At 38.2% G+C, this 72,089-nt stretch overlaps 4 protein-coding genes across 4 annotated transcripts in view; 1 reads left to right on the top strand and 3 right to left on the bottom strand.

Annotated features, from left to right (window-relative positions):
- dhx32a (DEAH (Asp-Glu-Ala-His) box polypeptide 32a) overlaps positions 1–11,976 on the bottom strand; it is a 23,030-nt gene extending 11,054 nt beyond the window's left edge. The window contains exons 1-4 of the mRNA XM_073828243.1: positions 11,561–11,976; positions 4,755–4,948; positions 2,356–2,728; positions 532–765 (exon numbers count right to left, since the gene is read on the bottom strand). Of these exons, the coding sequence (XP_073684344.1) occupies positions 532–765; positions 2,356–2,728; positions 4,755–4,948; positions 11,561–11,809 (1,050 nt within the window). The 5' untranslated portion in view covers positions 11,810–11,976. The remainder of the gene's footprint in view (positions 1–531; positions 766–2,355; positions 2,729–4,754; positions 4,949–11,560) is intronic.
- Positions 11,977–13,892: 1,916 nt separating this feature from the next.
- Positions 13,893–20,828, top strand: fank1 (fibronectin type III and ankyrin repeat domains 1). The gene is made up of 11 exons (XM_073827951.1): positions 13,893–13,920; positions 14,141–14,312; positions 15,645–15,769; positions 17,494–17,575; positions 17,659–17,733; positions 17,822–17,887; positions 17,977–18,142; positions 18,218–18,358; positions 20,155–20,232; positions 20,660–20,704; positions 20,781–20,828. Exons 1-11 carry the CDS (start codon positions 13,908–13,910, stop codon positions 20,826–20,828), a joined length of 1,011 nt encoding a protein of 336 aa, XP_073684052.1. The 5' UTR covers positions 13,893–13,907.
- A 4,255-nt stretch (positions 20,829–25,083) lies between these two features.
- Positions 25,084–65,747, bottom strand: LOC141297528 (disintegrin and metalloproteinase domain-containing protein 12-like). Its single transcript, XM_073827950.1, has 13 exons — positions 65,668–65,747; positions 63,209–63,386; positions 62,414–62,503; positions 60,907–61,102; positions 60,713–60,821; positions 56,769–56,967; positions 55,254–55,331; positions 45,648–45,756; positions 44,056–44,191; positions 36,431–36,575; positions 34,944–35,195; positions 27,620–27,777; positions 25,084–25,792 (listed from the first exon to the last, which is right to left on the bottom strand). The coding sequence occupies exons 1-13, from the start codon at positions 65,745–65,747 to the stop codon at positions 25,723–25,725; spliced, it is 1,800 nt and encodes a 599-aa protein (XP_073684051.1). The 3' UTR covers positions 25,084–25,722.
- A 2,959-nt stretch (positions 65,748–68,706) lies between these two features.
- The window catches only part of LOC141297526 (dedicator of cytokinesis protein 1-like), a 63,952-nt gene continuing 60,569 nt past the window's right edge, over positions 68,707–72,089 (bottom strand). The window contains exons 13-15 of the mRNA XM_073827949.1: positions 71,152–71,270; positions 70,804–71,042; positions 68,707–68,898 (exon numbers count right to left, since the gene is read on the bottom strand). Of these exons, the coding sequence (XP_073684050.1) occupies positions 68,707–68,898; positions 70,804–71,042; positions 71,152–71,270 (550 nt within the window). The remainder of the gene's footprint in view (positions 68,899–70,803; positions 71,043–71,151; positions 71,271–72,089) is intronic.

Genomic DNA, 72,089 nt, shown 5'->3' with positions numbered 1-72,089 from the left:
CATAAATCTCCACTTCAGTAGCGCTTACACACACCAGACTTTACATTTCTATTGCTGTCTATATCCTGAAGGTTTTTGAAGAGGGATTTGTTCACATATAATTTGCTTGATTTTATACAACATTTTATTAGCCAAAAAACTATTTAAAAAAAAAAGTATTTTCTGAATGAGTGACAAAATGAGATACCTAAATTCCTTCTGTAAAAACATTTCTCTAATACATCAAAAAAAAAAAAAAAGAATTTTGAAACTGACTCCAGCCAGTGTTTAGATTTTGGTACTAGAAATGTATGCAAATTAGCACACATTTCATTAAATAATGCCTCATTTGCATATTAAAACCTAACATTTGAGAAAACTTGTAAGACAAAATTTTTTCGCAATTATCAATGTAATCAATCAACGGAGTAAGTACGGTGATAACTATGTTATTTTTTTTTTACACTATTCACCTGCAGTGTCTCGCCTTAATAAAAAACTCAAATATATTTAACAGTATAGTAAATAAATGCTGGTTTTCAGCACACTCACTAATCTCTTCTCTACTCCAGTATCGATGACAAAAGTAATGGTGTCCACTGGCCAAAACAGATCCTCTGATTGGCTACAGGAAACAAAAACCCGCCTACTCGTCTGTGGGGTTTCTGTGATTGGTGGACACATTCCAGTGTGTCCAGAACACAGGGGAACCGCTATCAGCTCTCCCAGAGATACACTCATCCTGGATGCTTCTTTAGTGAGAATATTACAGGCACAGACCACCTCCTGAAACACACACACACACACACACACACACACATATATATAATCACCATTATCACCAACAGAAAACCCCTTTTAATCACAATAGTTGCCAATAAAGATTTTTACACGTGTTCTGGGAAAAAAATGAGTAGTGCTTATTATGGTGTTCTTGTGTCCCTCATTTAATGAAAGTCTTGATTTGTGAATGACATTAATGTGATTTTACAGGGCAGAGTGTTAGTAACAGTGGAAGAGCTGAGTGGAGGTATTCATTCAGATGCTGCTGACCACGCTGAACATAACAATGTCATTGTCATCATGGAGAACATTGCGTTTGTCCTGTTCATTACAGCAAGATTCACTATTACTATTGCTAGAAGTTACGATTAGGGATTTGAACAAACTCCAGACCCATTTTCCAAAATGTTTCATGAACAGCAAATCAGTGTGTTAATATGATTTTTGAAGGATCATGTGACACTGAAGACTGGAGTAATGACCCTGAAAATTCAGCTTTGATCACAGGAATAAATTACATTTTACAATATGTTCAAAAAGAAAACAGTTCATTTAAATGTCAAAATTATTTCACAATATCACAGATTTTATTGTATTTTTGTTTAAATTAATGCAGCATTGTCTAAGACTTTTTTCAAAAACAAAAACTTTTGAACGTGTGTACCAATCAACACATAAATGCTCTTATCTATTTGGTCAGTGAGCATTGATGCATGCATTCATTCATTCATTCATTCATTAAATCTTTTATGCATGCATTTATCCATTCATGCATTACTTCATGCATTAATTTGTTTGTTTTTTTATGCATGCACTCATTCTTTTATGTATTTATTCATTCATTCATTCATGCATACATTTGTGTGTTATTTATTCATTCATGCCCTCATGCATGCATGCATTCATTCATTCATGCGCTCATGCATTCATTCATTCATTCATGCGCTCATGCATTCATTCACTCATGCATGCTTTTTTGTTTTTCATTTATTCATTCACTCATGCATGCATTCATTCACTCACTCATGCAAGCATGCATTCATTCATGCACTTATTTATTCTTTTTAAGTCATGCACTCATTCATTCTTACGTTATTTATTCATTCATGCACTCATTCATTCATGCATTCACTCATGCAAGCATGCATTCATTCATGCACTTATTTATTCTTTTTAAGACATGCACTCATTCATTCTTACGTTATTTATTCATTCATGCACTCATTCATTCTTTTATGTCATTTATTTATTCATTCATGCACTCATTCAATCTTTTTAATTCATGCACTCATTCATTCTTTTATGTCATTTATTCATTCATTCACTCATGCATGCATCCATTCACTCATGCACGCATCCATTCACTCATGCACTCAAGCATACATCCATTCACTCATGCACGCATCCATTCACTCATGCACTCAAGCATACATCCATTCACTCATGCACTCAAGCATACATTCATTAATGCATCATTCTTTCAAGCATACATTCATCCATGCATTAATTTATGCATTCATTCATTCATCCATGCATTCAATAATTTTTTATGGTTCACAAGCTGTTCTAATCCATTAACACATTTCATCTCACCTGCTCTGAAGCTAGAAACACAGCTACGTCTCCTGGCTCTCTGGAACGATGGACTTCCAGCGTAAGTCTCAGAGCTGAATAGAAACTTTCAGCGCTGCTGCTGTTGCTGTGGATCACTTTACCGGCGCACGGGGTGTCCAGGTGCAGACGTGGGACGTTCCCGTAGTGCGTAAGGAGGGTGTCTGAAGCGGGCGGGGCGGACAGGACCACCACCCTAAGCTCGGGCCGCTGGAGAAGCACCTCTTTTAGCAGACCCAGCAGGACGTCTGTGCTCACGGTTCTCTCGTGGGCCTGGTCTATCACCACCACGCCATAATGCTCCAGCATGGGGTCTGACATCATCTCCCGCAGCAGGACGTCGTCAGTGCAGTACCTGCAAGCAGGACGTAGTTTTGGTTTTGAGATTTACAGATAAATATGCTAAAAAATACACAGATGTAGAAAGATGCATATAGATAGAAGTTTAACAGTACAATCTCCTATCTGTATTATAGTGGACCTATTCAACAAAACCACATGAAAAAAGCAGATGCATCAATAAATTAAAATATAATTTTTTTGGTTTTTAAACATTTGACCAGACATATTTCTATAATAAAATAAGACATTTAATTAGACATTTCTTTAAAAATAAAATTAAATATGATTAAAAAAACTTAAAGAAAAATGTTTATTTATTTATTTATTTGTTTTTAGACATGGACATTGACATAACATATATCCATAATAAAATAAAATAAGACATTTAATTAGACAGATGTCTCTATAAAATACAATAAAATGTTTTTTTATTGATATGTTTTTAGACATTTGACTAGACATATTTCTATGATAAATTAAGACATTTAATTAGACACTTTTCATAAAATAAAAAACTGAAATATTTGATTAGACATTTCTTTTTATGAAATAAAATATATGTTCCCCCTTTGTTTTTATTAATGTTCTAGACATTTAATTATACATATTTCTGCAATAAAACAGTATCAGACATATTTGATTAGACATTAAAAAACTTATTTTATTACTTTTTTTCTTGATATGTTTTAGACAATTGACTAGACATATTTCTATAACAAAATAAGATATAATTGATAAGACATTTCTTTATTAAATACAACTTTAAAAAAAAATTTCCTTTGTTTTTTTTTTGTTTTAGAATTTTAATTAGACATATTCCTGTAAGTAAATTGGACATCTGATTAGACATTAATTCGTAAAGTTAAAAATTGGTTGATGTTTTAGATATATTTGACTAGACTATTTCTATAATAAAATAAAACATTTGATTAGACATTTCTTTAGGAAATATAGTTTTTCCCCTTTGTTTTTATTAATCTTCTAGACATTTAATTATACATATTTCTGTAATAAAATAACATTTATAAAATGTATATTAAATCAAAATCATACATATTTGATTAGACAATAACTTATTTTTTGTCTTTTCTTTTTTTTTCTTGATATGTGACACAATTGACTAGACATATTTCTACAACAAAATAAGATATATTTGATTAGACATTTCTTTATGAAGTAAAATAAAATATAGATTTTTCCTTTGTGTTTTTTATTGTTTAGAATTTTAATTAGACATATTCCTGTAATTAAATAAGACATCTGATTAAACATATCAGACATATTTAATTAGACCTTAACTTATCATTTTTCTTATTGATATGTTTTAGACATAATTACCTAGACATATTTCTATAACAAATATAAGATATATTTGATTAGACTTTTTTTAAATAAACTAAGACATTTGATCAGACATTTTGAAGTTAAAGTTAAAATATAAATTTTTCTTTTATTTTCATTAATGTTTTGGACTCGTTTGACAAGACATTTCTATAATAAAATGAAATAAATAATTTGATTAGACATTTCTTTATAAAATAAAATTACAATTAAACAGATGGATTTTTTATGTCTGATAGGTTAAAAATCAAGTACAATCACTCAATAGTACACTTCTCAATAAACTACATGATTTAGGGTATCGATAAATACTGATAAATATTATATTATATTATATTATATATTTTATTTTATTATTATAAACCAAGCACTGCAAAACACTATTATATAGTAAAATCCAAGAGAAAAAAAATACTGGACGGAGATTATTCAGTAGCTTTGACATTGGTGGACACATCCCTATTCTCCAAAATTAAATCTACACCAAACTGAGAGACAGAGAAATGCCTCCCTGACCTTCACTGACCCGTATATAATAAAGTATTTCGGCAATTCAAAAAGGCACATTCTTCTCATACTTTAGCTGGGCAAACCAAACCACAAAACTAAAATATCACCAACTTGGTGAAACCTAGTGCACATTTCAGTGAGGTTTTTCACACTTTGAAGAACTGCATGCATCTGAGTTTCACACACACCTGAGAATAGTATCGTTGGAGCAGCAAGTCTCCAGCGGGATGCTGTATCCGATCTCGTGGCCGATGTTTACGTCCATCTCATCTGCAACACGGAGGGCCAAATCGACAGCTTGCCGTCTCTGGATCTGACTGCACACCACCACACCGTGCTGGTACTGCGCTGACAGACAGAACTCGGCACACCACTGAGGGATCTACAAACATGAAAACACACCATCAGCACCTGGATGCATTCGACTGCATTACAGCAGCTTTTAGCAAAAAAAAAAAAAGTTAATATTATGACAATTATTTCAGCTTTTCTCTGCAGATGGTCCACTTTAAAGGGGTCATCGGATGCAAAACTCACTTTTACATGTTGTTTGAACATTAATGTGTGTTGGCAGTTTGTGTACATAACCACCCTACAATGATAAAAATCCACCCAGTGGTATTTTTTAATCTTTAAAAGTAATATCCCCTTTTTAACCCTTGTGCGTTCAAAAAAAAAAAAAAAAAGTTACACATAGGTGCAAAATGGACAAAAATGTCCATGTCCAAAAACTGCCATAAAAATATCATTTATTAATATTTTTTTCCACTTTCACTGATGTTGATTTTTAACCAGCATCTGTTCTATCCATAGATACAAAACATTCATTAATTTTCAGAATTTTAACCCTTTAAATGCTGGTTTGTTTACATAATGCCACAGGTGTTTTTTTTATGAAAAAATTAAAAATAGTAGTTAATTTCCATATACTAAATGATAAGCAGATTTTTTTTTTCTTTGCTTATTAGCTTCTTGGGTACATTATCAACAACATTATCACACTTATTACACAACTGCTTTATAGATTATTTAGATCAAAATTATTAGACACGAAACACTGATCTGAGTTGAAATATTCGAACGCAAAGCTTCCATGAAGAAATCAGTTGTTGGCAAACGGCAAGTTCAAAATAGACATTTTAGGTATAGAGTGCAGTCTTACCAGTTTTCTTACACAACATTTCACCACATAAATAATTAAGGAAGTAGTACTAATTTGTTAGTTATCTTATAATCCATTACAGTGTACAAAAAAAATGGCAGCAGCTGCATTTGTATGAATCAATGCAATTTACGAAAGAAGTAAATTAAATCTGTAAGTGGGGGTGAGTGTGTGAAAAAATTCAGATGTAATCCCCTTTGTAATCGCTGGCATTTTTCAGAAGTAACTGTAATTTAATTGCACGTTTTCTCAGTAACTGTAACTAATTACAATTACATTTATTTTGTAATTAAATTACGTAATTCTGTTACATGTAACTAGTTACTTCCCAACACTGCTTGTTGGCAAGTTTCACAGCTAAACGCAGCTAAAGTAAACATTACGGCTCATAATCCCACATCAGAGAGGGGCGGGGCGTGTAGAGCTCATTTGCATTTAAAGGGACCACGCAATAAAGTTTTGCGGAGCTTATTTTGACAAGGTAAAAGGGTGTTTTATTACACTACTTAGGCCGTGTTCACACTTGGCGTCTTTTTTGACAAGAAAAAGTTGACAGGCGCGCTTTTTTAGTTACAAAAAAATCTGGACACGTTTTGCAGCAGAGGGCGTCTTTTGTTGCTATAACAACAGCTGCAACCGTAGCCTATGTGTGGAGCAGAAATATCGATAAAAAAGGAAGCTGGCTCTTTTCTTTTTTGACATTTTTGACTTTTATTTGATAGGACAGTATTTAGACAGGAAACAAAGTGCGAGAGAAAGAGGGGGGACGGGATCGGGAAAGGTCTGCGAGCCGGGACTCGAAAAAGGGACGCCTGAAGCTCAACAGCTCTACTGTACATGTTGATGTGCGGCTCAAGAAGCTAGCAATGCTGCACGTCGGTTTTTGAAGTTAACGGGGAGGCGAATCCGGTTCACAACAATAAAATAAAAGTCTATATAACGGCAACTTTCCCGTTTTTCTTGTTGTTATAGAAACGACAGGTCTAGCTGCTCGCTTGTCATTGGTCAGATCTCAAAAAAGCGCTTGACGTAGGGCGTTTTCTTCAGAAAAGTTAAACTTTTTTCAACTTGAAAAGACGCTCTGAGCTGCAGAAAAAGACGCCGGCGGTGGCGTTTAAAAAAGCGCTCAGGACTTTTTTGAAAAGACGGTTTACTCCATAGGATTAGAAAGTAAAACAGACGCTGGCAGTTTGAAAAAAGACGCCAAGTGTGAACACGGCCTTAGGGCTGCACAATTAAAGGATAACTATTGCCAAAATGCAACCTGGGCTGTTTTTTTAACTGTAAACGAGACAAACTTGCCCCTAGCACTCCTATTCACCGGCCACTGACCACAAAACGAAATCACGGTCAATCTCAAAAACGGCTCGTTTGTCGTAATTACGCTTTTAGATATAAGTTTGTCTCGTTTACAGTTAAAAAAAACAGCCCAGGTTGCATTTCGGCAATAGTTATCCTTTAATTGTGCAGCCCTAAGTAGTGTAATAAAACACCCTTTTACCTTGTCAAAATAAGCTCTGCAAAACTCATTTTATTGCATGGTCCCTTTAAATGCAAATGAGCTCTACTCGCCCCGCCCCTCTCTGATGTGGGATTATGAGCCGTAATGTTTACTTTAGCTGCGTTTAGCTGTGAAACTTGAACGCACGTACTGAACGCACGTGATGGAGATTTACTACTAATCAAAGTACCGGCTTCATTGACTAACCGCGCCTCACAACATCGTGCGATTAATCGTGCAGCCCTAACACTACTATTGAGAATTTTTAACCAAAGTATATTATAGACTTTTCATTAAGACCCTAAAGAATCATATGAACTTTTGGAAAATGTGCATCCGATGACCCCTCTAAGACCTGTCCTTGACTTGTTTAACAGCTGCAGGTTTAGTCCTTCAGCCTGAGCAGTCTGGGAAAATCTCTACCGCATCTGTTGGACAGGCAGGTCGGGTGAACTGAACACATGCATCCACGCATTTACAAACTGGAAATTATATGTGCAATATGCATTAACGCCAAATCAACACAGACTCTTCTACTGATCTGTAACTTTTTATTTTACTCTATTTTATTGTATTTTTGGTGGATCTGTTTTCAGACACCAGATATAATTTTGGATATTTTTTTACTAGTGGGTGCAAGACACTAAAGTGCATTTATGTAAGTGAGGATAACAAAAGTAAACTGTGACATATTATACCCAAACATTCTTCATACTGTGGCATACCAGTAAAACTGATAAAAATTTGGGACCAAAACTTTGACCTGACCTGAAGTTTTGTTACATACCCTTTTATCAGAGTTGTCTGACATTATTAAGATAAATTAGTTTTCTCTTGAGTTCTTGTCAACTATAGTTAATAAACTGTGATAATGTCAGCGATTTTGAAGGTGTCTGAATATATATCTGTTCTGTTGGCAGATTTGTCACTTGTTCACCCCATAAAATACCTGTCAAAGTTCGCAATAATTATTATGACTTTTTTTTTTTATAATGTTTTTTTGAAAGAAGTCTTATGCTCACCAAGGCTGTATTTATTTGACAAAAATACAGAAAAAAATTAATTGAAATATTATTTCAATTTAAACAAACTTTTCAGTTTGAATATGTTAAAATGTAACATATTTGTGATCAAAGCCGAATTATATTAGCATCATAATTCCAGTCTACAGTGTTACCTGATCCTTCAGAAATCATCTAAAACGCTGTCATTGGTGCTCTATTATTAATATTAATGGTTCTTATTGTTGATATTGGTTGTTAATGCAGAGATATTTTTGAAATATTTTAATATATTTTAAAATGTAATTTATTAAGCTGAATTTTTAGCATCATTACTCCAGTCACATGATCCTTCAGAAATCATTCTAATGTTCTGATATGCTGCCCAAAAAACATTTGTGACCCTGGACCACAAAACCAGTCATAAGGTTAAATTTGACAAAACTGAGATTTAAATAAATAAGCTTTCTATTGATGTATGGTTTGTTAGGATAGGACAATATTTGACAGAGATACATCTATTTGAAATCAGAAATCTGAGGATGCAAAAAAATCAAAAAGACTGAGAAAATCACCTTTAAAGTTGTCCAAATTAGGTTCTTAACAATGCACATTACAAATCAAAAATTACATTTTGATATGTTTACAGTAGGAATTTTACAAAAAATCTTCATGGAACATGAACTTTACTTAATTTCTTAATGATTTTTGGCATAAAAGAAAAATCTAAAATTTTGACCCATGCAATGTATTTTTGGCTATTGCTACAGATATACCCCAGCGACTTAAGACTGGTTTTGTGGTCCAGGGTCACATTTATTATCATTATTATGTTGAAAACAGCGGAGTAGATGTTTTTTTAGGTTACTTTGATGAATAGAAAGTTCAGAAGAACAGCATTTATCTGAAATTGAAATCTTTTGGATCATCAATTTAATGCATTCCTGCAAAATAAAAGCCGTAATTCCTATAATTTCTTTCAAAATAAAATGTATACTGACTCTTTGGACGGTATAGTGTGTAATGTTACAAAAGTTTTTTATTTCAGATAAATGCTGATCTTTCGAGCTTTCTATTCGTCAAAGAATCCTGAAAAATGTACTCAACTGTTTTAAATTTGATAATAATTATAAAAACAAATGCTTCTTGAACAGCAAATCAGCATATTAGAATGATTTCTAAAGGATCATGTGATCGTGAAGACTAGAGTAATGATGCTGAAAATTTTGTTTTGATCACAGGAATAAATTACATTTTAAAATATATTCAAACAGAAAGCAGTTATTTGAAATAGTAAAAATATTTCTCAATATTACAGCTTTTGCTAGCTTGGTGAACAGCAAAAGATATATTTGTATACTTTACAATCGCTAAACTCAAACATAAAAATGAAAGCAGAGGCAAAAAGTCTGACACGACTGAACGAACCATCAGCTGAATGCCACTATTTGCTCAATGGATTCAACACAATGGTTGCAGCTGACTCACAGCAAACATTCGTTCATGATGCAGAACTGATGACCTCACTTAGAATTATTAATAAAGTATATTTGCACAGATTTAAGTCATCATGATCAGGCCACATGACTTCAAAACAGCACGTTTCAGACCTGTGTAAGCACTGGAGAAACTGTGTATTGTTCATCTATTACTGCGTTAAATTTCTAGAATGTCTGGAATTTGAATTGGAACGAAATGGAGGGATTTACTGACAAATTAAATACAACTGAGGAGATTGAGTCCAATACACGTTTTGCAACAAGACATAAATAATTATTACATTAAGAATGTGGGTTCGTTATATGTAGAAATATTAAACAGATTTTAATCTTTATTTGACCCTCTATTTCTATTCTTAAAAAAACCTTCTCTATCTTTTTATATCTTTTCTATCTTTTTATTTATTATACAATTAACAACAAAAAATATTATTTTTATATCTTTTATCTTTTTGTTTATTATACAATTAACAAAAAACCTTCTCTATTCTTTTTATATCTTCTATCTTTTCTATTTTTATTTATTATACAATTAACAACAAAAAACTATTCTTTTTTATATCTTCTATCTTTTTTATATTTTTTCTTTTTATTTATTATACAATTAACAACAAAAACTATTCTTTTTCATATCTTCTATCTTTTTTATTTTTTATTTATTATACAATTAACAACAAAAAATATTCTTTTTATGTCTTCTATCTTTTTTTATTTATTTATTATACAATTAACAACAAAAACTATTCTTTTTATATCTTCTATCTTTTTTATATTTTTTCTTTTTATTTATTATACAATTAACAACAAAACAATATTATTTTTATAGCCTCTCTTTTCCTTTTTCTTTTTATTATACAATTAACAACAAAAACTATTCTTTTTCATATCTTCTATCTTTTTGTTTATTATACAATTAACAAAAAAACTCTTCTATATTCTTTTTATGACTTCTATCTTTTTTATTTTTATTTATTATACAATTAACAACAAAAAAATATTCTTTTTATATCTTCTATTTTTTTATTATACAATTAACAAAAAACTATTCTTTTTATATCTTCTTCTATCTTTTTTTATTTTTATTTATTATACAAAATTGACAAGAAAACACTAGCTTGCTCTATTCTTTTTCTATTCTATCCGTTTTCTTATTATTTACTATATAATTAAAAAAACATTGCTAGGTATAATGCATTAAGCTAATCTGAGACTTGTCATAGCACTTACATAGCATTGCTCTTTTGTTAATTTTGATTGCTTCCATTGTCCTCATTTGTAAGTCGCTTTGGATAAAAGCGTCTGCTAAATGACTAAATGTAAATGTTTTGACTCTTTCTGAATTGATTAGACATAAACACACTGTTTATAGCCAGACAATACAATAACTACCAACATTATACAACTTAGTAAAACAATACAATAACTACCAACAATATAAAACTGTGACAGGCCTCAGTTTTGTTCAATTGCATATTGATTTTCATAGTAATGAGCTGCTTGTCAATGAAAAGCAAAGCAAAAAGTTCAAGCTCTCAAACTCTGCTTCATGGCTGTGAGGCCTTATGTTTCTCCAGGCTATTTTTAGTGCTTCTCCAGCATTATTAGTGTGCTGAAGTTAAAACAGATGCTATATTTACACACTTTCTAAGGATTTTCTCAGCTTGTTGAATTTTAACACCAGGCAAATGTCAACTCAATGGCATATTTCAGATAAGAAGGTGCTGCCAAATTTAGTAAACAAATCAATATAGCTTGAACTTTTTAAAGAGTTTAGACAGCAAAAAGTGGTAGAAACGTGATAAACAAGCATCCATATGTCTCAAACACTCACCTGTGTGCTTTTGCCAGTCTTTGTTGTGCCTGAGACTACAAGAATCTGATTATTTTCCAGCAAAGTCATGAATTCATGTCTGTGTTTCCAAACAGGCAGAGTTTTCCTCTCCTGCAGGAGTCTGTAGTATCTGGAGGAATATGGCAGTCCATCAAACTGGTTGAGCTCCAGATCATCTCCAAACTCAAACAGATCAGATTCCTCCTCTCCCTTGAACTCTCCTTCTGATATCTCGCTGTTTCCAGCCATAATGAGCAGCTGCACGCATGTGATTATTATAATAAGTTCACAAACTCACTCCCAAAGCGACCGACTAAACGTTTCAGTCCTCTGTGTTCGTACATGTGTCCAAAACACCCTCAAAACCTCCGTAAACTTGGATATGCGTTGGAAATCCCACGCTACTGGGAACGCTGGTGTGCTCTGGCACAGCACTCTCGTGTGCGCGCTCCGAATAGGAGCGCTGGCGTGACCGCGGACGCATGACGTGCCCGGTTAATCCAGTTAATTCACGGGGCAGCTGCTCATGATCATAGAACTACTACAATAAAACACATCTAAAATTCCAACGTCATCATATTTTAATGTTAAAACTAACTCAGTAAAAAAAAAAAAAAAAAAAGAGTAATAATATGTATGAGTAATAAATGTTCTTATTTCGTCTTTTTGTAGTCAAAAAAATTGCAAATATAAACCTACTCTGAGTAAGAGAAATATTCACTAAAAAGTGTGACAACTAGTCCTTCTTTCTTCCTGTAAGAGTGGACGCGGCCTTTTGTAAATTTTATGGGTGTGGCTTCCGGTCTTATGCTTCCAGCTATTTTTAGCCTACAAAACTGCTAGCTTTGCTGCTTGATATTGCAAACTGCTGTGTTTTACCATCTTATTTTAATGTATTATCTTAATTATGAGCACACTGGTTAGTGCAAATAGTTTTAGCGTTCTGCAGGTAAATAGGGTAAAAAAAAAAAAATAGTTATGACCTTACTTTCCCAGTTGATTGATTGCATTGATAATTGCAAACATTTTTTGCATTACAAGTTTTCTAAAATGTTAGGTTTAAATATGCAAATTAGGCATTATTTAATGAAATATGTGCTCATTTGCATACAATTCTAGGACAAAAATCTAAACACTGGATGAAGTCAGTTTCAAAATTCTTGTTTAATTTTTTTTGACATTTTAGAGTCAAATGTTTTTACAGAGGGAATTTTTGTCAAAAAAAATGTAACTTGTATTTTTTACAATTTTGGGGGGAATAAAATGTTGTGTAAAATCAAGCCAATTATATATATGAACAAATCCCTCGGTAAAAACCTTCAGGATATAGACAGGAATAAAAATGTAAAGTTTGGTGTATTAAGTGCTACTGAAGTGGAGATTAAAATATTTAAAATATGTATTGAAATTGAAATTTATTGACACAAATAGATAAAGTGCAATTAAAGAAACACTTAACAGTGTCTTTTGGGTGTTTTCTTTCCACTAGTCTGAAAAAAAAAAAACTTTATGAAACACCAAAATGCCAAAAATATCAAACTAGACAGTTGCATGAAAAAACTGTGTTTTTGCCTTGAGTGTCTCCCCTTAAAGGAGTAGCTCACTTTCAGAACAAAAATTTACAGATAATGTACTCACCCCCTTGTCATCCAAGATGTTCATGTCTTTCTTTCTTCAGTTGTAAAGAAATTGTGTTTTTTTGAGTAAAACATTTCTGGATTTCTCTATAATGGACTTCTACGGTGCCCCCGAGTTTGAACATCCAAAATTCTGTTAAAATGCAGCTTCAACGGGCTTTAAATGATCCCAGCCGAGGAAGAAAGGTCTTATCTAGCAAAAAAATGGGTTATTTTCTAAAAACATTTACAACTTATATACTTCTAAATATCAAACTCTCGTCTTGCCAAGCTAGACAAGACGAGCATTTGAGGTTAGTATAAAAATTTTAATTTTTTTTTTTTTTTAGAAAACAATCAATCGTTTTGCTAGATAAGAATCTTTTTTCCTAGGCTGGGATCATTTAGAGCCCGTTGAAGCTGTATTTTGGAAGTTCAAACTCGGGGGCACCATAGAAGTCCAATATATGGAGAGAAATCCTGAAATGTTTTACTCAAAAAAAAAAAAATTCCCTTTTAACTGAAGAAGAAAGACATGAACATCTTGGATGACAAGGGGGTGAGTGCATTATCTGTAAATTTTAGTTCTGAAAGTGAACTACTCCTTTAAGGAAAAAAGGAATTCACATGTATACAGCAGCTGTTGCTATAACAACAATAGCGGTTCAGCCTATCAGAACACGAATTCAGTTGGATCGTTTTATTTACTGATTTTAGGTTTCATATTGCAAATGGACCCTGCAGGTAATATGCATCTGACTATATTTACATATTTAGGTAGGCTATTTCATTTGTTTTAGAATAGATAGGTGCCTAATAAAGATAGCATGTGTTTAGAACACCTTAAACAGAACTTAAACAGAAATCTGCATCAGTAACTCCACATTGTCTTAGTCATTTTGGTGTCATCTAGTGGTGGAGTGTTGGTGTTGCAGGCTCATGTTCTTCCACCTGTCCTGTCCAGGTGAGCGGCAGCGGTCCGGGGTTCTGACCGTAGGACAGGTGAGTCATCACAGCATTGAGCTCATCTGGACCCGAGAACACGGAACGGACTGGACCGACCCACCGGAAAACTGGACCTGCTTCATTCTGGAACAGAAGAACAACAGAAAACACACATATAAAGAGATACATAAGTGAATTTTGCACTCCGACTATTTACAACCAACAGCTGATGTTATTTTGCAAGGCGAAAGTAACCTATTTACTTTGAACGTGCGAGACTTCCGATTTATTAGCCGCATTAATCGAAATAAGCTACTAGGAGAAAGTGCAGTGGGTAAAACCGTTTACGCTACAAACCAGTGTGTTAATATACTACAATATTGAGTTACTCCCTAAAAAAGTAACTTATTACGTTACGTAGCTGCTTTTTATGGAAAGTAATGCGTTACGTTACTTTTGCGTTACTTTTCAAATCTGGGCAGTGTTTGCTTGTTTGTTTTTAATATAAAAAGTTCTATTTTTGGCAAATGTAAAAGCCCTTTCACAACAAAATCCTCAGGCTGAAGGAAAAATAAATTCACGTCTGTAAAGTAGACCGCAGAGGAAGAAAATTCAACACTCTTCAGCAATAATAAAAAATAAAAAAAAGTTTTATTTTGAGTATTTTTTGCTTATTAGGATGGTTGCATTGGAACATTAAAGGTCAGAAGCAAAGACATTGGTTATTAAAATGGGATTCAATACATAAAATATATTTGTATTACTTAATATATTTGACTCTTGCAGGTTTGCATCATATTCTGAGTTTTTTTTTTTTATTTATTATTATTTTGAGGAATACTATATCTGTTTTTTTAGTGAGTGAGATGAATTAATGCATGTTCACATTTATTCCAGAACTAAAGTAACATCTTACTCACGGTTTCTCTCAACATGGGGACAGGAGAGCTTTCAATCAATAATTGGAGAAAAAGTAACAGGCGTTACTTATTTGGAAAAATAACAGATGGTTTCTTGTAAATTAAAAAGTAATGCATTTCTTTACTAGTTACTTGAAAAAAAGTAATCTGATTACGTAACTCGCGTAAGAATCAATTGTTGAGATCTGAAAGCGGAATAAATAAGCTTTCCATTGATGTTTGGTTTGTTAGAATAGGGCAATATTTGGCCAAGATACAACTATTTGAAAATCAGGATTCAAAATATTGAGCAAATCACCTTTAAAGTTGACCAAATGAAATTCCAAGCAATGCATATTACTAATCAAAAATTAAGTTTTGATATATTTACGGTAGCAAAATTACAAAATATCTTCATGGAACATGATCTTAATTTAATATCCTAATGATGTTTTGCATAAAAGAAAAATCGATAATTTTGACCCATACAATGTATTTTCGGCTATTGCTACAAATATGCCCTTGCAATTTATGACTGGTTTTGTGATTCAGGGTCACATATTTTGTCTTCTAAAAGAATATGAATAAATGACTATATTTTCTGGATGTTTATGGCGTGTTTAGGGGATACAACACATGTTTCACAGTGGAAAATCTTGAACCAAAGACAACCTACACATTCAGACTGAAGGTCACATGGCCGTCTGGTCAGCAGCACTATTACCCATCAGTCTCTGCTTCTACAGAAAGTAAGGACACAAAACATAGCAAACGACAGACAAAACTTGACCTAAACACATTCAGTTAATTCTTATATGATATTTTAAGAGAATCAAATGATTTGAGCTGCACAGTTGTGAGTACAAACATTTCTGTTAGAAATATATTGGTGTAAATAAATGTTTTTTTGTATCATAGTAAACATTACGGGGAAGGTAATTCAGTTTAAAAGTCAGTGCCTCTCTATACTCATCTTGAAATTGGTGACCCTGGACCACAAAAGCAGTCATAAGTGTCAGTTTTTTAAAATTGAATTCCAATGTTGTATGGTTTGTTAGGCCCAGATACAACTATCTGAAAATCTGAAATCTGGGAAAAAAAACGTTCAATGCATATTAATAATCAAAAATAAGTTTAAGATATATTTATGGTAGGAAATGTACAAAATATCTTCATGGACCATGATCTTGACTTAATATCATGATGATTTTTGGCATTAAAGAAAAATTATTATGACCCATACAATGTATTTTGGCTATTGCTACAAATAATATCCTTTTGTGTGTTAAGACTGGTTTTGTGGTCCAGGGTCTCATTTAGTATCAGTGATATACTAGGCTATTTTGTTACTATTTTGAAATTGATTTTATTTTTGCATATTTTCTCTTTACTTACAGTTAAAGTTTTAGCAATCGTGTTGTGTTTTTGTCAGTTTTGTTTTTAAAAAATATGTGTGTTTAGTATTTATTCTTTTAATTTATTAGCTTCAGTTTATTTAGTTTCATTTGTCTTCGGTTAGTATTTATTATAAGCAACAAAATGCGTTTAGTTTTATTAATAAACCTGTTTTGTGGTACATAGTCTCTCTGTGTATAGTATAGGTATAAAATTGTCCTTAAAGGAGTAGTTCACTTTCAGAACAAAAATGTACAGATAATGTACTCACCCCCTTGTCATCCAAGATGTTCATGTCTTTCTTTCTTCCGTCGTAAGGAAATTATGTTTTTTGAGGAAAACATTTCAGGATTTCTCTCCATATAATGGACTTCTATGGTGCCCCCGAGTTTTAACTTCCAAAATGCAGCTTCAAAGGGCTCTAAATGATCCCAGCCGAGGAAAAAAGGGTCTTATCTAGCCGTAGATCTATTCTAAAAAAATTACAATTTACAATACTTTTTAACCTCAAATTCTTGTCTAGCTCGGCAAGACGAGCATTTGAGATTAAAAAGTATATAAGTTGTGAATGTTTTTTGAAAATAATCAGTCATTTAGATCATTTAGAGCAGTGTTTCTCAACTCCAGTCCTCGGGACCCACTGCTCTGCACATTTTGTATGTTTCTGAGTCTGACACACTCAGTTCAGTTCATGAATCTTTCTACTAATGAGCTGATGATCAAAATCAGGTGCCTTAAATGAGGAAGACATACAAAATGTGCAGGGCAGTGGGTCCCGAGGACTGGAGTTGAGAAACACTGATTTAGAGCCCTTTGAAGCTGCATTTATACTGCATTTTGGAAGTTCAAACTCGGGGCACCATAGAAGTCCATTATATGGAGAGAAATCCTGAAATGTTTTCCTTAAAAAACACCATTTCTTTAAGACTGAAATAAGTACATTATCTGTAAATTCTTGTTCTGAAAATGAACTACTCCTTCAAAATGGGACATTTGCAGACTCCCTCAGTTGGAAAATAAATGTTATTAAATGTAAATCAATCAAATAAACATCTGTGTGTGATTGTTTTTTCCTCAGATGAGCCTCTGAATGGGAGGAATCTTCACAACGCTGTCCTCAGGAGTGATGAGCTAGAGCTCCGTCGAGTGCTGCAGTCAATGTGAGACTCGTTCAGACTTCCTTTAAAAAATATCTATATAATTTGTTTAAACCAAATTGAGAAATGAGAATGCTTTCTGTTAGAAAAGTCACAGTGGATGTTCCTGACAAGCTGGACTTTACTCCGCTGATGATGGCAGCTATGAAGGGTTTTACTAGGTAACAATCAACTCTATCTATCTATCTATCTATCTATCTATCTATCTATCTATCTATATTTCAATCATGGTGTTTTTTTGTGTTCTAGTGGAGTTCAGATTTTGGTCCATCATGGTGCAGATGTGAACAAAAGAAACAGAAGTGGAAAAGACAGGTGAGCTTTTCTTCCATAGCTGTCAGCTCTTTTGTGTGTTTCTCCTTTCTCATGGTACTAACATGTTAGTGTCTGTGTGGTTTAATCAGCCTGATGCTTGCGTGTTTCCACGGGCACCTGGACGTAGTGAGGTTCCTGCGCAGCTGCGGGGCGTCCTGGAGCTCTCTGGACCGTTCGGGCTGCTGTGCTCTGCATTGGGCCGCAGCTGGAGGACATCTGCCCATCCTGCAGTACCTCATACAGGATGGATGTGAGGTGAGAGGACCATTAAAAAAAAAAAATCAGTGTTTGGTTTGAGTTGTTCCTGATTTGCACCTCATAATGTTTCAGGTTGATGTGCAGGACGGGACCTCCTGGACTCCCCTTATGAACATATCGGTTTTCACTGGAGACACTGCTGCAGCTTCACTGTTAATCAAAGCTGGTGCTGATGTCAATGTACAGGACAAAGATGGGAAAACACCACTGATGGTCAGAACTGTACTGTAACATCTCATTATGTATATATACACGTACACCTTGCAGAATCTGCAAAATGCAAATTATTTTAGCAAAATAAGAGGGATCATACAAAATGCATGTTATTTTTTATTTAGTACTGACCTGAATAAGATATTTCACATAAAAGATGTTTACAAGTTTACATACACTTGATTTTTAATACTGTGTTGTTAGTTTACATACAAGTTTACATACACTTGATTTTTAATACTGTGTTGTTACCTGAATGATCCACAGCTGTGTTTTTTTGTTTAGTGATAGTTGTTCATGAGTCCATTGTTTCTTGCTGTTCTTCAGAAAAGCCCTTCAGGTCCCACAGATTCTTTGTTTTTGTTTTTTCCTTTCCAACAATGACTGTGATTTTGAGATCCATCTTTTCACACTGAGCGACTCATACGCAACTATTGCAGAAGGTTCAAACGCTCACTGATGCTCCAGAAGGAAAAACTATACATTAAGAGTTGGGGGGCGAACACTTTTTGAGTTTGGAGATCAGAGTAAATTTTACTAATTTTGTCTTCTGGGAAACATGTAAGTATCCTCTGTAGCTTCTGAAGGGCAGTAATAAATGAAAAACAATATGATATTTAAGCAAAATAACAAAAATGTACACATCTTCATTTTGTTCAAAAGTTTTCACCCCCAGCTCTTAATGCATTGTGTTTCCTTCTGGAGCATTAGTGAGTGTTTGAACCTTCTGTAATAGTTGCATATGAGTCCCTCAGTTGTTCTCAGTGTGAAAAGATGGATCTCAAAATCATACAGTCATTGTTGGAAAGGGTTCAAATACACAAAAATGCTGGAAAACCAAATTTGTTGGACCTGAAGGATTTTTCTGAAAAACAGCGGGCAGTTTAAAACTGTTCAGGACAAACAAGGGACTCATGAACTATCATCACTAAACAAAAACACAGCTGTGGATCATTCAGGTAACAACACAGTATTAAGAATCAAGTGGATGTAAACTTTTGAACAGGGTCATTTTTATAAATTCAGCTATTATTTTCTCTTGTGGACTGTATGTAAACATCTTTTATGTGAAATATCTTTTTCAGGTCAGTACTATATAAAAAAATAACATGTTAAATGAACATTTTGCAGATTCTGCAAGGTGTATGTAAAGTTTTGACTTTTCCACCATTATTGCACAGGAAAAAAGATAATCATAAAGCAGGGCATGTTGTCACGTTGGGAACCTGATTTTTCTAATTAATCTAAATATTTACAATAATAATAATAATTGAAACTGTTTTGTTTATAGTTAGAAGTGTTGTTATTACCTAATAACAATAAAAACTAAAACTTTAATAATTAAATTTTAAAAACTTGAATTTACTTAAATATTAATTAAAAAACATCATCTAAACTTAAACTTAGATTTTAGATAAGTGTTATTGGACATTTTTTGTTAGAAAATTAAAAAAATTAAATGTTGCCTTGACAAACATCTGAAATAAGTTGAAGAACTAAAATAAATGAACTAATTAAGAATGAGTTAGAGCGAAACAGAAATATAAAAAAAAAAAATTGTACAAAAGCACATAAAAAGACTAAAACCTAAAGCTCAGTCATATGACAGCTAGCCCCAGCAGCATTTTTTCAGTATATGAAAGCATTTTATAAACATATAAAATGTTTATTTTACATTTTATGTTACCAGTATATGCTTTAATATATGCTAAAATGTGAATAATGTGTTTGTATATTTAAAGATTAAGATCATTCATTTGAAGGATGTGATAAATGTATAGGTTTTTATCTTGCAGGTGGCTGTTTTGAATAATTATGATCATCTAGTTAAAATCCTGCTGGAGAATGGAGCCGATCCAAACATTCAGAACCAGGTCAGAACCTCCTATAAACACAACTAGACAGCAGTGAGATTAAATAGAGAGTAACTGATGTTTTAGATCAGGGATCATCAAATCTGGACCTCGAGATCCATTTTCCTGCAGAGTTTAGCTCTTACCCTAATCAAACACACCTGAGCATGCTAATCAAGGTCTTCAGGATCATTAGAGAATAACAGGTAGGTGAGTGTGATCAGGGTTGGAGCTAAACTCTGCAGCGCATTGGACCTCCAGGGTAAGATTCGGGGAACCCTGTTTTAGATGGTGGCTTAGGTGTTTCTTCTAAAAAAAAAAAAGATGCTTTTCAGATAAGATCTCAGTTCAAACTTTCCATTTGCTCTTCATTTATTGGTATTTTTGTCTGGGAGAATTAATTGACAATAACTGGGAATTTTCCTGTGTTTCTTTCTCTGTGTTTCAGTCTGGCGTTAGTGCTGTGGAAATGGCGCATGCATTTGAAAGGAAGGTAAAACACTATTCTTCTTGATAAAATTTGGAATCGATTTAGATTATCGGTTATATTTCTTTATCTTATCTTTCAGAATATTATCAGTCTGTTGATGGATGAGGAGTCAGAGACGTCAAACTAATGAGACAAGCCAGACATCAGTTTCATAAACAACTTTACTAGCGCTGCTCTTTATGCCGACCGTTATTTGTGTGCTGCAGACATCAACGTACAGTATCTTATTTCACATTTCTCGATTAATCAAAGAATTATTATAAAAAAGCAGTTTACACCCGTGACATGGAAGAAGATACGAAGAAAAAGAACGTTACATGAGCAGATTTACTGATACAGCGTGATTCAAAGTGAATAATAGTACATTATAACTGAATAAAACAAGCAAGGCAGTTAACCTAGAGACACGTGATCGTCGTATCATCAAGTACTGTAAAGCACTGTGTGGTTTAACACTGTAAAAAGGCAACGGGACACTCGTGATGTTTGCTAATACAGTGAACGAAGATGAATACACAATGTAAACACTGAGATATGATGGCACTCGTAAGGTGTCAGAATACAGGCCTGTAGAGAACAGAGACCTACGTTTGAGATCATAAATGGCTCAGTGGCAACATATAAAGTAAGATGACTCAGTCTTGAATAAAAACAAGGCCTGTTAGTCTCAGTGCCAAACATCAACCTGCAAATGGAGAGTCAAATTTGCCAACCATACATATTTATGTATATTTTGCATTATTTCTTATTAAAATACACTGCCGCTCAAAACTTTAGGGTCCGTATTAATACTTTTATTCATCAAGGATGCATTAAATTGACTGAAAGTGACTTTCTATTTATTGATAAATCTAAATCCAATGTGAAGCAGCACAGCTGTTTTCAACATAATCATGTTTCTTGAGGAGCAAAATCAGCATATTAGAATGATTTCTGAAGGATCATGTGACACTGAAGACTGACGTAATGATGCTGAAAATTTAGCTTTGCATCACAGAAATAAATTATATTTTAAAATATAGCTGCAAGCAGCAATTATGGGGCCAAGCACTAGGCAAGGGAAGCATCAGAAGTGCAGCAATGAGTAATTGAAGCCACTTTAAGGTGATTTTAGTCAAAATGGGTAAAAATCATAAAAACAACCACTAGTAAAACAATATCATCGGTTATCACTTTTGACCACTGTCTCAAAACTTTTTGAATGTTTTCAGGTCATGGTCTCGATGGTACATACAAAGTTTTGTAGTGGTACACCAATGCATTAGTAAAAATGTAGTGTTTTATATCATAATACTCTAGCAATTTCATGTTTTGTTCAATTACAGCACCACCAAGAGGCACTCACCAAATTGTCCTTAGAGTATGCCCATACACGTGTGTCAAATTTGGTGAAAATATCTCATTTTGTTTTGGAGTTGTATACATTTTTGATTTTGTTTGCATTTTTTTGCAACTCACTATCAAAATTTTGGCAATTGTCCATTAGTATATAGCTAGCACGCCATGTTTTCGCATTTCCTACAAATCTTGAATCTTTGATTTTACCACTAGGTGGCACTTGCTCAAAACTTCTCACGCTCCTTCAGGGCATCGTGCTGATGACCCATACCAAGGTTTGTAATGATACGTCAATGCGTTCATAAAATATAGCATTTTACAACAAAATTCTAAATGGCCAATGCCCAAAATGGCTGACATGGAAAATTGGATTTCATTCAACTCGGCATGATGCACCGAATCTAAAGAGACCTTTTTTGGCCAAACCATTCAGAAGTTATAAACTAAAATAGCCATTTTTCGTATCTCCTGACCACTAGGTGGCACTGTCCCAAAACTGTGCAGGTAGCCTCAGGTCATGCTTGTTATAACACACACCAAGTTTGGTCTCAATATGCCAAACCGTTGCGGAGATATAGCCTCACACCCATTTTTGTGCGCTTTTCGTAGAATTTGTTTGCGTGTTTTTCGAGAATGGTTTGACTAATCAACTTGAATTCCGTACCTTTTTGCCAGCATGGTCTGAAGATGTTCTGAACCAATTTTGGTGAAAATCTGACACACCGTCTAAAAAATAATTTTGATTCTGTGCCTTACAGTACAAAAGTTATTAGCATAAACATGAATGAAATTTTAGACAAGTGGTGGCGCTAGAGAGTTAGAGTTAGAGACTCCAAATTTCCTATGGTTAATGTTCAGACTGTCCTCTATCAGTGTGCCAAATTTCTATGGGCTGCCATAGGCTTCAAGAGCGGAAGAAGAAGAAGAATTCTAACGTATACAATAGGTGCCTACGCACTTTCAGTGCTTGGCCCCTAAATACATTCAAATAGAAAGCACATTTTAAATTGTAATAATTTTTCAGAATATTGCTGATTTTGCTGTTATTTTGATCAAATAAATGCAGCCTTGGTGCACAAAAAATCTTATTGACTCCCAACCTTTGAACGGTAGTGTGTATATTTGTCGTGAAAGATGTTTGCATGTCTTTCTTTACAATTGTTCACATCTTTTCCATCATTCTTACAATTCAACTTAATCATATATGACCCTGGACCACAAAACCAGTCGAAGGTAGCACAGGTATATTTGTAGCAATAGCCAAAAATATGTATGGGTCAAAATGATCAATTTTTCTTTAATGCCAAAAATCATTAGGACATTAAATAAAGATCATGTTCAAATGAAGATATGTTGTATAATATATCAAACATATTTTCTGATTAGTAATATGCATTGCTAAGAATTTCATTTGGACAACTTTAAAGGTGATTTTCTCAATATTTCGATTTTATTGCAGATTTTCAAATAGTTGTCCTATCCTAACAAACCATAAATCAATGCAAAGCAATTTATTCAGCTTTCAGATGATGCATACATCTCAATAAAAAAAAAAAGACCCTTATGACTGGTTTTGTGGTCCAGGGTCACATATTATGTTGTAGTTCCTCAAAGTGTCAAGTTACAGAGCTGTTCACTCATCAAAGCCAATTTGGGTAAAGCCTTTAATGTTCATTGTAATGCACAAATAATTGTAACCAAATTTAAAATGCATTATAATATTTGAAGGTTTGCTAGTATAATAATACATTATACTAAGTATTATAATGTGGTTGCAAATATTCATGAGATTATATAGTGCATTGCAAAGAATAATTAATGCATTAAAATAAGTTTATAATGCATTATTATATATAAAGGCTGTAATTTGTGTTTTGACCCTGTTGACTGTAATTTATGACCATAATTGCCGCTAAACCTCTATTTTTGAATGTTTTGTGCACATCCTATTATTTTAGTGCAGCGTGTTCATTTACTCTGACAAATCGCCCGTGAACCTTTGCCAGCGATTCAAACCCACTGACCGCAGCGTGTTTGAGGGAGACCAAAGGGATTATGGGACTATTTAGAGAAGGATTCATGTGTCTGTTTTCATTAACCACATTATTTGGGTCGATAAGAATGAAAATAGATGTAATTTGTTTAATCATTTTCCCACAATAACTATTTTAAAGTACATCTATGAAAATATGGCTGTATGACCATGAGATCAGAACCTGGTTTGGCTTTCAGGCTCTCAAATCTTTCCAGTCTTTTCAAAGCTGGGATCTCCTGAGTGAACCGTCTATCTGAACACAACTGCATTACAACATCTGTGTCTGTCTATGTCTCTCATGAGCTTTGAAATCCACAAAAGCAGGATTTGGTGCATGCAATTTGTTGCAAATGTTTTCAGACTCACAAAAAATTGAGAAACAAGACTTCAGACATGTGAAATGGAATGGATTCAGAACGTAATTCAGCTGTCCAGGTCATATTTCACCTCAAAATCAAACAGTAGTAAGAACAAGTTGTAAGAAATTAAATTTTTCTTACAAAAATTAAACTGTGATATTTTAAGCATATTTTATAATTTCTCATTACCGCAATACAGCAATGAAACATTCATTTTCAGAATGATTTTAATGTTTTTTTAGTTTGTTTGTTTTGAAAAATAATACAGAGACTGGGAACGGAACCTCCGAAAAGTTTAGTTTTAACATTAGGATTTCCACGACAAAAAAAATTCAGCACAGTTTCCATTCAAATTCCCACATTAAAATATCAAAAAATTACTGTAACAGGATTATTACTGTATACTGTAAGCCAGAATATATATATTTTTAATTCTAATTATTATCTATGATCATTCTCATTAGATTCTAATTACTTTACATATTTTTTAATACTAAAATGTTTTATATCAATAATGAGGATCATCATACTTAATATTTATAATAAAAAATAAGCAAAATATTAAAAATGTATTAAAATATGAGGGGAAAATAAGCCTACTTATTTTAAAATAAGAATTTTATTTTCCTAAAAAAAAAAAAGCCTATTTATGCAAAATTGTATTTATTATTTTTTATCCACTTAATTTGGTATAAAATGTGACCTGGACATGTTATTGTGATTATTATTTTCATGTAGGTTTCTTCAACATCCTTTAAGTATCACTGCAATCCTAATTCAGTTTTAATTATGTATGTCTGAAATTTACAATAAAAATGGCCATTCAATTAAATGAAATTGTTAAAAGCCCTTTTCATATACCAAATGACATCACAGAACCATCAACTCCCAATTCACGTTTCCATTTAAATCTGGTTTTCAATCCAGTTTAGCGTTCACATGACGTGGTTGATGTTTACAGATAACACGTCTTGTCTTTATCTGCTGGTACACAGTTGAAAAATGTCAAAAAAAACAACAACAAAAAGGACAATCAGGTAAACGTGGGCGAACCACCGATTGCTACGATTGAGAAAGTGTCAACCACAGTGCACTGTGCTCAAATAAATACGCTCGTAACCGACATAAATAACGCGTGACATGTACCTGAGCTTGGACTCATAGCACCGTTAATAGGGAGAGAGCACCGTGGGGGTCAAAGGTCACCCCTCGCATCACCACGTGTCCCGCAGAGGTTCATAGTGCAAAAAGCGAGCATCTCCAAGGACGAGATCCCTTCTGTCCGGCTCTCAGCTGTTGAACTTCACTCCGGCTGTGAAGTGAGGCTTCGGCAGGGTGGGCGGCTGTTTAGGAGGAGGCCTGAGAGTCCGGTTCATAGGTTAATTATAAAGTGCATCCATTGTCTTAAAGGAATAGTTTACCCCAAAATTTTTATTTGCTGAAAATGTTCTCACCCTCAGGCCATTCAAAATGGATATGAGTTTGCTTCTTTACCAAATTTGGAGAAATGCAGCATTGCATCACTTTCTCACCAGTGTATCCTCTGCAGTGAATGGGTGCCGTCAGAATGATTATGGACTCATATTTTAGACAGAAGCAACATTCTGGCCACAATCCATAATTTGGGGTGTTCTGGGTTGTTGCTAGAACATGTTACAGTAAGTGGTTACTAGGGTGTTTTGGAGGTTCTGAGTGGTTGTTAGGGTATTTTGGGTAGTTGCTAGACTCTTCTCTGTGGTATTCTGGTGGTTGCCAGAATGTTGTTGGGGTGTTTTAGTTACTAGGTTTATTTAGGTTACTAGGGTGTTTCTGTACTCAGTTTGGTTGCTAGTAAATGTATATTAGGTGGATACTATGGTGTTTGGGGGCATTCTTGTGGTTGCTATGGTGTTTTAAGTGCTTTTGGGGTGTTTTGAGTGTTGCTAGGTTGTTCTGTGTGGTTTCTAGGGTGTTTCAAGTGTTTTTTAGAATGTTTTGGGTGTTCTGGGTGGTTGGTAGGGTGTTTTGGGTGGTTTTCAGAATATTTTGGGGTGTTCTGGGCGGTTGCTAGAGTGTTTTGAGTGGTTTTCAGAATGTTTTGGGGGTCTTCTGGGTGTTGCTGTCTTGTTGTCGGGGTGTTCTGGGTGGTGGCTAGGGTGTCTCAAGTGGTTTTCATAATATTTTTGGTTTGTTCTGAGTGGTTGCTAGAGTGTTTTGAGTGGTTTCCAAAATGTTTTGGAATGCATTGCTATGGTGTTGTTGGGGTGTTCCGGGTGGTTTCTAGGGTGTTTTGAGTGGTTTCCACAATGTTTTTCGGGTCTTCTGGCGTTAGTATGGTGTTGTTGGGGTGTTCTGGGTGGTTGCCAAGGTGTTTCAAGTGGTTTCCAGAATGTTTAGGGGGTCTTCTGGGTGTTGCTGTGTTGTTGTTGGGGTGTTCTGGGTGGTTGCTAGGGTGTCTCAAGTGGTTGCTAGGATGTTTTAAGTGGTTTCCAAAATGTTTTGGGGTCTTCTATGCATTGCTATAGTGTTGTTAGGGTGTTCTGGGTGGTTGCCAAGGTGTTTCAAGTGGTTTCCAGAATGTTTACGAGGTCTTCTGAGTGTTGCTGTGTTGTTGTGGGGGTGTTCTGGGTTGCTAAGGTGTCTCAAGTGGTTTTCAGAATATTTTTGGGGTGATCTGGGTGGTTGGTAGGGTGTTTTGAGTGGTTTTCAAAAAATTTGGGGTGTTCTGGGTGGTTGCTAGAGTGTTTTGAGTGGTTTTCAGAATGTTTAGGGGGTCTTCTGGGTGTTGCTGTGTTGATGTTTCGGTGTTCTGGGTGGTTGCTAGGGTGTCTTGAGTGGTTTTCAGAATGTTTTTTGGGTCTTCTGGCATTAGTATTGTGTTGTTCGGGTGTTCTGGCTGGTTGCCAAGGTGTTTCGAGTGGTTTTAGAATGATTTTGGGGTGTTCTGGGTGTTAATTGATGAACTGGAGTGGTGTGGATTACTTGTGGATTATTGTGATGTTTTTATCAGCTGTTTGGACTCTCATTCTGACGGTACCCATTCACTGCAGAGGATCCACTGGTGAGCAGGTGATGAAATTACACATTTCTCTAAATCCAAATGAAGAAACAAACTCATCTACATCTTGGATGACCTGAGGGTGACTACATTTTCAGCAACTTTACATTTTTTGAGTGAGCTATATATATATATGGGTGTGCTTGTACCTGCAGGGTTGTGGGTGAGGCGGGGCGGGTCGTGGGCAGGACGGGGTCGGGATAGGAGCTGGAAGTCGCACAGCTGATGGGTTCCGCATCACCCGGATGTTTCGAGCCAGCGGGTCTGCGGGAAGAGGCTTCTGGGGCGGATTGGGCTTCTCGAATGCCTGGAGAAATGAAAGGAAATGAACTAAGTACAGGAGGAAGAACACACACACACACACACACACACACACACACACACACACACACACACACATACATATATATATATATATATATAAAAATGGGTTGTCACTGCAGCAGTACCCTTAAAAGGACAAATATGTATCTTTTTTTACCCCTAAATTGTACATATTAGTACCTTAAGGGTACATATTACTACTGTAAGGTACTAATAATGTACCTATTAGGGGTAAAAAAGATTTCTTTTTAAGGGTACTGCTCCAGTGACAAGCTGATGCCTTTTTTTCCTGTGTGCACCAACAAACAAAAACTAAAATTTCAGTAATTGGAAAAATCTGGGTTGTTAAATACAACTATTAAAATAATTTTCAGAAACGGAATTAAAGCTGAAATAAAATATAAATATATTATGAAAAACTTAAACACTTAGCAAAAAAATTTAGCCTTCACAACTAACTAGAATTAGTTGAAGGTGAAGAACCAAAATTACTAAAAATGGAGCAAAATTTATATATAAATTATAACTGAAAATATAAAACATACAAAATATATATATATAAAAAAGTACATAAATAATAAAATTTAAATAAAATTAAAATTGGCTTGTGAAGCCGAAAGCTGTTTGTAAGAAACTAATCAATCATTTTTTTGTTTTTAACATTAAACCATAATCAATAATAACACTTTGTCTAGTGAAAAAGTCCATCTCATGTTGTCTCTCACATCAAAATCCACCCACATATTTGTTTAGATCTGTTTTGAACTGTTTTAGCTTGTAAACAGTGATTGATCTGTGCAGATTTCTCGTCTAAAAATAACACTACAGCAAATCTCCTGTGAGTTTCAGATGAAGATCTCAAAGTTTCAAATTGCTTTCAAACTTCCCAAGATATTAAAGTCAAATTGACATTTCTCATCAAATAACAGAATTGCTATTAATACTTTGTTTTATAGCTCTGTACTTTTAATGTTTGTCATCACCTGTCTCACTGATATCTATTTTTATTTCTCCTAAGGAATTTTAGCAAAAACACAGTCTTTGGACAGCCAATTTTCAATAAATCTGTGTTACATGGAAATAGTAATAAGGGTTAATACTGACTCTAACAAACTCTTGATAAATACTAGCTCCCCTCTTTTGTCCACCAGATGGCAGTACAAGCTAATCTAACTTTGCTGCGTGAGTTTAGTGCTGTATGGTGACTCTCTCCAGGGGTCATGATGTGACACATTCATATGTTCCAAATCTACACGCTGACTATGAGGTAATGATAACCTGCTACCTGCTCTCCATCTGGTCCTCATTTTCTCTCTCCCTCATCTGAACAGAGATCCAAACATGATTTCACAGCTCACGTCCCTCTGTCCTTTACATTTTCATGTAGAGCTGAATTTGCTCTGAACTGCTCATATCTCAAGCGTTGCATGACTGCTGATGACAGAGGCTCTTTGTTTTTGTGGCTGATAAAAAGGTCTTGAGAAAGCTCTCATGGAGGGAGTCTCATGTGTCTCCTCGCTAACGCTTCCCCGATGGAAAGTTTTGAAGAGCTGAATCAGCAATGAATGACCTGCCAGATCTCAGACACACAGACTCTCCTAACTAATGAAACAGCCTGAGGTCACGCCGGACACGTCTGAGACTCCAGGTCTTGTTCATCATCTTATTTCACCGCTGACCGCTGGTGTCTTATGAGATTACTCTGATATCAGATTGATTGAAGTAATTTACACCAAATGACTTATCTCAGATGTTTGAGTTTAACAGTAACCTATCAATCAAAAGTTTGGAGTTTGTACAATTTAAAAAAAAAAAAAGAAATGGCTACTTTTATTCAGCAAGTGCCCTAACAATCACGCAGAACGCTCTATCAACCACCTAACACCCTAACAACAAACCAGAACACCTTAGCAGCCACCTAGCAACACCCTATCAACCATCTAACACCCAACCAAAACACCTTAACAACCACCTAGCAGAGCCGCTGCAAACCCGCAGAACACACTAGCAACACCCTAACAACACCATAGAATGCCCTAGAAACCACCCAGAACACCTTAGCAATCATCTAGCAGTTCCTTAGCAAACACACAGAACACACTAGCAACACCCTAACAACACCCTAGAATGCCCTAGAAACTATCCAGAACCACCAGAACACACTATCAACCATCTAACACCCTAACAATGAATCAGAACACTTTAGCAACCAGCTAGCAGTTCCCTAGCAAACACGCAGAACACACTGGCAACACCCTAACAATTCCCTGGAAAACATCTAGAACCACCCGAACACCCTAGCAATGCCCTATCAACCACCTAACACCCTAACAACCAACAAGAATATCTTAGCAACCACCTAGCAACACCCTAACAACCAACCAGTACATGTTGGAAAACACCTAGCAACACCCTATCAACCATCTAATACCCTAACAACCAACTAGAACCCTTTATCAACCACCTAGCAGTGCCCTAGCAATCGTGCAGAACAACCTAACAACGCCCTAGAAACATCCAGAACCACCAGAATACCATAGCAACACATTATCAACCATCTAACACCCTGACAACCACCCAGTAACATCTTAGCGATTACACAGAACACACTTACGCAACACGTAATAACTTCCTAGAAAACACCCTAGAAATGCCCTATCAACCACCTAACAACCAATCAATACACCTTAGCAATCAACTAGCAACACCCGATCAACCACCTAACACCTTAACAACAAACCAGAACACCTTTATTAACCACCTAGCAGTGCCACAGCAATCACGCAGAACAATCTATCAACACCCTAACAATGCCCTAGAAACCATCTAGAACCACCAGAACACCCCATCAACATCTAACACCCTAACAACCAACTGGAACACCTTAGCAACCATCTAGCAGTTCCCTAGTAAACACGCAGAACACTAGCAACACCCTAACAAGGCCCTAGAATGCCCTAGAAACCATCCAGAACCACAAGAACACTCTATCAGCCATCTAACACCCTAACAACCCATCAGAACACCTTAGCAACCACCAAGCAGTGTCCTAGCAATCATAGAACACACTAGCAACGCCCTAACAACCACCAGAACACCCTATATCCTTATATCCTAACAACCACCCAGCAACACCTTGGCAATCAAACAGAACACACTTGAAACATCCTAACTCCTCCCTAGAAACCATCCAGAACCACCAGAACACCCTAGTAATGCCTTAACTACCTAACAACCGACAAGAACACCTTGGCAACCACCTAGAAACACCCTAACAACCAACCAGATCCCCTTTATCAACCACCTAGTAGTGTTCGAGCCATCACACAGAACACACTAGCAACAGCCTAACAACAGCCTAGAAACCACCAAAACAACTTAGCAACACCCTGTCAACCACCAAAGACCCTAAAAACCAACCACTTAGCAACAGCCTAGCAACCACCCAGAATACCCTAACAATCAACAGGCAACCACTTATAAATGATCAGAACAAACTAATCTTTTTTTCTCTTGAGAGGGTACATCTTCACCTATCCATTCCTTTTCCTGCAATCTCTCTCCACTCTTCGTCTCTCTACAGGTCGTCTTATAAAACAGACAAAGACTCTTTTTTTAACAGGCAGGTTTTTATTGGACAAAACAACAAATTGCTACGTTTTATCAAAGAACAGGCAGACGTGTGGCCTGTCCACAGAAAATGCAGTTAATGCACCTCATTTGAGACAGATGACCTCTGGTAATTAACTTGAGCCAAACATCTCCATTCTAGTCATTGTTATTTAATGCACATTTTCTGTCTTTTGTTGTCAGCCTCATTTAGTAAGATTTTTACTAATGGTAGAACAATTAAGATTATTATTCAATATGTGCTGAAGTGTCCTCACGAGGTTAATTACCAACCTCATCACTGTGACAGCAGATGCTAAAGACTGCTGAAGTTAAATGTAGTTAAATGTGAACATTACCCCAGTACTAGACGTTTATTGTAGGCTTGCAAATTGATTAATGATAATAAATAAATGAAATGCTGATTATTTAAATCAAATTAATTGCATATATCAATAGACACTCAGACAACCCCTAAAATGAACATAATTCCAAGATATTTTGCCAAGAGAGTAAAAGTGGGTTTAGACATTAGTTATTTCCATATTTCATTGAACATAAGGCAATTAATGACTTGTAGCCCACAGCAATGCATTTTGAAATCAAGTTTGTCAATCTGTCTGAAGCAGACTATTTTAAGCTATGTCAAAACCTTGAGTTTTCTGTTGTGTTCTGATCGACTCGCTTAGTCTTTTATTGGCTGGCCAGAAGTTTCGCTCTGCGTTTTCTTTGGATTGCATGAACCTCTGAACACACTGGAGATTTAATATGACACAGAGCTCTAATGAAAGAGGCCTGTTCACACCACTTCAGCTCCAACATTAAACTGTAAAACTATTATAAAATACTACGGTGTGCATTAAAAATGAGCTCTAGCTCACCATTGCAACACTGCTGGGGAATGAGAGAGTGATAAAAAGAAATGAAATCAGTAAAATACAATGTACCTGCTGACATGTATAGAAGTATGCACAATGTTATTTTGAGTGGTGCGATTGCTTATTATAGTTATTGATTTGAACAAAGCCCCAATGGTAAGTATCCAACTGGGTGTGCTGTTATTTTTCCCAGTATTAGACTTACAATTTTCAAATGCTGGACGATAAAACAGGTGAAAAAAATCCCACAGATGTACATTGAAGGAAAGTCCCATGTCATATCTACAGACCAGAATAACAGGGGGACATAATCCTGTAAGAAACCACCTAGAAAACATACAGAACACCCTAGCAACTACCTAAACTACCCCTATCAAGCTAACTAATGCCCTAACAACTACCCAAAACACCCTACTATTCATCAAGCAATCACCAGGTAAATCCTAACAACCACATAAAACACCCTAACAACACCTAGCAACCACACACAACACCTAAGCAATCACCAAGAACCACCCACAACAAACTAGCAACTACCTAACACCTTAACAACCACCCAGAATACCCTACCATCCACCTAGCAACCACCAGGAACACCCTAGCAACCACATAGAACACCCTAATAACACTTAGCAGCTATTCAATACCACCGAGAATGCCAAAACAACCACCAAGAACCACCCATAACAAACTGGCTACTACCTGACACCCTGACCACCACCCAAAACACCCTACTATCCAACAAACATTTACCCAGAACACCCTAGAAATGCCATAGCAACTACGCAGAACACCCCAACAACACCTAAAAACCATTTAGAATCACACAGAACAACCTAGCAATGACCTAACACTTTAACAACCACCCAAAACACCCTTCCATCCACCCAGCAACCACCAGGAACACCCTAACAACACCTAGCAACCATCAAGAACCACCCAGATCACCCTAGAAATCACCAAGAACCATGCATTACAAACTAGCCATTACCAATAACCTAACAACCACCCAGAATACCCTACTATCCACCTAGCAACCACTTAGAACACCCCAACAACACCCAGCAATCACACAGAACACCCTAGCAATCACCAAGAACCACCCATAACAAACTAGCAACACCCAACACCCTAACAACCATCCAGAACACCCTACAATCCACCTTAACAACCACCAGGAATCACCCTGGCACCCTAGCATCCACCCAGAACACCCTAGCAACACCTGGCAACCCTCCGGAACCACCCAGAAGAACACCCTAGCAATCACCAAGGACCATCCATAACAAATTAACAACTACTTAATACCTATAACAACTACCCAACACCCTAACAACCATCTAGAACACCCTACAATCCACCTAGCAACCACCAGGAATCACCCTGGCACCCTAGCAGCCACCCAGAACACCCTAGCAACACCTAGCAACCCTCCGGAACCACCCAGAACACCCTAGCAATCACCAAGGACCATACATAACAAACTAGCAACTACTTAATACCTATAACAACTACCCAGTATACCCTACTATCCACCTAACAACCACTAGGAACAACCTAGAAACCACACAGAACACCCTAACAACACCTAGCAACCATTCAGAACCACCCAGGATGTCCAAGCAATCACCAAGGACCACCCATAACAAACTAGCACCTACCCAACACCCTAACAACCATCCCCAACCAGAACACCCTAAATCCACCAAGCAACCACCAGGAATCACCCTGGTAACCTAGCAACCACCCAGAACACCCTAACAACACCTAGCAACCCTCCAGAACCACTCAGAACACTCTAGCAATCACCAAGGACCATACAAACTAGCAACTACCTAATACCTTAACAACTACCCAGCATACCCTACTATCCACCTAACAACCACTAGGCACACCCTAGCAACCACACAGAACAACCTAACAACACCTAGCAACCATTCAGAACCACCCAGGATGTCCAAGCAATCACCAAGGACCACCCATAACAAACTAGCACCTACCCAACACCCTAACAACTATCCCCATCCAGAACACACTAGATCCACCAAACAACCACCAGAAATCACCCTGGTACCCTAGCAACCACCCAGAACACCCTAACAACACCTAGCAACCCTCCGGAACCACTCAGAACACTCTAGCAATCACCAAGGACCATACAAACTAGCAACTACCTAATACCTTAACAACTACCCAGCATACCCTACTATCCACCTAACAACCACTAGGCACACCCTAGCAACCACACAGAACAACCTAACAACACCTAGCAACCATTCAGAACCACCCAGGATGTCCAAGCAATCACCAAGGACCACCCATAACAAACTAGCACCTACCCAACACCCTAACAACCATCCCCATCCAGAACACCCTAAATCCACCAAACAACCACCAGAAATCACCCTGGTACCCTAGCAACCACCCAGAACACCCTAACAACACCTAGCAACCCTCCGGAACCACTCAGAACACTCTAGCAATCACAAAGGACCATACAACCACCCAGAATGTCCAAGCAATCACCAAGGACCACCCATAACAAACTAGCACCTACCTAACATCCTAACAACCATCCAGAACACTCAAGCAATATCTAGTTTTACATATGCAACTTCTGTTGCGCTTCCATCATCACTGGCATATTTCCACACATACTCACCATGGCAATCTTGCAGACATTCTGGCAGGCCAGGCCACGGCCGGCCGTTCCCACTGCTGAAGCGGAAGTGTGTGTATGTGTGAGCGCTGGTCGAGGGGCTCTCGGTGGAGATGAGTGTGTGTGAGGTGGCGTCAGTGGCAGGCCAAGTGCCAGCGGCAGCGGGTGAGAGCGGTGGACCGGAGGGCACGGTGGCAGCCGCCGGAGACCATGAGACGGGAACACAGAGTCCACTGTCTGGAGAGGAGACTGGGGCTACAGACAGACAGATATAGATTCATGTCAATTAATTTAAACATGCACAAATGTATGTTTGAACACTTTTAGGCAAAAAGAGCAACTTGAACATAACGTCCCTAACGTCTCCTTTTGTGTGCCACAGAAAAAGAGAAAGTCATAGAGGTTTGGATCGACACATGGCTGAGTAAATGATGACTCATTTTTGGCTGTACTATCCTTTTAAATGATACAAATGAGTCTCATATGAGCATACGCATTAGAGCTGCTTTGAGCTCTTGACCTGCAGCCAGATGTGACAAGAACAAAAGGAGACGAGAGACAGAAACCCTGTGTGTGTCTGTATAACCTCACCTTTCCTAACATCAAACAGACCTACATCCTCTATCCTGTTACCGTCACACATTATGAGGACCAGATACTGCAGCCGCTCTTAAAGAAACAGTTGACTCAAATATAATTAATTCAAGTTGTTTCAAATCTATATCTTAAAAAGCATGCAGAGAAATGTAATAAAAAATGTATCACTGTCTCTATAAAAAATGATTGATAATAATCAGAAATGTTTTCTGAGCAGTGAATCAGCATATTAGACTGATTTCTGAAGGATCATGTGACACTGAAGACTGAAGTAATGGTGCTGAAAATTCAGCTTTGCATCACAGTAATAAATTACATTTTACAATATATTCACCTAGAAAAGAACCATTTTCAATTGTAAAAATATTTCACAATTTTCCTGTTTTCTGTTCACACAGAGACATGAAAAATACCCAAACTTTTGAGCAATCGCTCTCTCACAGTCTATCACAGCGCAGGCTATCGGCTGCACCGCAGGGGTCGGTCGTGGTACTTTGCACATCCTCTAATCACAGATCTGAATTTCTTTACTCAACAACAGCCCTGAGATCACAAATGCATCCACAATCCATCTGGCTGACAGGCATCTCTACTGATTTTCCAACAATTTGTGAGAGCTGGTGTGGTCTGACAGCTAAAGAGCGGGTTTCAAACGCTTTGTCTTTTCTGTGCTTTTTATTAAACAAACCTCTAGAGTGTGAGAAGAATGGCAACTGTCAGTCAGAACTGTAATAGAATAGTGAAGCTGCACACATGCATGACAGTTTATGAAATATGGGTATGCATATTGTATAAAATATGCATATGCTGTGTCTCTCAATGTGATGGGATTTGTAATATATACACATGTCTATGTGCATATATATGAGATATGTAAATGAGAAATGACACACCTTATATATGCTGGCACTTTGTGGTAAAGCTGAAATCTGACGTTGAGGAGACGTTCTGTATGTGGAGTGTATTTGAGTCCCAGTGTGTGTGTGAGTGGATGACAGTGTGTGAGCTGGACTGTTCAGTCTATTGGGTCCCACAGACCTGCAGCAAAGCACAAATACAAAACACAATGTGTATCACAAAAATGATGTGCATTAACCTTACCAACATCCCAGCTAAAAGGGAACATTCTCAGAACTTAACATTCTAGCAAGGTTCTCTCAAACATGAGCAAACAACACCTTCCATAACTTTATCTGATCTTTAATACCTAAACCTCACATTTTTTTAATGTTACTTCTTGTTTCAGAATGTTCAGAGAATATTCAAAAGGAACATTCCCATAATTGTTGCTAAATTATAAAATGGAATGTTCTCTTAACAGCCACATAATCAGGAAAAATACTTAAAACCAGAGAACATTACGAAGTATGTAATTTATGTAATTGAATGGGAATGTTAGCAAAATGTTCTTAGAGCATATTTGCGTTAGCAAGGATAAAATTGTATAACAAATTAGGCTGTTTAGAAATTTGCATGATTATGGCATCCCAATTGTGCATATTAACTCACATTGACATGCATACACTACCAGTCTAAAGTTTTTTTCATGTTTTGTAAAAAAAAAAGTCTGCATTTATTTGATCCACAGCAAAAACAGTAAAATATTGACTGATAATGAAAATAATAACCGTTTTCTATTTGAATATATTTTAAAATGTAAGTCATTCCTGGGATTCAACACTGAAAGACTGAAATAATGATGCTAAAAATTCAGCTTTGATCACAGGAATAAATTACATTTTAAAACAGATTTAAATAGAAAGCGGCTATTTTAAATAGTAAAACATTTCACAATATTATTGCTTTTGCTGTATATTACATCTAATGTAAATGAAACGTCTCGGGTTACGTATGTAACCTTAGTTCCCTGAGGGAACGAGACGCCGCGTCAGGAACGCTATGGGGAACGCCATTGGCGGGCCGCACTCTGAACTATGTCTAACAACCAATGAATGACGGGGGTGACGTCACAGGCGCGGTGACGTCACCAACCAGGAAGTATAAAGCACGTGCGTTTGAAGCCGGCGGCAGCTCTTTTAGGAATGAAGCGAGCGCCGCAGGGGCGGGAATTATGGTCCGAGACGCGGCGTCTCGTTCCCTCAGGGAACTAAGGTTACATACGTAACCCGAGACGTTCCCTTCCGGGAACTCGAGCCGCGTCAGGAACGCTATGGGGAACGAGACTACCAACGCCCCCATAATTTCCGAGCCCTGCGAGTGTCTGCTCAACCAGGGTGGAAAAAGAGAGAGCCCTTGTCTAGCATTACGCGGACAAGAAGGCCCTGTAGTCCTCGGCCCTCGGGCACACGAGGAATGGTAGTCTTCCTCTGTCTGGTCGCCAGCCAGAACGAGAGGTACTCCACGGCCCTCAGGCACACGCAGAGTCTTAGTCCTTTGTCTGGGAGTTAGCCAGAACAAGAGGGACCGAATGACCACTGTCTAGCACTCGGCGGACAGATGGTGTGGGAAGTCCTCGGTCCGCAGACCCACGAGGACGGTGAGCTCGACCTCAAGGCTCCTCGGCCCTCGGGCACACGAGGAGAGGGTGATCCTTTGTCTGGGGGTTCAGCCAGAACAAGAGGGATCCAAGGCTCGGCCTGGAGCTCCGCCAGGACGCGAGGGAATAAGCCATTGTCTAGCATTACGCGGACAAGAGGGCACTGCAATCCCCGGCCCTCGGGCTCACGGGGAAGACAGTAGGTGCCTCTGCCTGGTAGCCAGCCAGTGCATGAGGCACTCGTCGGCCTTCTGTGAAGGCAGACGAGGAGTCTTAGTCCTTGGTCTGGGGAAAGCCAGAAACCAGAGGGACCGGAGTACACTCGGTCTGATAGCATCCTGCGTCAGAACACGAGGAGAATTAAGCCATTGTCTAGCATTCCGCGGACAAGAGGGCTGTACAGTTCTCGGCCCTCGGGCACACGAGAACCGTGACCTCTGCCTGGTTCGCCAGCCAGTGCGAGAGGCACCCCTCGGCCCTCGGGCTCACGAGGGGTCTTAGTCCTTTGTCTGGGGGTACTGCCAGGACAAGAGGGACTGAAAGGGCTTTTGTCTAGCTTGCACGGACAAAAGGGGTAAAGTTTTGCAGATCTCTTATGAGTGGCGAAACGACTTCTCTTCTTTCCGCAGAAAGAATGCGCCTTGAGAAGTCTCCTCCTGGCTAGGGAGGTGGCTGACCCTCTAGGCCTAGCGCACTAGGCCGAGAGTACAGCCGAGCCTGGAGCGGCTCTGAGGTCGAGCTCGTAATACCTAACGAATGTTAGGGGCGTGGACCAACCCGCAGCATTGCAGATGTCTTGTATTGGGACACCTGCCGTCAGAGCCCTCGAGGCCGACAGACCTCGAGTAGAGTGAGCCTTGAGTCCCATCGGGGATGGGAGACCAGAGGACTCGTATGCTGTAGATATGGCATCGATGATCCATCTACTGATAGTGGGCTTAGAGGCCGGGCCCCCTCTCTTAGGGGGGCCGTAACAGACAAACAATTGCTCTGTTCTACGCCACGTGGCAGTTCTGTGGACGTATGCATCTAAGGCTCTGACTGGGCACATGCAATTTAACTTCCTGTGGTTCGGCTCCGCGAACGGAGGAGGATAAAACGCCTGCAGTGTTACTGGCTGCGGTGCTAGGGAGGGGACCTTCGGGACGTACCCGACCCTGGGATATAGAAAGGCCTTGGCCATCCCTGGGGCAAACTCTAAATGAGATGGGGCCACTGAAAGGGCCTGCAGGTCGCCTACTCTCTTGAGGGAGGTGAGTGCTAACAGGAGCGCCGTCTTAATTGTGAGGGCGCGGTCCGTAGACTCCTCTATGGGCTCGAATGGAGGCTTGCAGAGAGCTTCTAGCACCACAGCGAGGTCCCACGTGGGGACCCTGGGTGTCACTCGAGGCCTCAGCCTGAGCGCACCGCGGAGGAACCGTATGACCAAGGGCTCTCTACCTACTGAGAGGCCACCTAAAGGGGCGTGGTAGGCACTTATGGCCGCCACGTACACCTTTAGAGTGGAGTGAGCTAGCCCTGCGGATAGGCGAGACTGTAGGAACTCCAGAACTGTACCGACCGGGCAGTTGACTGGGTCCAGGTGGCGCTCGCGGCACCATCTCGCGAATAAGTTCCACTTAAGGCCATACAGTTTCCTCGTAGAGGGAGCTCTGGATTGGAGAAGGGTCTCAACAACCTCGGTTGAGAGACCCGCTCCTATGAGTTGTGCCCCCTCAGGGGCCACACCCATAACCTCCACCTCTCTGGGCGGGGGTGGCATATTGCGCCCCCAGCCTGAGACAGGAGGTCCCTCCTGACGGGAATCTCCCACGGAGAGCCGTCTAGGAGAGATACCAGGTCCGAGAACCATACTCGTGCCGGCCAGTACGGGGCTACTAGTAGCAGCCGCACTTGAAACCGACGGACCCGTTCCAGAACTCCCGGGAGCAGAGCGATCGGGGGAAAGGCGTACAGACGCAGCCTCGGCCACGTCTGTGCCATGGCCTCCAGCCCCAGTGGAGCTGGAGGAACTAGAGAGTACCAGAGGGGACAGTGCGATGTCTCCTGAGTCGCAAACAGGTCCACCTGTGCCTGGCCAAACACTCTCCAGATCTGCCTCACCACCTCTGGGTGAAGCATCCATCCCCCGGGCCTCGGCCCCTGCCTTGACAGGACGTCTGCTCCCACATTCAGATGTCCAGGGATGTGGACTGCTCTCAGGGAGAGGAATTTCTCTTGAGACCAAAGGAGTATCCGGTACGCCAGCTTGTATAAGGGGCGTGAGCGGAGTCCTCCTTGGTGGTTTATGTAGTGAACCACCGCAGTGCTGTCTGTACGGACCAGCACATGTCTGTTTCTTAGGTCTGGGAGAAACCTCTTTAGGGCCAGGAATACTGCCAGCATCTCTAAGCGGTTTATGTGCCACGAGAGATGGTGGGCGTTCCATAGGCCTTGGGCTGAGCGGCCACGCATGACCGCTCCCCAACCGGTAAGGAAAGCGTTGGCCGCTAGCGTGATGCGGCGACCAGGCGCTCCCAGTACCGGTCCCTGAGAGAGGAACCAGGGTTTCCTCCACATGGCCAAGGCACGTAGGCAACGCCGCGTGACCTTGATCTTGCGGAGTGGGTTTCCCCTCGGGGAGAACCCCCTGGTCCTGAGCCACCACTGTAGTGGTCTCATGTGCAGCAGTCCAAAAGGTATCACGTTGGAAGCGGCTGCTATAAGACCTAACAGTACTTGAAACTGTTTGACAGTGAGTGACTGGCCTAGCTTTACTGCATTCACTGCGGTCAGTATGGAATCGACTCGTGCAGGAGACATGCGTGCCTGCGTGGAGATCGAATCCCACCCTACGCCTAAGTAAGTGGTCCTCTGTAGTGGAGAAAGCACATTCTTCTTGGCGTTGAGTCTCAACCCTAACTCTTTCATGTGAGCGAGAACAGCACCTCGATGCTGAACCGCTAACTGTTAGTTGAGTATGCGGATGCCCTGGAGTCACAGTGGAGCCAGCGCAGCATCCACACACTTCGTGAAAGTGCGGGGTGAGGGAGCTAGGCCGAAAGGAAGCACTCTGTCTTGGTAAGCCTTGCCCCTGAAAGCGAACCTGAGATACTTCCTGTGCTGAAGAACCAGAAAGTTCACTAAGGGTACCAGCCTCTCGGGACTGGTGTCTGGATTTACTTGAGGAACTAACTCGGAGTCCTGTAACAGCGAACTGGCAGGAAGCGCCGGAATTAGCTCCTCGGAAAACCCCCGCGGGGGTTGCGAACTCTCCAGGGCCGCTACGTTTCCGGGCGGACCAGCTAGAGGATGCTCGCGGGAGATAGCCGCGCCCTGTAACACTGGCAGGGTTAGCTGACTCATCTCCTGAGGGCCACGAAGGGGTCTGAAACCCGCACCTGGAGGTACGGTGCAAACCCCCTCGAGAGGGGCTGCCCTCAACGGCCCTGAACCACAACCGTCAGGGCCGCTTAGCCGAGGACTTCCTTGACTGGAGGACGACCCTCAGGTCAGGCCTCTTCGTCTTGGAAGCCCCCGACTTAGAGCGCTGCTTTCCGAGTCCCCTAGGCTGGGCCGGGGGAGCACGGGCGGCAACGCTCTGCTTTTGTGCCTCTCTATGGGAGCTCGTACACGGCTGAGGCTGCTTCTTAGATGGTGCAGCAGCCTCAGAGGAGAACACGCGGCGAGGAAGGAAAGTTCTGAACGCCGCCGCCTGCTTGCGGGCCTCCTGGTGCCTGGCCACAACGGTATCAACCGAAGCACCAAAGAGGCCAGATGGTTGCAGGGGGGCGTCTAGAAGCGTGACCCTGTCCTTGTCTTTTACGTCGGACAGGGTCAGCCAGAGATGCCTCTCCGCGGCCACCAGGGCTGCCATAGACCGCCCAACAGCACGGGCGGCCTCCTTGGTGGCGCGGAGAGCGAGATCTGCAGTTTTTTGCATCTCTGTAACGCTAACTTCCTCGCCGCTGCTGAACTCCTTCAGCAGGTCAGCCTGGTAGGCTTGCAGGATGCCCATGGTGTGAAGGCAAGACCCTGCTTGACCTGCTGCCGTGTATGCCTTACCCATCAGGCCAGAAGTGACTTTAAGGGGCCTGGTGGGCAAGGACGGAGCCTTCAAGGACGACGCCGAGCCGGGTGACAGATAGCCCGCAAGCGTCTGTTCAACCCGTGGCATCGTCCTATAGCCATTCTCCTCTGCCCCCCCCACATTTCCATAATTTTCAGCGGGGGAGAAAAGACGGGAGGAGTATGGCTTTTCCCACGATCTCGCTAGCTCTTGGTGGAGATCGGGGAAGAAGGGAAGGCTCCGTTTAGGAGGTGCTGACTTTGTCCGCAGGAAGCGATCATTTAATCGGCTTCGCTGCGGCTCATGTGATTGCTGTTGTTCTGCGGGCCATGTGATGTGTAATTTGGCTACCGCATTAGTCAGCACCTCTATGAGCTCCTCATAGTGAGGCGAGCGTGATGGCGGTTGTGGTTCCTCTGTAACACTTTCAATGTCAACCTCCTCGGAGGAAGACAAGAGGAACTCGGGGACCTCCTCCCGGGGGGAAGAAACCGCAGCGCGGGCTTCCACATCCAGGAGGAGATCGCTCGATCCGCTGAGTGAGGGCGGAGATAGGGGATCACCCGTCTCCATACCCTCCAGCAGATCGAGCTGCGAGCCCCACGAGTGCAGCCGCCGCTCCGCCTCGGCGGAAGCGGGGCCAGACCCACGGGGCACGCTAGTGAAAGCCCCCTCCTCGAAGAGGGCTTTCTGGGAGCGAAGCAGACGCACCGGCAGGCGTTCACAGTGCTCACAGCCAGCCTTTTCGAGGGCTGACTGTGCATGCTCCGCTCCCAAGCAGACCACACATAGACTGTGTGTATCCCCACCAACAATGAAGCGTTGGCAGGGAGGGACACACTGTCTATGCGGGCGCTTAACCACCATCAAACTCTTTTTCTTAATAGGTTGCAAAGATGCCATTCTACTCAAATAAAAGTGTGTCAAACTGGACACAAAAACAGCAGAAATGGCAAGACAGACACAGACACAGAGCGCTCTCGCTGAATGACAAAAGCTGCCGCCGGCTTCAAACGCACGTGCTTTATACTTCCTGGTTGGTGACGTCACCGCGCCTGTGACGTCACCCCCGTCATTCATTGGTTGTTAGACATAGTTCAGAGTGCGGCCCGCCAATGGCGTTCCCCATAGCGTTCCTGACGCGGCTCGAGTTCCCGGAAGGGAACCATAGTTTACTTTAGCAATTATTTCATTGCACCAGTTATCAATTGTTCTTATCTAAAAATAATAATTACGTAAATATTTTCTCTACGAAAAATACATATGACATAAATATATACTTATAATAAATATATATTTCTGTTACTATTAAGTATTATATATTTAAAAACAAAAAAACAAAACAAAAGGAAAATAAGATATATTCTCTAATAAGTTCTCTTTTTTGCAGTTTTGTTTCTCAAGTAAATTGATTTCATTTTAACGATAATTAGAAGTTCTTTACTGGAAAACAAGACAAAATGACTAATTAAAATGTGATTAATCTGTAGTATAATGAGAACTGGGGGTTAAACATGCTTAATTATCATCATGCTTAATCACAGTCATGACTACAAAAAAATTAATGGTCCTAAAATAAGTTATTTTTTTTTATGAAAAAAAAGCCCTCCTGAGATTCTCTTCCCTAGTAAACTGTCAATTTAATTGCTAAATGGAAATAACATACATCCAATGTAACATTACCAAAGTTAAGCCATTCCCAGCATGGTTATGGGATTGTAATCGTGCAAATAAACCCACATATCAACACATATTTTAGGAACTTGTTCCACCCTCATTAACAATATGACTTATTGCAACACACAGAAGTCAGCCAATCACAACACAACTCATTTACATATATAATTCTAAATGATACTGTAGCAAAAACAGTCTGTTTAATTCTAAGGGTCAGATATAGAGCAAAATGCTCATGAAAAAACTAATTATGACTAATTATGGCATTGCTAAATTCAGCTGTGCAGGTTTAATACCTTAGTTTTTCAATGGTGTTCTTCTTATTGCTGAAGAACAAACTGAGCAGAGTTTTCCTCTTAATGCACGCGATTATTCCAACACACAGCAGACACAGAAACGCCACCAGGATGCCTACCATCACAGTGCTGCTGTCTGCACGTACAGAGACACACAAACACATTGGTGAATTAAGTAGACACTGTTGAAGAGCATTATAATAAATCAAAGATATACAGTATGTCACCAAAAGTGAGTACACCCCTCATATTTCAGCAACCACTTTACTACATCTTCTCAAGGGACAATACTATAGAAATGAAACTTGGATATATTTTAGAGTTGTCAATGTGCAGCTTGTATAGAAGTATAGATTTACTGTCCTCTGACAATAACTCAACATACAGCCATTATTGTCAAAATAGCTGGCAACAAAAGTGAGTACACCCTGAGTGAACTTGACCAAAGTGTCAATATATTCTGTTAGCACCATAGTTATCTGGTACTGCCTTAATCATCCTGGCGATGGAATTGACCAGAGCTGCACAGGTTGTTGCTGGGATCCTAGTCACATGGTGCTTCTCCACCTTATGCTTGAGGATGTCCCACATGTGCTTAATAGGGTTCAGGTCTGGAGACATACTTGGCCACCCCATCACCTTCATCTTCCTCAGCAAGGCAGTTGTCATCTTGGTGGCGTGTTTGGGATCATTATCATGTTGGAAAACTGCAGTTCGGCCTAGTTTCTGGAGGGAAGGCATCATGTTCTACTTCAGAGTGTACAGTACATAATGGAATCCATGTTTCCTTCAATGAACTGCAGCTCCCCAGTACCAGCAGCACTCATGCAGCCCCAGACCATGATGCTACCAACACCATGCTTGACTCTTGGTACCCCTCAACAGGGCATCGCCACACATGCTGGACACCATCTGAGACAAACAAGTTTATCTTATACTCTCATCAGAACACAGGACATGGTTTTAGGAATTCATGCTCTTGGTTGTCTTCAGCAAACTGTTTGCAGGCTTTCTTGTGAGCCAGCTTCAGATGAGGGTTCCTTCTGGGATGACGCCTTTGCAAACAGACTTGGTTCTGCACCTGACGGACGGAACGAGTGCTCAACTTAGTTGATCAACCTCTGCAAGGCCTGTTCTGAATGGAACCCATCTTGGAAAACCTCTGTATGATCCTGACCACTTTAGTGTAACTCTTTGCCATGAGATGCCATGTTGAACATCCAGTGGTCAGAAAGAGAGAATTGTACTTAAAAGCGCCTAATTTTAACTGCTCTAATACAAGATACACAACTTTGTATGGTCCTGTCAAGCAGACAAAAACATAAACATGTTGAATAGGACATGTGGCTTTGCATTAAACAACATACTGCTGTTATCACTTTTGTTGCCAGCTATTTTGACAATAATGGCCATATGTTGAGTTATTTTCAGAGGACAGTAAATCTATACTGCTATATAAGCTGCACATTGACTACTCTAAAATATATCCAAGTTTTATTTCTATAGTATTGTCTCTTGAGAAGATATACTAAAATGGTTGCTGAAATGTGAGGGGGGGAATTCACTTTAGTGGGATACTGTACATTTAATACCTGTTGGTCTCATAGGGCCGCTGTCCATACTGCCTCCAAACCCAGCTTTATCACAGAACGGAGGAGCCCACAGCGACTCACAGTGACAGTTCTTATTATTATTACAAACCTGCATATGAGACACAAACACACAAAATTATTTTTCATTAGATATTTTGGGATGAAATATGACCTGAACATGTTATCCTCTGATTCCCCTCCAAAACCCTCAGTTTAACTGCTAAATGGAAATTAATTAATTGCGTTTTACAAATGCAAACATGGTACAGAATACAGGTAACAAATTATTCAATGTCCAGCTTTGTCTTTATTGGTCCGTGTGTGAGTGTGTTTGCTGAGCGGTCGTCATGTCCTGTGTGCTGTAAGTCTGTAAAAGCACCTCCTCAACATCTACCGAAGCACTCAAACACTTCCTCTTTCCTCCATTTGGCAGCGTTTGTTTCTGGTTCTTCTCTCTTGGCGCTGATGAGCCGCAGATGTTGGATTTAGTAGAACATCTTGATCTAATCTGGAGATCCGTGAGCTCATTCATGGACTTCCACTATCTGTTTCTCACTATCTGTAACCAATCCGACCTCTTCTTCAAGAAGACTCCATTCATTCATTGTGATATCCTTCATAACGCTGGAGCTAATACACATTCGCTCTGTCAGGTTTCACCCCTCGGTATTTACAAAGATCTCATCTGGACTCATTTTGACTGTAATCTAAACATGCTTTGCTTAATTAAATGAAGGTTTGACATGTAAAAGTATAGCCTGAGACTATGTGGAAATTAAGCTTTTGAACCTGGATCCATCATGAACTCATGGATCCATCCATCTTATGTTTCAGTATTTATATTTGTATTAAATATATGTGTAAGTCTTACATTACAATATGAAAGAGATTGACTTGAAATACAGGTTCACAAAGTGGCGTTTAGTTGCATTCAAGTCAGAATTACTATAATTATGTTCAGCATAACAAGAACTATTTCTTGAAATCATATTGTGAATTAGCAAAATGTTTCTTATTCTCTGAGTATTTCCATTCAGTCAAAATGTATTACAATAACAGCAACAAGTAATTACTATAATTTTGTGTTTCTAACTTGTAAAAATCATATTCACATCATAGCCAAACACATAATTACGAACTGGACACTCAAATTCTCATTAAAGCGCTGACTTTGATACATGTGAAAACAAACAAAACGCTCTGTTTATGCAGTTTTGCTTTCCAAGTAAATTCATCTTGTTTTAAAAACATTTAGATGTGCTTTTTAGGAAAAGACAAAACGCTGATTAAAATCATGATTAATTAATGGTAATGGGAATTGGAAGCTTAAATATATTATCATAAAATGTCCAATTAGCAATTAAACAGAGTTTAATAAGGATGCAAATTTCAAGATAAACATACAAAAATTTAGTTGTAACAGTAATAACAGTACATAAATGTAAATATATGAAGAATATGATTTAAATATCCAAGCATCATTTCAATATCTTTGTCAAAGCAAATATGTAAAGGAATGAATTAGTTAAAAATAAATAAGGTCATATGTCATCCAAATATCTCAAGAAAAAAAAAATTTGATTATATTTTATTTTTAATTAAAACAAATATATCTTTTGGCTTTATTTTTTTTTTTTAAATAATTAAAGTAAATTATGACTTGGACATGTTTTGTTGAGTAAACCTCCTAACATAAATAAATAAATAAATAAATACATACAGAAATTAAGTCATATTTTATCACAATATCTCAAGCAAACAAAACGTCTCAGGTTACGTAGGTAACCCTAGTTCCCTGAGGACAGGGAACGAGACGCTGCGTCCTGGTTAGGACACTTTGGGAACTGCCTTCAGCGTGACCGGTTCTGAAGCTTTTATGAAACAACGGCAATGAACTTGACATTGACCGGCGCCAGCCCATGACGTCATTAACAAGGCGCCTGCTAGTATAAAAGGGCGCTTGTGAATGCATCAACCATCTTTTTGTATGATGGAGACGTAAGTGGGGCCCGAAGCATGGCTACGAGACGCAGCGTCTCGTTCCCTGTCCTCAGGGAACTAGGGTTACCTACGTAACCTGAGACGTTCCCTTCCGGAGGGAACTCTACGCTGCGTCCTGGTTAGGACACTTTGGGAACGATATACCAACACCGCCATGCTGAGGAGTAAGTGAACAACTGACTGATTGAGGAGTCAAGAAGGAAATCACTCCCCACTACCGGCGAAAATCGCTCGGGCCGACGTCACAGCTGGCTCGGCCACCCAAGCACGGAACTCCTAGGAGTGGAGGCCTGATACTTCTAAGCGAGAGTAGGCCTACCTACACTCACCGCCAGTAGTGAAGCTTACCCTTAAGCCTTCACACTAGACGGGGGTTCTGAGGAGCGGAGGCTCTAAAGAGACTCTCTAATCGAGAGAAAGCCTAGCAACACTCTGTGCTTGCGGGGAACTCTGGGAGTGGAGGTCAGAGACCTAACTACACTCAACACTGGAGGTGATCCATGAGGCTCCAGGAGCCTAAGCAATAGAACCACTTAAGTGGAGTTCTCAGGAGAGTGGAGGCTTCTGCAAGAAGACTCTCTAGATGAGAGGAAGCCTAGCGACACTCGATCCTATAGTGCTGTCTGTAGTGGAGTTGGAAAAACCCAGGGGTTTTTAGAACCAGCTCTAGAATGGGAACGGAGGATAATGCGTAACCCATACCATACAGGATTTTACAAAAGAACCCAACCTTAGGGGGGAATCTTTACCACTCATGTGGATTTTAGAAAGTGCCCAAGGACTTGCGTGTGCACTTACCACTTCACGTGGGTTTTTAAGGAGTGCTCAAAAGCTTCGCGTGAGTACTCACCACTATTGTGGGTTTGAGAAGGTGCCCAGAGCGTAGCGAGGGAAACACCATATAATTATCACAGGCGACAGCAAAGCCTGGAGCTTTGTAGCTCTGTAAGAGTGGAGGTCTCAAACATAAACCCTTGTATGAGGGGAGACCTGACTACACTCATGCTTGTAAGTACAGAGGCGGAGCTTCTGGGGAACGGAGGCTTCACAGAAGACTCTCTAGGGAGAGGAAACCTTGACAACGTTCACTCCACTAGCTCTCAGGAGTGGAGGTCTCAAAATAACCTCTTCAGTGAGGGGAGACCTGGCTACACTCACGCCAAAAGTACTGAAGGCGGAGCTTCTGGAGAACGGAGGCTTCACAACAGACTCTCAGGAAGAGAGGAAACCTGACAACGTTCAATCCACTAGCTCTTAGGAGTGGAGATCTCAATAACCCTTCGTGAGGGGAGACCTGACTACACTCACGCCTGGAGGGAAAGACTGGAAGCGGAGCTTCTGGAGAACGGGGGCCTCACCAGAGGGGAAGCCCCAACACGCTCAATCCGCCAGCTCTTTACGAGTGGAGGCCTCAACGCTCTAAGTGAGGAGAGACCTGGCTACACTCACGCTTGGAGGTACTAAAAACGGAGCTTCTGGGGAACGGAGGCCTTCATAGAGACTCTCAAAATGAGAGGAACACCTGACAACGCTCAACCTCCCAGCTCTACAGAGTGGAGATCTTACACCAAATATACAGTGAGGGGAGATCTAGCTACACTCACGTCTGAGAGTACCCGGAGCGGAGCCTCAGGGGAACGGAGGCTTCACAGAGACCCTCGGATGAGGGGGAAGCCTAGCAACGCTCAATCTCCTAGCTCTATGGAGTGGAGATCTCACCCAAATATTCTTAGTGAGGGGAGACCTAGCTACACTCAACGCTCAGAGAATACCAGGACTCACAGCAGGGCCCAAAGTGCTGAGAGCAGGGCCCTGCAGAGTGGAGGCTTTGCACGAATCTCACAGAGAGAGAAAGCCTGACAACACTCAGCCTTGATGAGCGGTATTCTATAGTCCCTAGCGAGAGATGCTCGAGAGTGGAGGTCTAAAAAATCTCACTGAGGGGAGACCTGGCTACACTCAACGCTACCAGTACATAAACCCACCTCACAGGATACTGTAAAGTGGAGGCTTCAAATCTAGAAAGAGAGAGCCTTACCAATACTCAGCTTTTGACAGAGAGCAAAAGCACCGAGCACAGCGGTTAGCGAGGCCTAGGCAGGCCTACCAGCTAGTGCCAAGGGTATGTACTTATCAGCGGAGCACTGAAGGGAGCGAAGGCTGCAACTGGACGGTTCTCATGTAAGAGAACACGCCTAACCGTCTTTAGTCTAACCCATGGGGAAGACCCAACCTACGACATGACGCCATAGGCGAAAAGGAGGTCTGAACAGCAGCAGCGAAGAGCGGAGGCTCCTACAGAGGGATTCTCAGTGAGAGGAAGCCTACAACACCCTGACAACGCTCACCGTGGCAGGAAAGTCTAGGAGTGGAGGTGCTAACCAACAAAGCTCACTAATGATGAGGGGAGACCTACTACACTCAGCCCCTAAATGCTATCTGGACAGGGCTGTAGGCGTCTACACAGGTTCCAGAGGTGGAGCCTGGAGGCCAAACCAGGGCAGCCGCCAAGGAGGGCCTAGCACTGTACGCTTCAGAGTATAGCGAGGCTCACGAGAGCCTACCAGCTACCAGCACTGTCCGAAACTGATAGAACTGTGAGAAACCAGTGTTAACAAGAAATCCTCACACTTAGGGGTTTCTAGCCTTTCCTCTCTCACTAAAGAAACTTCTTTCTTTCCCTATTAGACAGGGCCCTGGGGAGCGGGGCCTTAATGCACTGACTCACAACGAGAGGCAGCCCATGCGCTCAACCCTGGGTTGCACCTATCCTAACGGAGGGTGGGGAACCTACCCAAGCCTCCCGGTCTTCACACTCAGACGAGCGGAGTCTAAAGGGACTCTCACCACGGGACGGGGTAGACTACCGCACCCAGCAGGTGGGTGAACGTGCATCTGCAAGTTTGCCACCCTGAGCTCTATATGGCGGAGGCTCCAGGAAACACACTCTCACCCGTGAGAGGGAGCCTAACAACGCTTTAACCCCACAGGAGTTAACAGAAGTGGAGGTCTAGACACTATCTCAGATGGAGGGGAGACCTGGCTACACTTAACGCTCGGGGATATAGGGGCTCAAATTAAGGGGCCCAACTAAGTCTCACCCAAGCGGAGCTGGTAGACAAACATTACATACACACATAACACCCATTATGTCAGTTCGTATGCCGGGCCGTCAGAGTGCGATAGTAGCTTCATCATAGGCCCGGCCCCGGAGTTAAGAGGCCAGGAAGGCAGGCGGCCGAGCGAGCGCGAGGGGCAAAAGGAAGGGGACCTCAGGTACCCGATTCACGCCTGCTCTGACGCCGACGCTGGATCGTCTCCCTAAGATCCTGCTTCCTGTGCCGCGCATCACGCCTCCTCTGAGACCTGCTCCGTGGAGGTGGAGGGCCTCGAGTGGCCACACTAGCCACCTGGCCCTGCCTCCGGTCCTTAGGCCGGGACGGGCCAGGCTGTTCCTGGCGTTCGGGTGCGGGCGTGGACCGGCGAGGGATGAGTGATTTAAACGCTGCTGAGCGCGCCTTCGCCTCCCTGAACTTCTCGACCACCGTCTCAATGGATGTGCCGAAAAGTTCGGAAGGTGAAACCGGGGCATCGAGGAGAAAGCGTTTCTCTTTCTCCCCGATGTCCATGAGGTTCACCCACAGATGCCTCTCTGTGGCCACCAAAGCAGACATAGCCCGACCGACCGCGGTCGCTGTCTGTCTGGTGGCCCTCAGAGAGAGATCGGTGGTGCGGCGCAGCTCAGTCACCTCCTCTGGGGAAAGCCCCATGCCCTGGTCCAAATCTTTGAGTAGATCGGCCTGGTACGCCTGCAACACCGCTACAGTGTGCAGAGCAGCACCGGCCTGACCCACAGCCGCGTATGCCCTACCGTTCAGCCGCGATGTCTCCTTCAGCGGCTTATTTGGCAGGGTTGGAGCCGTAAGTGTCGACATCCCTCCTGATGAAAGATACGCAGCCAGGGTATCTTCCACCGGAGGCATCGACACGTACCCGTGCTCACGCATTCCCTGGACATCAGCATAATTAACATGCTGATGTCTGTTAATGCGGGCCGAGTACGGTTTATCCCATGCCTTTTCGACCTCAGTATGGAGGTCAGAAAGGAATGGGAGGCTCAAAGGAGGTGGCCGTACATGGCCAGGAAGATATCTCTCACCGAGCCGACCGTGAGAGACCTCTTCCTGTGCGCGCCGCCACGGCAGATCTAACCTCGCGGCGGCGCGCCCCATGACGTCCATCAGCTCCTCATACGCGGGGCAGGAGGGCTGGACGGGCTCAAAAGACTCATCTTCGCCCATCTCAGCCTCTTCCTGCTCGCCCTGGCTAAGAGCCAACAGAGCACTTGCCGCTGGATCTGAGGATGTGAGAGATAACACATCCTCTTCCAGCAGCGCGTCCTCGTCTCCCGCTGGCGAGCGTGAGAGACGCACGCCTCTCTCAAACTCATCAGCGAGCTCCACCTGCGAGCCCCATGATCTCAGCCGCCGGGCAGCCTCGGCTGCCGCGGGACCAGAGCCGCGTGGGGCAGATGGATGTCCCGATTCCCTCGAGAAAAGGGACAAACGAGAACGGAGCTTTCTAATAGGAAAGCCCTCACAATGGACGCACTCCGCCCCCTCAAGGACGGAGCGCGCGTGCTCCTCACCCAAACATATGACGCACAAACTGTGTGAATCATCCGGTGTCAGACTCCTCTGACACGGATCAGCACACTTTCTGAAACGTTTACCTCCGGGCGTTGCCATCATACTCACGCTTAGAACAAGGTGATCTGAAGAACAAAAAGATGGTTGATGCATTCACAAGCGCCCTTTTATACTAGCAGGCGCCTTGTTAATGACGTCATGGGCTGGCGCCGGTCAATGTCAAGTTCATTGCCGTTGTTTCATAAAAGCTTCAGAACCGGTCACGCTGAAGGCAGTTCCCAAAGTGTCCTAACCAGGACGCAGCGTAGAGTTCCCTCCGGAAGGGAACATTATTTTCATTAGATTTTATTAATGTATATTATTATTATTATTATTATTATTATTATTATTATTATATTAATTTATATACATTTTCTTTAGGATTTTTTAATGATTAAAAAGAAGTAATGACCTGGATAAGTTTTGAATAAACTCCCTAAAATAAATGAAGAAATAAATACATAAGGTCATATTTCATCCCAATACATAAAGAAAAAATATATAAATTTTCATTAGACTTTAATGTGAAAAAAAAGATATAATAATAATAATAATACATATTAATATTTGATACAAAAGTGTTGATCATTTTTGTTGATAATAATTGAACAGGTTTTGTTGAGTACATTTTCAATAGATTCTAAAACAATAACAAATAAGTAATTATTATTATATTAATAAATATATAAATTATTCATTTTGTTTTGTTGAATACACTCCCTAACAGACTTTCAATTTAATTACTAAACAGAAATAAAACTCTTTCATTTTATAAATAAAAAACAGATATATAGGTAGAAAATCATTCAGCATCCAGCTTTTCAAAGGGGTTACAATATTGTAAAACTAACATATTGGATTTCTCTAAAGCTGCTTTAAAATAATATGCATGCTATACATATGACTTTGACTTGAATTATTCATGCAGTCATGCACTTTGCCATCCTTATTAAAAGAAATCACACTAAGCCCAGTTTAACATTATGAGTGCAGCCATAAAAATGAATAATTTATGAGACTGAGGACAAGACGACGAGCTGTCATCATTTAATTATGGAAATCCTGTCATGAGTGTCACACAAGATTCATCTGATCAAGAACATTTCTACACTGTATGAGCTACTGGAGTTGATACGTAGGTCTGAGATGAAACTGCTCTGTTATGAGATCAAATTGAGATGGATTTCTGAGTGAAACTGTAGAGTCAGACAGATACAATCAAGCCTGAAATTATTCATACCCCTGGCAAATTCTGACTAAAGTTACTTTTATTCAAGCAATTTTTTTTGACCAGAAATGACTCATGCTTCTCCCAAAAGATAATAAGACAATGTACAAGAGGCATCATTGTGGAAAAAAAAAAATATTTATCAGCCTTTATGTACATTTGAACAAAAAGTGGCATGTCCAAAATTATTCATACCCTTTGCAAACTGTCACAGTCTATGGGAAAATCCAAAGTTCTATACCATTCCAAATAGTCCAAGCTGTTCTAAAGCATCCTAATTACCCTGATTCTGTCACAGTTTTAGCAGGTTGAAGAGTGGATATGATGAGGCAGGACCCGGTGTAAAATAACACTGCTATTTATTAAAGAAAAGAAACGTAGAACATGGAGCTGAAACAAACAGAAGCAACGTTATCGACCGACACTGGGGTGTGAACTGACACAGACTTAAATACACAACAAACAGGGCGCGGTTACAAACGAGATAACAGGATGACGAGGGGGAAATACAAATATGGGCATGACTGAACCAAAAGAACATGAACCAAAAGGACTAAACCATATGAATAGGAAACATGGGGGGAAAAACACTAGGAAAACATGACAGAAACACAACTAAATCCTGACAGATTCATTGGGAGCTGTTTTGTCAACAGCTGTTTTAATCAACTCAACAGGTGAAAAACAGAAGCTCTCTGCTGTTGGTTTTTGGACAGTCATGGCTAAGACAAAGGAGCTCACTGAGGAACTGCGACTGCGCATTGTGGCAAGTCAGGAAAGGGCTATAAGACCATATCTAAATGTTAAACCAAGGAGGACACCAGTTCTCCAGATAAGGCACACAAAAGCCCACTTGGCCTTTGCAAATGCTCATCTGGACAAAGAAGAAGCCTTCTGGTCTTCTGTTTTATGGTCAGATGAAACAAAAATTGAACTGTTTGGCCACAATGATGTAGCCTTCATTTGGTGTAAAAAAGGAGAAGCCTTCAACCCTAAGAACACCATCCCCACTGTCAAACATGGTGGAAACCTAATGTTTTGGGGGTTGTTTTTCAGCCGGTGGACCAGGGAACCTAATCACAGTGAACAGCACCATGAAAAAGGAGCAATACATCAAAATTCTCAACAACAACATCAGGCAGTCTGCAGAGAAACTTGGCCTTGGGCACCAGTGGACATTTCAGCACGACAACGACCCAAAACACACAGCAAAAGTGGTGAAGAAATGGTTAGCAGACAAAAACATTAACGTTAAGTCCTGACTTAAATCCAATTGAGAATCTGTGGAGGAAGCTAAAGATCAGGGTGATGGCAAGGAGACCCTCCAACCTGAAAGAGTTGGAACTCATCGCTAAAGATGAATGGGCAAAAATACCAGTGGAGACATGCAAAAAGCTGGTCAGCAATTATGGGAAGCGTTTGATTGCTGTACTAGCCAATAAAGGCTTTTCTATTGATTATTGAGAAGGTTATGAATAATGGCATGGCACTTTTTGTTCAAATGTAAATAAAAGATGAGAAATAATTTTTTCCACAATGATGCCTCTTGTACATCGTCTTGTTATCTTCTGGGAGACGCCTGTGTCATTTCTAATAAAAAAAAAAAAACTTGCTGGTTGAATAAAAGTAACTTTAAATCATAATTTGCCAGGGGTATGAATAATTTTGGGCTTGACTGTATATACTCACCCCGTGTCCACTGCACTTGGCCGAACAGTCGTGAACCCCGAGCACACTGATGTTCTGACACTGTCTGTTTAGACACATCTATAGACACAGACAGAAAGAGAGTAATGATTGACAGCTCAACTCCACCCAAACATACTGGCATGATCCATTTTAATGTCCTCACAGCAGCAAATGACAAAAAAGTGTCTCATGCTGTGTATGTCACACACAATTCAGTCTAACACACATTTATTGGTTTATAACTTCTTTTTATTTATACTATGATGTCAGGGTATTTTCCAATTATGTTAGGATGTAACCAATGAGGCCACTCTTTCCCTAGTTAACAACCCTGATTTCATTCATGACTCAATTTTGACTCAATATGCAGTTATTGCATTTTGCATTGCATGGCACCAACATTTTCTATTGATTTTGATAAAGAATTATAATGATATCAGATCAGGGTCGGAAATATAGATTGAGGCAAAAGATCAACGGTGTAAACTTTGCCTATTCTATTCTAGACATATCTAGTCATGGGAAACCTGAGGCAAAAAATAGTGCTGAGTTTTATACATGTATGTAAATATGAGTTTAGAAAATCTATAAAGAGCCTAATTTACATACAAATATGATGTTTTGCACAATTTCAGCACATTTATTGTGTTGAAATTGTGTGAAAAATTGCCTATGAATTTATATAGATATAAAAAAAAACTTAAAGAAGTTTCTTATGCTTATCAAGGCTGCATTTATTTGATCACAAATACTGAAAAAACTGTAATATTGTTAAATATTATTTCAATTTAAAATAACTGTTTTCTAAGTGAATATAGTTTAAAATTTAATTTATTCCTGTGATGCAAAGATGAATTTTCAGCATCGTTACTCCAGTCTTCAGTGTCACATGATCCTTCAGAAATCATGTAAAAAACAGTTTCCAACATCAATCGTAAAAGTAATAAATCAGCATATTAGAATGATTTCTGAAGGATCATGTAACACTTAGGACTGCAGTAATGATGCTGAAAATTCAGCTTTGATCACATGAAAAAATTGCATTTTAAAATATTTTAAAATAGAAAACCATTATTTTAAACTGTAATAATATTTCACAATATTATTATTTTTTTCTGTATTTTGATCAAGTAAATGCAGCCTTGATGAGCAGAAGAGAATTCTTTAAAAAACATTACAAATCTTACTGATCCTAAACTTTTGAGTGGCAAAAATACTAAGATAAAAAAAAATGTAAAAATGCCCCTGAAAATCAATTCTGGGGATCAAATATTATCTAATAATTCATAATAATTATTTGCAAAACCAGACAAACCTAAAGCTACCCATTAAGATAATAAAATAATAATATTAATCAACATAAGGTCTAGTTTCATTCAGAATACCCTAGAAACCACATAACAATGCACCCATTCTGCAGTCCTGCAGTCATTGATCTACATGAACATGATCTGAACAAGCTTAACTTACATTAAAAAAAGCGATACTCATTTTCTTTTTATTTACTCTCTTTACCATATTTTCTCCACACTTGGTGCCGGTGAGCACGAGGCCCGGATCCGGCATGTCATCTCCCAGATACACATGAGTCCCACGGCAGAGGATACGCCCTCCTTCCTGGAGCGGGATGTTGGTTTCTATGGAGACGGCATTGGTGCCAATCACTGGCCGGTTGGCTCCGCCCTGACACTGGATCTTCCCACATTTAGCATCTCTGAAAAAACAAGAAATAGAAACTATTTAAAATGCATATATTTACAAAAAGATGATTTGAGATTAAATAAAAAAATAATTAAATAATAATAAATATAAATATATATTTATATATATGTGAATATACACTACCAGCAAAAACAGTAAAATTGTGAAATATTTTTACTATTTAAAATAATTGTTTTCTATTTCAATATATTTTAAAATGTAATTTATTCCTGTGATCAAACCTACATTTTCAGCACCATTACTCCAGTCTTATCTGAAAAAAAAAAAAACACTTTTGTAACATTATACACCATACCATTCAAAAGCTTGAAGTCAGTATAATTTATTTATTTATTTATTTGGGAAAGAAATTATAGAATTATTACTTTTATTTAGCAAGGATGCTTTAAATTTATCATAAGTAATAATAAAGACATTTATAATGTTACAAAAGATTTCTATTTCAGATAAATGTTGTTCTTCTGAACTTTCTATTCATGAAAGAAACTTGAAAAAAATTCTACTTAGCTGTTTTCAACATAATAATAAAAAATGTTTTTTACACTGCAAATCAAAATATTAGAATGATTTCTGAAGGATCGTGTGACAAGTAATGTTGCTAAAAAATCAGCTTTGAAATCACAGGAATAAATTAAAGTTAAATAATATATTCAAATAAAAACAGTTATTTTAAATAGTAAAAATATTTCGAAATTTTACTGTTTTTGCTGAACTTTGGATCAAATAAATTGCAGGCTTGATAAGACTTTTTTAGAAAACATTACAAATCTTACTGTTCAAAAACGTTGACTGGTAATGTATATTACAAATAAACAAACAAATTTGTTTTAAGTTTTTATATTTTATTTTTTACATTTAGCCTTGATTTTATTTGATTTTTTATTGATCTGACATAATATTATTTTCAAAAATATATAATAAATAATATTTATTTATTTATTTGCATTTTATTTTTTACATTTAGCCTTGTTTTTTCCATTTTGGATTGTGAACTTATCTAAAATTGACTAACTTTTCCAGTAACTAATAGCTCCCATGTTACGAATCAAAGAGTTTCCCAGACTGACACATATGCAGTGTTTTCACAGCGCTGAAGTGTGTTTCCTCTGCTGAGGCTCGTGGTAATGGGACATACATCTTTGATTCCAATGCAGCCAAAACACAGAGAAATAATGAGGCATCCTCTCCACTAAAGACCAATTACTGCATTCAGAGGGCAGTTTCTCACGCAGCCGCGTCCAAAAAAGAAAGAAAGAGACAGACGGACGGACAGACAGACAGAGAGACAGAACGTGGCTTGAGTCCCTTTGGCCAAAATAAAGAGTCATTAGCAGCTGAAACGGTTTCTCCCTCCGTCTGTCCACTTCAGTCATTAAAATAATTACTACATCGATGATATGATCCGTGAAACACTTAATAAAGCAGCCAATCTGAACTCAATTAAACCAAAATGTATGACAGGTGTTACCTGCATATGTAAATTACTCTGACAGTTTCAATAGGCTACTATTCTCTTTCATTAAAAGACTTGTGTTGTTATTTGTTTGGCTGTTTTATCTCTTTCTGTGTGTGTGTGTGTGGATGAGTCAGTCAATAAAGAACAGGCTGGGAAGAAACTGATGAGAGAAAATCATTTAAACTTTAATTTAAATCTAAAATGTAATTTCAAGAGAAAAACACTCAAAGAGCTCAGAGGTTTTTGAAGGTGCTATTGATTTTCTGTTGTCCTAAAGTGCACTCGCAAAAGCAACAATCTTCCAAAAATCTGTAATATGCAATTTTGCATGAAATTAAATATAAAAATACTACCTTATAATTACATCTCCAAACTCCTTTATATCAAAGACCGGGGCTAGTTCTCACACTTTTCACTTTTTATTTCTGAAAGTACATTTATATTACACACCCAATAAAGACTCAAAAAAGCTTTTTATTACATGATTTGTTTGTGTGTGGTAAGATGTCACAATGGAAACTGCCTATTTAGCTAAATCTAAACAATTGTGAAAGAGTAAAAAATATAAAAAGTATGACAGAAAATTATGAAATTATTAGTTTGTCAAACATTATATTATAATAATTATTAATAAATTGTTTGGATTTTATAACGACCCAATACAAATGTGACAAACTGTCCTATAAAACAAAAACCATACATAAGTTGTTTTATTTTTTTTTATTTATGTGTTTATATTATTGCCTTTGTCTTTGAAAAATGCAACATCAGTTTTTTACGTGAAGTTTTATATTGTATTATTATAATATTTATTATTCATTATTATATTTATAATAATAATAATAATTATTATTATTATTATTATTATTATTATACTATTTATTATTATTTTAATTATTATTATTATTTATAATAATAATTATTATTATTAAGAATTTATATTTAATTCAATTCAATTCAATTCAATTCAATTCAATTCAATAATATGTTGAATATCACATTCGAATATTGCTCTGGCAATATTGAATATACATTTTATATTATTTATACTTTTTAATATTTATTATTATTATTATTATTATTAAATTCATAATTTATTATTATTTAGAATTTATATTTACTCAATATATATATATATATATATATATATATACACACACACACTACTTATATTATATATATAATATGTTAAATATCAAATATTCAAACATTGCTCTGGCAATATTAACCTCACACTTCATAATATTTATACTTTTTGTTAATATTTATTATTATTGTTAGTATTATTAGTAGTATTATCTTATTCATAATTTATTATTATTTAGAATTTATATTTTTCGCCTTTATAATAAATTGATTTATAATATATTGAATTTTACATAATCAAATATTTCTCAGGCAATATTGAACTCAAACTTTACTTATACTTTAATATTTATTATTACTATTATTGTTAGTATTATCATTATTATAAAATTCATATATTACGTATTATTATTTAGAATTTATATTTACTCTTAAGCAGATATATTAATAGTATACTGAATATCCCAATTAAATATTGCTTATTATTATTATTACTTTTTTTTTATTATTATTATTAACAATACATATATAATATATGCCAAAATCAGATTTCATGTGTCCAAATGTTAGATATACTGGATATAGATTATTCAAACTTTATATTATTTATACCTTTCTATATTTATTATTAAATTCAGAATTTATAATTATTCTTTCTATATTTAAACTCATATCGCTCTAGCAATACTGAAACAAAAATTAATAATAATAATAATAATAATAATAATTATTATTATTATTATTATTATTATTGTTGTTGTTATGTATAATTTTTACTTATTCTTCTTTTTTTTCTTAAATTGAGATTTATACATGATCTGAAAGCTGAATAAAAGCTTTCCATTGATGTATGGTTTGTTAGGATAGGACAATATTTGGCCGAGATAAAACTATTTGAAAATCTGAAATCTGAGAGTGCGAAAAAATCTAAATTCTGAGAAAATCGCCTTTAAAGTTGTCCAAATTAAGTTTTTAGCAATGCATATTACTAATCAAAAAAAGTTTCTATACATTTACAATAGGAAATTTACAAAATATCTTCATGGAACATGATCTTTACTTAATATCCTAATGATTTAGGCATAAACAAATAGATTGATGACACATACAATGTATTTTTTTCTATTGCTACAAATATACCTGTGCTACCTAAGACCTACGGTTTTGTGGTCCAGGGTCACATATTTTCTCTTACCGTGCTTCACATTTGGCAAATGATCCCTTTGTGTCTTTTCCACAATTTCCATACGGATCTCCCGCTGAGTTGACTCTTTCGAAACAGATTCCTGGAGCTGGTTTAGCCCCTGCCAGACACACACAAGCTTCTTCACATGTACTGAACACAGATCAGGGTATAGACAGATTCGCTGTCTGTGGCGCTGTACTCACCCTGTCCCCACAGTGTGATGCACTGCTGCTCGTGCGTCTGGCAGATGCCATTGTAACAATGTCCATCCACACCCTGACAGGTGTGTCCGTCATGCAGGTAAACATTAGCAGGACAGTGGGGATCAGCGCCCGTGCAAAACTCCGCAAGGTCACAGGAGTTACTGGACTCACGGCACGGAGTCCCTGCAAGCTTCAGCTACACAACAAACACATCATGATGAACGTATTAACAATAAAGTCCTTTAATATTTATTGTTCCTGGTTTAATTGTAACTGATTCATCAGTGAATGTTACTCTAAAGACTAAAAAAATTGTATTGCTTTAGAGTAATATGCACTTTCAGTTATTTTGTTTGGTTATTTAGGCTTATGTTTTAATAGCCAACTTATGTTAAAGGAGAAGTTCACTTCCACAACAAAAATTTACAGATAATGTACTCACCTCCTTGTCATCCAAGATGTTCATGTCTTTCTTTCTTCAGCTGTAAAGAAATAGTTTTTTAAGGCAAACATTTTAGGATTTCTCTCCGTATAGTGGACTTCTATGGTGCCCCTGAACTTCCAAAATGCAGTTTAAATGCTGCTTCAAAGGACTTTAAATGATCCCAGCCAGATTGGTCATTTTCTAAACAAACTGACAATTTATATACTTTTTAACCTCAAATTGCTCGTCTACAAAACTCTGTGTATTCTAGCTCAAGACAGTTAGGGTAGGTCTAAAAACTCCCATCTCATTTTATCCTCTGACTTTAAAATTATCCTACATTGCTGTTTTACCTTTCTCTGTAAAGGGCATTTGATCTTTGCATGTTCACTTTGTAAACACTGGGTCGGTACTTCTACAGCGATGTATGATGATTTTTAAGTTGGAGGCGAAAATGAGATGGGAATTTTTCGACATACCCTAACTGTCTTGAACCAGAATACACAGAGTTCAGGCAGAGCTAGGCAAGACGAGCATTTGAGGTTAGAAAGTATATAAATTGTATTTTTTTTTTTTTTACAAAATAATCAATCGTTTCGCTAGATAAGACCCTTCTTCTTTGGCTGGAAATGTTTCAAACCCTTTGAAGCTGCATTGAAACTGCATTTTGGAAGTTCAAATTCGGGGGCACAATAGAAGTCCACTATATGGAGAGAAATCCTGTAATGTTTTCCTCAAAAAACAATAATTTCTTGACTGAAGAAAGAAAGACATGAACATCTTAAGATGTTCATGAACATCTTAAGGTTTGTGAAAGTTTTTTTGAGGTAATATTTAATTCAGTATTTTGTATATTTATTTTAAAATACATTTAATAGCATTATATATTAAATTATTATAAAATATTTAAACATTTAATAAATGTTTCTGAATAAATGTCAACTTTAAGTTAAATAAACGCATAAAGTCCATAATTAAATGCATAAATAAATAATAGAACACATTTACTTTAAGTACATGAAATTAGCCAGGTATAAATGAATGCAACAAATAAAGTGAATTATAACGAATGTCAAAAGTTACCTGACAGTTTTCACAACACTGTCCATGCGCACATACAGCTTCCTCTTTCAGTGTGCATGTACTGGCATTACAGCAGGGATTCAGACACTCCTACAGAGACACAGATTCATAAGAGACACAGTTGAGAAACAATACCTCACCAAAAAAGTACATTTTGCTATATATTCAAATAGAACAGTTATTTTAAAATCGCAATAATATTTCCCAATTTTACTGTTTGTACTGTAGTTTTAATCAAATAAATGCAGCCCTGGTGAGCAGAAGACACTTTTTACAAAAGTATTTTTTTCTAATTGAGATGTGACTCAAGTACATCTGCATGTGTGTAAGACTCATGTCTAAATAATTTCCCAGATGCTTTTCTCTGACTGCTGGCTATGTAGAAATTCATAAATTGAACATGAGCACTGTTGACAGATGCATGGACACAAACATTGTACCTTTTGTCTATGCATTTTGCACTGCCAGCAACATTTCAGCAAAGGCATCAATGAACAGATTTACACCCTCAGGAAACACCTGAAGTGCTCAAGCACTAACATAAGCTTTTCTCTGCGGTCCTTGAAAAATCTCCTGGTCCAGAGTGGCAGATTCCTCTCATTCTCATGCTTCTTCTCACAGCGTGGTTGCAGAAAACACTGCAGAAACAGTTTATTTCGCTCGCTGCAGATTTGGAGGAGTGTTCGCTAATGATGCACGACTCACTGGAGAGTGTGAAAAATTTAAGCACAAGTGCAGTGCTTAAGGGAAGCATGTTTTTAAAAACTAAACATGCACACACAAGCTGTGACGTACCTCCACATCTCCGCAATCGCACTGCTCTCCCTCCTCGACGTATCCGTTTCCACATTTCTGGCCTCCGTAGAGCACTTTTACCTCTGGCATGTTGAACAAACACATGCCCACTCCTTTCTCCAAACTTGCGGCGAGATCCTTCTTACTGCATGTACTGAAGACGGTAGGAAAAGGATACCTGAAGGAAAGAAGAAATGATTTTAAAGATTTTGTGACATTCAACATATAACTGGACCATTTGGGCAGTGGAGGTCTTGCCAAGGAAATGACATCATCCTGTAAGTGCTGACTGGCACGAGGACCAATGAAACAAGTCCCAGAGGAGAAAACAGCAACAGATAAGAGGTATTTATGAGTCCTGCGAAATCACACTGACTGTTTCACCAGAGCTGTAAATTGGAGGCAGCGGGAACTGTGTGTATGTGCAGGATAACACTTCATATTACACATGGTTTCATTTGGACTGAATTATCCAACAAACCAAGAATCTAATAGACTGGTTGGTGTTCATTTGTAGTGTTTGCATATGGAAATATCACTATAACAACCTAGAAATCACATAGCAATGCACACACACAAAAACAACTACAGAAAAACATGTTAGAAGCTGCCTAGTAACACCCTAGCAACCACTCACAACAAAACACTCAAGAAACACAGAGAAAGGACCCACAATGCTCAAGCAGCCACATCATGTTAAAATCACTTAGAAACACCAAACCCACATTCTAAAAAACACTCAGTACAACTACTGCAACCACTTACAATTACTTGGCAATGACATAGCAACATGTTAAAAAACACTCACTCAGAACACTACAACAACCACATAGCAACGCCCTAGCAGCCACATTCTAAAAACACTTTTACCACTTATAATGCCCTGACAGCAACATAATGTTATGATTATTCAGAACACCAAAGCGACGCCTTAGCAACCACTCTTAACATGTTAAAAACACTCAGAACACTACAGCAATCACATAGTAACCCCCTACAATTAATAGCAACATGCTAAAACACTTACAACACCAGAGCAACTCCCTAGTAACCACTCCAAAACAAAGTAAGCACCCACAATGCCCAGGCAATATAGCAACAAGTAAAAAAAACACCCAGAATGGCATAGCAACCACCCACAACATTCTAAAACACCACAGCAACTCCCTAGTAACCACTTGCCACATAGCAACAACCCACAGCACTCAGACAATAAAACAATGTTAAAACAACAAACATTCTAAAACACTTAAAACAGCATAACAACTCTCTAGTAACCACTCACAACACAACGACCACCCACAATGTCAAGGCAACATAGCGCTATGTAAAAAACACTCAAAAAGCAACAACAACCACATAGCAACTGCCTGGCAACCAACCACAAACATTCTAAAAACACTTAAAGTGCCATAGCAACTCCCTAGAAACGACTCACAACATAACCACCCATGATACTCAGGCAGCATATTAAAAACACTCAGAATGCCATAGCAACTGCCTAGCAACTACCTACAAACATTCTAAAAACTCTTGAAACACCATAGCAACTCCCTAGTAACAACTCACAACATAACCACACACAATGCTTAGGCATTATAGGAATGTTAAAAACACACAGAATACCATAGCAATCACTGATCAACTGCCTAGCAACCACACACAAACATTCTAAACACACTTACAATGCCTTAGCAACTCCCTAGTAATCACTCACAATATAACAACCACTCACAATGCTCAGGCAAAATAGCAACATGTTAAAAACAACCAGAATGCCATACTGTAGCAACTGCCTAGTAACCACCCACAAAGATTCTAAAAACACTTAAAACACCATAGCAACTCTCTAGTAACCACTCACAATACAACGACCACCCACAATGTCTAGGCAACATAGCACTATGTAAAAAAAAAACACTCAGAAAGCAACAACAACCACATAACAACTGCCTGGTAACCAACCACAAACATTCTAAAAACACTTAAGGTGCCATAGCAACTCCCTAGTAACGACATGACATCACCACCCACAACACTCAGGCAAAATAGCAACATGTTAAAAACACCCAGAATGCCATAGCAACTGCCTGGCAACCATCCACAAACATTCTAAAACACTTAGTAACCACTCACAACATAACAGCCACCCATAATGCTTTTTCGAACGCACAAACCTTTTATTTTTTCAAAAAATGTAAAACTCTAGTTCTAAAGTACTTAGTTTTGTTTCCCCCAAGACACAGAAACACTTCCACGCATGGTGGAGATGATTTCACCACAATTACACACACACTCACACACACATACAGTAAAAGTGGCCCACAAATCTGCTCCGAATATCATTGCACCCCTGCAGAGCATAACAAAATGTTTCGCCGCGGCGTCTACATGATGAAATCCCAAGTTTACAAACAACCCAACAGCCAGAGAAATTACAGCCCTCGTTTGTGACTGACAGCGACGTGAGAGCTCCCAGAGAGAAGCATATGGTGCATATTATGATGCTGGCTGATGAGCTCATGATGGTGAAAGCCATCTGTGATCAGAGAGGGTTTTTAGAAGGATTTAGGGATGAGGGTGATTGTAGGACTCGATGCAGGTGTGAATCATTGCAGTCGGCTGGTTTCAGTAACACACTGAATGCTACATTACTAAACATCCTGATGAATTAAATCAGTATGATTGCTTGAATTACAACACATGCTGTAGATCTGGAGGTTGAGTGTTAATCACAGACACTCAGTTCCTTTATTATCCAAAATGACTTATTCTATGAATATTATGACTATTTGCACTGCGTCCTACATTAAATAAAATTACTTTTGGATTTGAAAAATTGGGTTTGCAGCAAATCGGAATATTAGAATGATTTTTGAAAACTGCAGTAATGATGCTGAAAATTCAGCTTTGAATCGCAGAAATTAATTACATTCTAAAACATATTGCAATAGAAGACAGTCATTTTGAATTGTAATAATATTTCACAATTTTACTGTTTATACTGTATTTTTTATCAAATAATTGCAGCCTTTGTGAGCATTAGAGGTCGACCGATATTGGTTTTTACCGATACCGATAGCTAGGTTGGACCACACTGGCCGATACCGATTAATTAACCGATAGTTTTTGAAAATAGATACTGAACGGCAACTAAAATACTGCTCTGCTAGTTTTAAAAAAGTAATAAACCATACTTTGTAAATTAATAAAAATATTAATTTTAATTATATATTGATCATTAAAGTTATTTCATAGTTCATTAATGTTAACAAAATAACACCCTAACAAGGAACAACACTTCTATTCTACAGCTTTCATCAATCTTAGTTGATGTTACAAATGGGCTCATTGTAAAGTGTTATTTCATATTAACAGTAGGGGTGGGAATCTTTACATTTTAACAATATTTAAAATTGCAGTTTCTATGCTTTTTGTTTATATTTGGAATCTCTGTATGTTAGTACTCCCTTATTAAAATTAAGATTCAATTTAATTACGATTTTCAATAACAACTAAATATAACCATGCATCACATTCTCAGTTTTCAATATTACTGCACATGGCTACATTTTCATATACATTTTATATAATTTATTTTGAGCAAAATTTACTTTATTTTTTTATTATATAAGCAGGCTACTTTTAAACCAATTACTGATTTAAAATAAGTGTTCTTTAAGTATCCAAAAGTTAACAGACAGTAGTTATTTTTTCCTTTCGTTTGATTATTACTGATGAGATCATTGACAGTGGCTGCTTTAACAGGCTGCATTCAAACGAATGCACAGATCTATTTCGATACATCAGATGCCCTGCTCTGAAAACATAACTGACTGTATGTACATCAGTTTCGTATAAAAGTATTCGAAATGGCAAGTGCATTTAACCGCATCTGCAATCAAGCTTTTTAGGACGAACAAACACAAATTGCAAGTGAAAGTCTGTCAGTGCGCGAGTTTTGTGCATCTAATATCCTGCATTACAAACGGCAGAAATGAAGGCACATGTAAAGTAAAAAACTGCGGGTGGAAGCACGCACTGTCAAGCAATGCACACGAGTCTCACAGTGCAAATTCTGTGTAACGAAGCCAGCCGCGTTTCAGGCGCTCACGCGTGCCATATGCGGGGAAAACCACAAGCTCCTTGAAGAGAGGGTTGTGATGCATTGGATGCAGCGCTGCGTTGCGCGGACAACTCGCAGGTATCTAACACACACAGGATGCGTCGTGTAGTTCAAGCAGAAATCTAAAACAGTTTATTTAATCACCAAATGGGCAAATGTTTACTTCAAGAATGATCAAAAAAGCGGCAAAGATTAGTTTAAACAACAGATCAAACGGAAAGAGAAAGTACGATCTATATTGTTGTAGCCATTTAAGAAAATGTGTTATCTGTTTTATATTTATGTTTAAATATTATTTGTTTGTGTTTTGTTTCAGTTTAATCTGTTAATTACGAAAGAAGTGTGTGTAATTTGTAAATGTCATAAAGGACGTGGTATGAATTAGACGGCAATACACCGGGAGAATTGGAGAGGGTCAGACACAATTGTTGACCACTTCCACCTTTTTATTTGTGGAAAATCCCTTTTTAAACGAATTTCGTTTTGTATAATTTTTATCTTAATTTTGAATACATATTTTTGTTGGCCAGTTATTAAAATCAAGTAAGAACAAGGAAAATTGCATTGTGAAATAAAGTGCGTAACAAGAAGCAAACCTACCATGCTTCCGCGGCCTGAAGAAAAGGCTAAAACATAAATTATAGCTCTATATGAAGCATACAGACTTTATTAGAGCTACAGAAATACGAATTTATAACTTAAATGCACAATCTTCCAGCAGGGTCAAGCCTTTATAAACATTAACAACAATTTGGGACAGATATGTAATGTAAAACGGTGAATGGCGCGCTGTGGCGCAGCAGGATTCTGTAGGCTGAATGAACACGGTTTGCTTTCTCACATCAAGTCTTTAAATCTGCAATTTTGCTGGCTACAAATATGACCAACTGGATATAAATCAATGCAAATATATGGTAACAATCCTGACATTTAAGATTGGTGTCTGACTTAACCTCTCATACTCTATGACAGCGGAGCGTGAGCCGCTTCAGCAAAGAACACAATCCGGAAAAACTATCGGCATGGATTTTTGCCGATAACCGATAGTTCAGCCAATCAACTATCGGTGCCGATTAATCGGCAAAACCGATACATCGGTCGACCTCTAGTGAGCATAAAAGTCGTCCTTCATGTATTTAAATAAAAACCAGATTGACTGCAGTCCCAGCATGCCTCAGTGCTTCTGCATGAATTAATCTTCATGTTGAATATTACTTCTATAAACAGTCATGCACAACAACAACAACACGCTTAACTGGCTAAAGATGAAGCACAGACTGCAAACTCTAATGCTTGTTTTTCTTCTCGAGTTTGAAGATTGCTCAAGTCCTTTGTGATTGTGATGAGTTTGTATTTGATAATAGCTCTTGAATTATTGAAATTGTTTGGCACTGGCAGCTTTGATTGGCTCTGATGTGATTGTGAAGTTTGTGCTGTGAGATGTCATGCACCGAGAAACATCTGTCACTGCTGTCAAACACATCGCGTGGTGAGAGGAACCGCGGTAATCCGTCCAGGTCGTCTGGTTCTGGTCTGGGTTTCCAACATCAGCCAGCAAAGACCTCTAAGAGAGCATCATTGGATATTACTATATGACATGTTTCAGATTTGGTTGTGTTGCATTTGTTTGTACAAATTAACATTATAGATCCCATCTGTCTGTATGTTTTCCAGTTTAGTTTGTGTTTTGGATACAGACTTCTCAGAAAGGCTTCATTGATTTGCCACTTTAACAAATACTGTAAACCATTCTGGTTGACATTTGTTGGCTAGATGTTAGAAATCGATGATAGAACGTATTGTACTTTCGTTTTAATCCAAATACCAAATCCAATACCAATCTCAAGTCCAATACCGCTGATACACCAATAATGCTTTAAAATCACATGATATAGTATTTTATATCTGAAAGCCATTTTTATTTGTAAGGCCTAAAATACAAATTGTCACACTTCTGTTTTTTTGTTTGTTTAGAATTTAGTAACAATTCCAGAACATAAAAAGAATATTGTAACTTCAACATTTAACAAAAACATTTTAAAAAATCTTATTTTTACATGAATTTATATTTTTTAATTAATTTTAAATATTTAAATTGACAATTCATGTAGTTTTATGCCAATAAAACAAAATATAAATAATAAATAATAAAATGTAAATAAACATTTTTGTTTATAAGATACATGATTTTCCTGCTGAAATATAATATACAATTATATATATATATATATATATATATATATATATATATATATATATATAAATAATACAAGTATGTAATTATGTACAATTACTATATATTTAAAATATATTGATATTTTTTAAATATATAATTTTTTTTCTATGGCGCCTATTATTTATTTCATTCATTATTTGTTTTACAGTCTTTAATTTTATGGCAAATAATAAAATGTATCATATTATACTATTAACAGATTGCTTATACTATGAACAGATTGCATTATTTTATGTATAATCATTTTACTGTGCTAATTAATTTTAAATCAATTTTTTAAATCATCTTAAATGTTCTTAAATTCTCTGTTTTTATTGTTGTGATTATTATTTAAATTTATGATTTTTATGCTATTATGATTTTAATTCATTTTATGTACAGCACTTTGAATTGCCATTGTGTATGAAATGTGCTATATAAATAAACTTGCCTTGCTTTGCCTTGCCTATTATTAATGTTTTCATTCATTTATTTATTTTACAGTCTTGAATTTTATGGCAAATAATAAAATGTATCATATTATATTATATTTTTCTGTATTTATTTACTTATTTATTTTAAAGTCTTTATTTTATAGCAAATTTAAATATATTTAAAATATATTGATATTTTTAAAATATATTATTATTATTATTATTATTATTATTATTTATTTTTTTACATCTATGGCACTTATTTATTTTACAGTCTTATTATTTTTACAGTTTTTGGCAAATAAAATGTATTACATTATATTATTTATTTTAGTCTTTAATTTTATGGCAAATAAAATGTATTATATTATATTATATTATATATTATATTATATTATATTATATTAAGAAATATTAATACTTTTATGAGAAGATCGCTCTTCTCGATACAACATTTTAATCAAAAAATGAACACTTGCAACTCATCTCTGCTGTTTGCTGCTGAACAGCACAGCTGTGATGATTTACCAGGTAAACCAGCAGAAAACCAGCACTAAACCAGCATGGCAATTCAAACTGGGTTATAAAACCAGCAAAATATCAGTCAATTTTTTTAATTTTGCGGTAATAAAAGCATGTAAAACTGCCACAATACTAAGATGATGTTTCAACATTCATAAAGGCATGCAATGACAAAATAATGGAAGCATAGTCCTTTTTGGCTGAACTATCTCTTTAAACTGAATGTGTAACAAGTGTTGAATAAATTCAGTTTGGAAGCCCAAACTCAAATAAAGAGCTGGGCAGCGTTTCCTCCTACATCCTCAGATCCACAGCTTATCTTTTCAGCATGGACCAGCGTTTGCTTCAGAATCCAGTTGGCTTTGCTTTGACCATTAGTATGCATCAGAGCCACCGAATACTGTGATGTTCGCTTCGTTCCTGGCATGCGTACTGAGACCACGGGGCAAACGCGAACACGGAAAACTGGCTCACGTCGGCCCCCGAGCTCGCTGGACCGACTGTACCCACGATGCCCAGCGCCAGGGTGGCATGAGCCTGTGGGAGGGCGAGAGATAAGCAGATGCTTCTTGCCTCTTGATGCCAACCCAGAGATCAGCGCTCAGCGATAAGCCGCAGCGGCTCGAGTGTGTCTAAGCTCTCAAACACCTCCTCTGGACCGGGCTCAACAGGAGGCCCACATAATGGAGACTCTGCCACGGACACAGAGATCTCGCTGTGAGTGGGGTTTGTTCTCTATGGGGGCATGAGGAGCTTCCAAATGCTCTATAGAAACACAGGAACAAATATAACAGCGTTAGGAGCAGCACTAGCTGTGGGCTCAATGGAGAGAGTCGCCTGCAGAGTCCTGCTGTAACACTATACCAGTGTTTATGTAATATTTAAAGGGATAGTTCATTCAAAAATGAAAGTTCTGTTTATTTACTCTTCCTTATTTTGTTTCGGATATAGATATTCATTGGACCCCATTGACTTTCATTGTGTTTCGCAAGTTTTGTTTAACTACTGCAAGTTTTGATTGTTATTACAAAGATTGCCTTTGGTCTCTGGCTTTCTGATTTAAATTTAATTAATATATTTTTTTGGTTTCTAGCCACAAATTGAAATGCACTTTTAAATTATTTCATTTAATGTATTTCATTTTTTATTTTATTTTGTTTATTTTTACAAAATTTCAAGAAGGCTTGTGCAACGTTCAGAACTGAAATGAGATAAATAAATTACAATTAAGTTCTCAAATCTAAAATAATTTGAAGTGAGGTTGCAAACAGGAAGCAGAATTGAATATGAGTAGAATTTAAATACTGGCACATGCAACCTATATGCAATTAATATTTATATTATTTAATTTCTTCTTATTATTATTTTTATTTTAAACATTTATACTTTACAAAGTTTAGGTAGTTTTTATTTTAAATATTAGAAATGCAACCTATAGAAATGTAGAAGTTTATATATGTGTGTTGTTTATTAATTATAATTCATAAATTAAAATAATAATAATAATAATAATAATAATAATAACAACAACAACAACAACAATACAGGTAATGCAGTGGGAAATGTTGATTTCCAAATTGAAAC

The sequence above is a fragment of the Garra rufa genome, chromosome 22 (genome assembly GCF_049309525.1).
Source record: "Garra rufa chromosome 22, GarRuf1.0, whole genome shotgun sequence".
Classification (NCBI taxonomy): domain Eukaryota; kingdom Metazoa; phylum Chordata; class Actinopteri; order Cypriniformes; family Cyprinidae; genus Garra; species Garra rufa.
The sequence above is the reverse complement of the archived record's forward strand: the minus strand, read 5'-3'. Positions and strand labels throughout refer to the sequence as shown.

What these genes read in the sequence shown, in the direction of transcription:
- LOC141297528 (XM_073827950.1), bottom strand. Translation starts at nt 65,747, where the DNA reads ATGGCTTTCACCATCATGAGCTCATCAGCCAGCATCATAATATGCACC. An exon ending in CGGCCCTATGAGACCAACAG is followed by an intron (nt 44,192 to 45,647) that starts GTATTAAATGTA and finishes CTGTACGTGCAG; the next exon opens with ACAGCAGCACTGTGATGGTA. An exon ending in ATGTCTGCAAGATTGCCATG is followed by an intron (nt 27,778 to 34,943) that starts GTGAGTATGTGT and finishes TCATTTCTCCAG; the next exon opens with GCATTCGAGAAGCCCAATCC.
- fank1 (XM_073827951.1), top strand. An exon ending in ATGGGAAAACACCACTGATG is followed by an intron (nt 18,359 to 20,154) that starts GTCAGAACTGTA and finishes TTTATCTTGCAG; the next exon opens with GTGGCTGTTTTGAATAATTA. An exon ending in CGCATGCATTTGAAAGGAAG is followed by an intron (nt 20,705 to 20,780) that starts GTAAAACACTAT and finishes CTTATCTTTCAG; the next exon opens with AATATTATCAGTCTGTTGAT.